Below are 72,089 nucleotides of genomic sequence, written 5' to 3' on the forward strand. Positions count from 1 at the left end.
TTGGAGAGAGAGAGAGAGAGAGAGAGAGAGAGAGAGAGATTTTCCATCCTTGTTGGATCCCTAAATTGTTGCATCTAGCAGAGCTGGGTCAGACCAAAGCCAGAACTCTGGAACTCCATCTAGCTCTCCCATGCCAGGGGTCACAGCATCTGGGCCATCTTCTGATGTCTTGGCAGGTACAATAGCTCAGAGGTGGATGAGCAGTGGAGTAGCCAGGATCTCCATTTTGTGCCCATAGGAGATGCTATTGTTGCAAAGAGTGGCTTTTAACTTGGAAGAGATATTTTGAAATATGGACTCATTTTGTTTCTTCACAAGCTCTTTCACTGTGATTTTTGTCTTGCTATTTGTTTTCTCCCTTTTCTCTCACTCTACTTCTCACTCAGATACACAAGTGTACATTTCCATTATCAGTGAAAGTATTTTCTACTGTTTCTATAATGTAAATATTGCCATAAAAGATACAAATTGGAAAGACAGAGATATGCTTTGGATTCTTGTTTTATGCGATGAGACTCTAGCATCTCTATAGTCCATATGAGGATTTTTAAAAATGCTTTCTAAAGTACAATCTCTTTATTCTTTGAAACTTTCCCTCCATGTCTAAAATTAATGATAGCATTAAATTTTCATTTTTAAAAGTTGGAGAAAAGAATACCAAAAACTTTGAAAGAAGTGGACAGTATTATAATAAAGGTGTTTACAAATATTGAAAGTAGTCAGGGGCAAAAATATTGCCTTTGAAGAAGCGGCAGCACATTCTACAATTAACTTTAATTGTAGTGAAGCCAGAAACTATATGAAGACATTCTGTCCATGCTAGAAAGAAATCACAGCCATGTAAAATTCTATCCCCAAAGAAGATATCTTTGAATATAAGACCTAAAGGGTTAAGTTTAATTGGGAGTGACCTACAGTCACTCACAATAAAATAAATGAATATAGGGAAAGAAAAGGGAATTTCTAAAGCACGCAGTCAAGCAGAAAGGTAAGTCAGAGACCCCTAGTGGAGTTCTCCAACGCAAATTGAATGGAAAGGAGGGGAGGGCTGGGTTTGTGGACAAATGTGAGGAAACCTACGCATAGTATTAATAAGAAATGTGTCTTGTGGAGTAAGAAAAAGCAAAAAAAGAATCAAAGTACACGCCATAAAAAGCATAGAAATTGAGAGCGTGAAAGGGCATCAAGTGTGGCAGCTGCTGATGTTCCCTGAGATGGAAGGGAAGAAGCTGACAGTGTTCATCTTCCAGAGTGCAAGAGCACCCTGAAATTTCTTTCACCACTTACAAACAATCCTTATGGATCACAGAAATTTCAAATACATAGAAACATATGATGACAAAGAAAAGTCCAACCACATGAAGAAAACACCACTATGAGAAACAGTGACTTGATCAGCTCTTGTCCTGACGGTTGATGTACAATGGAACACTTTATCCATTTTAGTATTTTTTTTTGTTCTAGTACCATTGGTTGAACTCTGTAATTAACACACAATTATTCTTAGGTGTTTAAATTTTAACTGAAAAGTGATCCCTGTTAGGAATTCGGAAAACATTATGCTGAGTGAAATAAGCCAATCCCAAAGGGACAAATACCACTTGATCTCCTTGATAGGTGACAACTAACTGAGCACCAAAAAGGAAACCTGTTAAAGTGAAATGAACACTATGAGAAACGGTGACTTGATCAGCCCTCACCCTGACTGTTGATGAGCAGCTTAATATGTTATCCCTCTTAGTATTTCTTTTGTTTGTTCTACTTAATACTTTTGGTTGAATACTGTAATCAAAACACAACTCTTCTTAAGTGCTGAAACTTAACTGAAAAGTGATCACTGTTAAATATAAGAGTGGGAATAAGAGAGGGAAGAGATGTGCAATTCGGGACATGCTCAAGCTGACTTACCTCAAACGGTAGAGTTAGAAACATACCAGGGTGTCGCTCCCCCTCTTCGTGGAGGAACGACACAGGACCCTGCGCTGTTCTTTCGTCTGCTCGGCCCTCCCCGGGTTTGCTGCTGGTTCTTCCCGGGTTGGCTACTGTCCCTTCCACCTCCGTGGAAGGGCAGTTCCCCCTGGCCACATTCCCCACTTCCGCAGGGGAGCGGCACACTGCCGGCCGGCTCTCTCGGGGGCTGCACAGGTGTTCCTCTTAGATGTTCCTCTTAGATGTTCCGGGTGCATGTTGTCTCTCTCCTCCTTTATAGTCCTCTTCCACCAATCCCAACTCTGCTACCCACACGCCGAGTACGCTGCTCTCCTCCAATCAGGAGCAGCTCCTGCAGCTTGTCAAGTTGGTGAGAGGCAGCTGGGTAGAAGCTGTTGCCTCCTCTCCCAGCACCATATTGTGGGAGAGCAGATGCATAGAATAAGTCTTAATTCCAGTAACTTAGTCTAGTCCGAGTTGCTCCCCACACCAGGGGATTCAAATTCAGTCCCATCGAGGTGGCATGTACCAATGCCATCTCACTAGTCCCAGTAATCAATTTCTGTTCACAATTGCCCATAATGATAGGACTAAGAACCAAAGGGATCACATAAACAAGAATAGTGTCTGCAAATACTAGCTGATAGAATCAAAAAGGGAGAGAATGATCCAACATGGGAAGTGAGATACACAGCAGACCCATAGAATGGCAAATGTCCTAATAGCACTCTGGCCTCATAATCAGACCTTAAGGCATGCGGATCCAGCTGAAATGCCCATGAGAGTATTTCAGGCATGGAAAGCCAAGACACTCTGGGGAAAAAAAAAAAAAAACCTAAATGAAAGATCTCCACGAGTGAGATCCCAGTGGAAAGAACGGGTCATCAAAGAAGGAGGTACCTTTCTCTGAAGGGAGGAAAGAACTTCCACTTTGACCATGGCCTTGTTTAAAAATGATCAGAATCAGTGAACTCAGGGGGCTTCCATAGCCTTTGCAGCTCATGACAAGAGCCTAGGGTGATTACTGATGCCATAAACAAGAGCGTGAATTTGTTAAGTCAACAACAGGAGTCACTGTGCACTTACTCCTCATGTAGGATCTTTGTCCTTAGTGTGCTGTACATTGAGATCTAATGCTATAACTATACTCAAACAGTATTTTTCACTTTGTGTTTCTTTTTGGGAGCACACTGTTGAAATCTTTACTTAATGTATGCTAAACTGATCTTCTGTATATAAAGAGAATCGAAAATGAATCTTGATGTGAATGGAAGGGGAGAGGGAGTGGATAAGGGGAGGGTTGTGGGTTGGAGGGACGTTATGGGTGGGAAGCCATTGTAATCCATAACCTGTACTTTGGAAATTTATATTCATTAAATAAAAGTTATAAAAAAAAGTCTAACAACATGAAGAAACACAGGGTGCAAAGGAATCAAGGCAACATAGGTGTAAGAACAGAAAACACCAAATTAAATGGCAGATTTAAATTGACATGCTTCTGAAATCACAGTAAGTTGTTTCTTTTACTTAAGGAACAAATGTTATTAAAATGTATTAAATATAAGTAAATGATCATAAAATGTTTTTGAAATAAACAAGTAAAACATTAATTGTGAAGTAATTAAAATAAAAACACAAAGATATGAACAAATAAAGATTTTTTTTGATAGGCAGAGGTAGACAGTGAGAGAGCAAGAGCGAGAGAGAGAGAGAAAGGTCTTCCTTCCATTGGTCCACCCAAGTGTCCGCTGCAGCTGACGTGCTGTGGCTCACTAGGCTAAGCCTCTGCCTGTGGCCCGGGACACTGGGTTCTAGTCCCGGTTGCTCCTCTTCCATTCCAGCTCTCTGCTGTGCCCCGGGAAGGCAGTGGAGGATGGCCCAGGTCCTTAGGCCCTGCACCCGCATGGGAGACCAGGAGGAAGTACCTGGCTCCTGGCTTCGGATCAGCCATAGTGGCCACTTGGGGGGTAAACCAACGGAAGGAAGACCTTTCTCTCCCCCCCCTCCACTGTCTATCTCTGCCTGTCCAAAAAAAAAAAATGTTACCAACTAAAGTTGACTTCATCACAAACAGACTTCTCAAAGAGGTTTTAAAGGAAGTTCTCTATAGTTAAATAGGAAACAGACACCAAATAGTAAGGAAAATATCAGAAGGTATGAAACCTACTGGTAAGTGGAGTAAACTATACAGAAAAATTTAGAATGCTTTAATTTTGTAAAAATAGCACATATACATTCTTATCTTTAATATGAAGAGTAAAGAAGAAGATTATTAAAAAAAGTACATTAATATGTTAAAAGGCAATTAGACAGGTCGGTGCCATGGCAATGGTGGGGTGCTATATATCAATAATTACCTTAAAATAATGGATTAAACCCTCTAACTGAAACATATCAAGTGACTGACTGAATGAAAAAAGAGCCTATTACATGTTGAGTACAAGAATAGTCACCTCTAACCACACAGATAAGCTGAAAATGACAGGATAGAATAAGGTAGCATATGCTATGTATGGCTATTCATATATCACATAAAATACATATTAAATCAAAAGTAGTCAGAAGAGACAAGGCAAGTTATTATAGTATGATGAAGGATTCAATTCTGCAAGATTGAATAACAACTTTAGTTTTTAACTTTATTTATGTTATACCAGTTTCATGTATTTCCTATATACAGATTTGGGAACATAGTGATACTTCCCTCTCTTCTGCCCATGCTCCAACCCTTCTTCCTTCTCCCTCTCCCATTCCCACTCTTAATTTTTACGGAGACCTACTTTCAGTTTACTTAATGACTGTAAGGTTAACCCTACCTTAGCTAAAAGAATTCAACAAAAAGTGTGAAGAAAAAAAAAAAACAACAACAACAAAACACTGTTCCAAACGGAAGAGACAAGGGCTGTAAACCATCATTGAATCTCAAAATTTCACTCCATTACATTTTAGGTGCTCTATTAGTTACCGCTGATCAGGGAAAACATATCTGTCTTTTTGGGACTGGATTATTTCACTCAGTATAATGGTTTCCAGTTGCATCCATTTTGTTGCAAAAGACAGGATTTCCTTTCTTTCTTTCTCTCTTTCTCTCTTCCTTCCTTCCTTCCTTCCTGCCTGCCTGCCTGCCTTTCTCCCTTTCTCCCTTTCTTTCTCTCTCTCTCTTTCTTTCTCTCTCTCTTTCTTTCTCTATCTCTTTCTTTCTCTCTCTCTCTCTCTCTTCTTTCTCTTGTCTTTTTTACAACTGAGTAGTACTCCGTAGTGTATATATCCCATGATTTCATTATGTGGTCTTCAGCTGATGGACATCTGGGTTGAATTCACAACTTTTTATTTTATTTTATTTTATTTTATTTTTTTATTATTTTATTTTTTAACATTTATTTAATGAATATAAATTTCCAAAGTACAGGTTATGGACTATAATGGCTTCCCCCCCCCCATAACTGCCCTCCCACCCGCAACCCTCCCCTTTCCTTCCCCCTCCCCCCTTCCATTCACATCAAGATTCATTTTCTTTTTTTTTTTTTTTGACAGGCAGAGTAGACAGTGAGAGAGAGAGACAGAGAGAGAAAGGTCTTCCTTTGCCGTTGGTTCACCCTCCAATGGCCGCTGCTGCAGCCGGCGCACCATGCTGATCCGATGGCAGGAGCCAGGAGCCAGGTGCTTTTCCTGGTCTCCCATGGGGTGCAGGGCCCAAGCACCTGGGCCATCCTCCACTGCACTCCCTGGCCATAGCAGAGAGCTGGCCTGGAAGAGGGGCAATCGGGACAGAATCCGGCGCCCCAACCGGGACTAGAACCCGGTGTGCCGGCTCCGCAAGGTGGAGGATTAGCCTATTGAGCCACGGTGCCGGCAATCAAGATTCATTTTCAATTCTCTTTATACACAGAAGATCAGTTTAGCATACAATAAGTAAAGATTTCAACAGTTTGCACCCACATAGAAACACAAAGTGAAAAATACTGTTTGAGTACTAGTTATAGCATTAAATCACAATGTACAGCACACTAAGGACAAAGATCCTACATGAGGAGTAAGTGCACAGTGACTCCTGTTGTTGACTTAACAAATTCACGCTCTTGTTTATGGCATCAGTAATCACCCTAGGTTCTTGTCATGAGCTGCCAAGGCTATGGAAGCCTTTTGAGTTCACCAACTCTGATCATATTTAGACAAGGTGGTAGTCAAAGTGGAAGTTCTCTCTTCGCTTCAGAGAAAGGTACCTCCTTCTTTGAAGACCTGTTCTTTCCACTGGGATCTCACTCGCGGAGATCTTTCATGTAGGTTTTTTTTTTTTTTTTTCCCAGAGTGTCTTGGCTTTCCATGCCTGTAATACACTCTGGCCTCAGAATCTGCCCTTAAGGCATGTGGAATTCATATCTTAGCTATTGTGAACTAAACTGTAATGAACATGGGGATACAGATCACTCTTTCCTGTGCTGATTTCTTATGATTTGGGTAAATTCCTAGCAGTGGGATGGCTGGATAATATGGTAGGTCTACCTACAGATTTCTGAGGTATCGCCATACTGTCTTTAAATATACATACATAAAATATGTGTACCCAATATGTAAACAAATATTGAGAGACTAGAAGAAACAGAGATTACAACATAATAGTTGAGTGCTTTAAGACTCCATGCAAGGACTATGGCAAGGTGATTCAAAATCACAACAGAGAGGTTGGATTCAAACATTGTGAAACTAAAGGCAGGAGAGCATTTACCTGCAGAGTGGGCTGGTGGAAAGCAGGAGAGGATGTCAGAGGGGAGGCTGGTCAATGTGATTAAGCCCTCTGTGCTTGCTAATGAGCATTCACTCAGGTAAGACTCCCAATGCCCCCAAAACATAGGAGTTCTATGTCCATGGACAGCTATGTGTCAAGGCAATGGATCCACATTTGACCTGTTCTTTATTGCGCTATTCTACCTCACAAGCAATGTATTTAAGGAAGAAAATGTCTTGTGGGTCTTCAGTAAACACAAAGCTCATGTTCATCTCATGAATGAGATTTTTTTTTTTTTTTTTTTTACAGGCAGAGTGGACAGTGAGAGAGAGACAGAGAGAAAGGTCTTCCTTTGCCGTTGGTTCACCCTCCAATGGCCGCCGCTGCAGCCGGCGCACCGTGCTGATCCGATGGCAGGAGCCAGGATCTAGGTGCTTTTCCTGGTCTCCCATGGGGTGCAGGGCCCAAGCACCTGGGCCATCCTCCACTGCACTCCCTGGCCATAGCAGAGAGCTGGCCTGGAAGAGGGGCAACCGGGACAGAATCCGGCGCACCGACCGGGACTAGAACCCGGTGTGCCGGCGCCGCAAGGTGGAGGATTAGCCTATTGAGCCACGGCGCCGGCCCTCATGAATGAGATTTGTGGCACATCTGAAGCCCCCAAATTTTCACTGTTCATTTGGAGGTGCTTACACATCGTCGGCAGCAACTGTGTCCCCGTGTTTTACATGTATCATTTGTCCAAGGAAAGTTATAGTAGTGGTGAGAGCTGTGAGGCACAGACAGGATATTCCTCATCCACTTCTTTTCATTTAATTGACACTTGCTGCTCAGCACACCTGCTTTCAATTCGCTTCCATCTGCCTGTGTGGCAACTCACCCTTCTCCTCTGAGGGAGTCAGATCATGACTCTGTCTGGCCCTTGCCATTGTATCATGCTGTCCCCTAACGTTCTGCTCTATCTGTTCTCCTCAGCTATTCCAGGTTTGAACCTTTGCTATATTTCAGTTTAAAAGGCTTCACAGGGGCTGGAACTGTGATGTAGCAGGTAAAGCAAACTTTGTGACACCAGGATCCCATATGGGTGACAGTCCAAGAACTGACTGCTCTGCTTCTGATCCAGCTCCCTGCTAACATGCCTTGGAATGCATCAGAAGAAGGCCCAAGTGATTGGGTCCCTGCACCTACATGGGAGACCTAGGGGAAGCTCCTGGCTCCTGGCCTCCGCCTGGCCCAGCCCAGCCATTGAGGCCATTGGAGAGGTGAACCAGTGAATGCAAGCTCACTCTCTCTGTCTCTATTTCTACCTCTCTTTCTGTAACTCTGACTTTCAAATACATAAATAAATCTTTAAAAAGAGGCATCGCAAGTCTTTCCTTCACATTGTCTTCCTTCATTCTGAGGTGCTCTGGCTACATGATGTCACATGGATGTCTTAATCCGCAAATGCTAAAGCTTTTAATGATTCTATTCAATTTTTTTTTGACAGGCAGAGTTAGACAGTGAGAGAGAGAGAAACAGAGAGAAAGATCTTCCTTTTCTGTTGGTTCACCCCCCAAATGGCAGCTACTACCAGCGCACTGTGGCTGGCACACTATGCAGATCTGAAGCCAGGAGCCAGGTGCTTCTCCTGGTCTCCCATGCGGGTGCATGGCCCAAGCACTTGGTCCATCCTCCACTGCACTCCCGGGCCACAGCAGAGAGCTGGACTGGACCAGGAGCAACTGGGACAGAATCTGGCACCACAAACGGAACTAGAACCTGGGGTGCGGGCGCTGCAGGAGGAGGATTAGTCTGGTGAGGTGCGGCGCTGGCCCGATTCTATTCAATTTGTAAAGAGTATATTGTCATGAACTGGATACATGGATTTACTTAAATCTAGTCATTTCAGTTTTCTTCTGTGCAGTTTGACAAAAATGAAGTAATTTTGTATCAATATATGAAAATTGGATCAAATCAATAAATTAATCAAAATCGACTCATTGATCACTACTGTGTGTTAGGCAGTTATCTAGGCACCAGGAAACAATGATAAAGAAAACACAAGGCTTAAATTCTAGTGTAGAAAGGCAGATTTTTAAATAGAATAATTAATGAAAATGTGTAGCATGTTAGGTGATTTAAAAATCTCTAGAAATATGCATTTGGGTTGTGGACATGTTGCAATGTTGCACCTGAAAATCCCCCAGTGACAAGGGGAGATGTTACCAGTGGTTGGAGGAGCTGGGGAGCAAGCCTGAGGGATGCTGGGTTCAGTGCGGATGCATGAAGTCAGCCTGACCCGCTGGACAGATTTGAAAAATGTGAAGACTTAGATATAGTCTACAACACTTCAAGCCAGTGGCAGTCAGAGAAATTGGAAGAGCACTTCCTGACCTTCACATGTAAAATTCCAGTAGTTAAACTGCACCTTCTACAAATTGGGGAAGAACTGGTGCATTTCTATGTCAGACTCAATGATGAACTCCTCTCCCTGGAGTCTGGGCTGTGTTTCCCCAGTCCTAATGGGTCTCAGTAGGGTCCTGGTCCCTTGGGCAAGCCTCCTTCAGACCCATCTCATAGAGTACTGGGGGATTTGACTCTATTCTGGACATGTTGGTAATTGTTCTTGGTGCTGGTGTCTGCACGTTGTGTCTGTTGCATTGTTAGAACCAAGAATGGGGGATAATCACACTTAAAACACTGCTTCTGTCTTTGTAAATGTAGTTTTCTCTCACTGTGTTGCCTTACTGGGAGAATGTACCAGCGACTGTGCATTACAATAAACAGAGATGCACTTAGATTTTCCTGGGAAATCTAGATCCACGGTAAGTAAAAGGGGTCTAGGGCTCACAACTGGACTCCTCATTGGAGCCTTGTGGCCCTGACCTGTTGCTGTTTAAGGAATGTGTCTGATACGTGTCCATGAGTTAGTGGGTATCTGATTGAGGGAAATAATTCAGAGAGGAGAAAGTTTAACACAGCAACAATTAACAGGTGAGACTTGCCCAGTGGAGACTGTGCCTATCAGTAAACACGACTTCAAGGAAGGAAAACTTAAGACAAGCTGAAAGAATACAGTGCTTTGGTACCAATGTTGTGGTGGGCAGGGATGGGAGAGAGAGCAGCAGGATGAGTTATGACTGCCCCAGCAGAGACTCAGTGTGTGTGTGGAGGGCAGCATTGTTGCTGTCTTTTGTAAGAACTGGTTTACCTTGACATCATTCGCTGATGCACATGATGACTTTGGGTATGAAAACATGAGAATTCCTAAGTACCATGAACTCTCCATACTGGAGAGTCATATTGTTCATTCTAGTGCCTTATCCTATTTGCACCTACACACTCAGATTTTCAGAATAACACATATGGAATCTGGAGACTATTCCATCTGAGTAAGAAGGTGTGTGGTAGGAACATTACTCTAAAAATGTCTGGTGGGATTCTCCAACAAAATGCTCTTTTAGCACTGGAATGTTTCACTGAGACAGAGTTGCTGGGGCTTTCGTATTCGACTGAATTATTTGTGGGGTGATTTTGACCATTGGACGTATGGAATGTGAAACACTATTCACAAATAAATCCACAACAGAAGCTAAATTTTTTTAAAGATTTATTTTATTTATTTGAAAGGCAGAGTTGCAGTGAGGCAGAGGCAGACAGAGAGAGGTCTTCCCCGCTGGTTCACTCCCCAAATGGCGGCAGTGGCAAGAGTTGCGCCAATCCGAAGCCAGGAGCCTGGACTTTCTTCCAGGTCTCCCCTGTGGGTGCAGGGGCCTAAGGACTTGGGCCATCCTCTGCTGCCTTCCCAGGCCATTGCAGAGAGCTGGATCGGAAGTAGAGCAGCCGGGATTAGGACCAGTGCCCATATGGGATGCCGGCGGTGCAGGTGGTGCCATACCATAGTGCCAGCCCCCTAAACTTTTTTTTTAACTTTAATTTAATGAATATAAATTTCCAAAGTATGGCTTATGGATTACAATGGCTTCCCCCCCATAACGTCCCTCCAAACCGCAACCCTCCCTTTTCCCACTCCCTATCCCCTTCCATTCACATCAAGATTCATTTTCGATTCTCTTCATATACAGAAGATCAGTTTAGCATACATTAAGTAAAGATTTCAACAGTTTGCTCCCACACAGAAACATAAAATGAAAAATAATAGATGATTTTTTAAATGATGATGAAATCAGATCAGACCTATTGTCATGTTTAATCCCAGTGAGAGTCAAGTTGGGAATTGATAATTTCTTTCTTTCTTTTTTTTTTTTTTACAGAAGATCAGTTTAGTATAGATTAAGTAAATATTTCAACAGTTTGCACCCCTATAGAAACACAAAGTGAAAAATACTGTTTGAGTACTCGTTATAGCATTAAATCTCAATGTACAGCACATTAAGGACAGAGATCCTACGTGAGGAGTAAGTGCACAGTGACTCCGGTTGTTGACTTTACAAATTGACACTCCTGTTTATGGCATCAGTAATCTCCTTATGCTCCAGTCATGAGTTTCCAAGGCTATGGAAGCCTTTTGAGTTCTCCGACTCTTATCTTGTTTAGACAAGGTCGTAGTCAAAGTGGAAGTTCTCTCCTCCCTTCAGAGAAAGGTACCTCAACAGAAGCTAAATTTTGTAGAAACTGGGACATAGAGCTGCCAAGCAGAACTGATCATGTTGTGTTCATCAGAAAGGAATCACAAAAAAACAAAGACAAAAACAAAAAACAAGAACTAAGGAAACAGGACTAAAGGCAAATAGAGTAGATACTTCTCTCCGTTTGAAACTTATTTTTCTTTCAAAAAATCCAGATTCTTAACTGGTACATAAAAAAAGAACATTTGTGTAGTGTTCAATTGAAATAAACATATTGCCTTTTTTATAGTGGAAACATTGAGTATTAACATTGAAAATCAGAGTTCAATTCTTTTAGTAGGATAAAACTTCTTTTTAAGTCTATACACTGATGACTAGCACTTTCCCACCATCTTTATAAAAACTGCTCCCTTGGGATCGGCACTGTGGCAAAGCAGGTGAAGCCTCTGACTGCAATTCCAGCATCCCATATGGGCACTGGTTCAAGTTCTGGCTGCTCCACTTCGGATCCAGCTCTCTGGTATGGCCTGGGAAGGCAGTGGAGGATGGCCCAAGTCCTTGGGCCACTGCATCCCCATGGGAGGCCTGGAAAGCTCCTGGCTGCTGACTTCAGATTCGCACCACTCCGTCCATTCTAGGAGTGTGCCGGTGGGTGGATGACCTCTCTCTCTCATTCTGCATCTGCCTTTCTGTAATTCTGCATTTCAAATAGATAAATGAATCTTTAAAAAAAAATAAGAAAGCTAACCGGTGTTCATTACCATTGTTGTGTATTCAAAATCCACTGTACATGATCAGTTTCGTGTTACTGTACCTTAGTTTTTAACTGAAGGAACCATCTGGAACAATATCAATGTTAACTACATCTCAAAGAACAAAAGAAAAGCACAAAACCTTTTAGCATTGTTCCAACCAAATGTGTTAAAACTGTCATATTGAGACTCAATTCTCCTCCGGAAGGGAGTGTTCCATTTTCTGGATCTTCATAAAATTTCATGGTGCTGGAGTTCAACCAGTCATCTGGGGATACTGGATTATTTGAATAAAAATTGAAGAATAGTAACATGACTTGAAGCACTGTTTCTTTCTCTCAAATGTCTTCTCTCACAGTGGCATTCTAGGGAAAAACCTCCAGTGATCATGCATTATAATATCCATGGCTAAACTTACATATTATTTTTCTAAACAGGTGTTGTGAGATTGATTACAAGATGGAAACACTTATCCAGAACACATGAGGGGTCTAGGGCTCACAAATGGACCCCACACCAGGGACTTGTGCCTTCACCTAGTACTGTTTAAGGAATGTATTCTTCAGGTGTCCATGGGGCTGTGGGCATGAGGTGCAGGAAGGAGTTGAGACAGGATGCAGGCTCACATACAAAAACTGAGATGTCATAAGGACCATGGGAGATGGTGCCCATCAGTAACCATGAGTGAAAGGAAGGGAAAGGTCAGGCAGGCTCAGAAGAATGCAGGCTTTGTGGTGCAAGTGTATGCTTGGCAGGAGCTGGGGACAAGACAGGGAGGGAGGGGAAGAATGGCAGCCTCAGTGCAGACTCGTGTGTGCACAAGGGCAGCATGAGTGCTGTCCTAGAGTGAGACCAGGTTGACCTTGACCTCACTCACTGATGCACATGGTTGCTCTTAGTATCAGAACATCTGGACCAAAATTACCATGGACTCCCCATTGCTGGAGACCTGCTTTCACCCTCACAGTTCCTAGGGGCATCCACTGAGTTGAACTACACAACAGCGTTAGGTTCACTGCTGCTCATGGACACTCAGGAGACTGACGTGGGGGATAGGATCTCCAGTTTATACTGGGCCTGCATGGTGATACTGAAATTGAGTCTGTCTCAGTGTGGGCTCCTATGCTTGTTTCTCTCCTCCACGGTGTTTATGAACTGCCCCTTCCCACCTGAATTCAAGGTAGATCAGTGCAGCTGTTGTGACCCCAGCTCTTGGTGGATGGGGAACAGGAGTCTCAGGTCAATACCCCAGTGCTATGGGTGTGAGGACAGTGATCCTTCCTGAGGTGTACTCATGGAGTGACCATAAACTTGAAGCAGACATAAATGCTTGCCTTAACACAGTGAACTCTTCTTCAGAGTGAATCTCAACTAAGTGTAGGTACCTGAACTGATAATCTAGGGGGACACATACATCAAAATCAGGACTTGAGGTTCCCTAGCACCTTTTGTTTCCTGAAGTATGTGTTTCTCCTGAATATTCCTAGAACTTGGAGGTAGTTTTTCCTTTGGAAAGTGTTTGGTTGCCCACAGTGCTAATTGCAGTTCAGTGTGACCCAAAAACATAGCAAATAGGAAAGAGATGTTGACACAGAGATTGGTTGCAAGGACTTTATATGAGATACAGAAAAAAAAACCTTAATGACAAGATTCTGAGTAAAGGTGGTTCTGTTCCATGTGTGGAGGCAATGATGAGTTCATTCTTCATGTCCTGGTCATGGTCTTCTGCAACAGACATAGGTGACTATAGGAAACTTATGGCAGATTCCTTTCTCCTCCTCTCCAATGCCACAGCGCCATTTGCAGCTACAGTATGGTTTCAGATTCTGTGGGCAACCTAGGGTACAGAGAGAGTGTCTGTCAATGAACACAGGGATCAAAGAAAAGCCAGCACCATTCCACATTGAGATGAGAGGGTCTCATGGGGGCTACATCACAGCAAGCAGTGGGAAGAGCACCCAGCCACTGGAAGTAACAGACACAAGAAGTGTGGGGAGCATCTCGGACTAGACTAAGTTACTCGAATTAAGACTTATTCTATGCATCTGCTCTCCCACAATATGGCACTGGGAGAGGAGTAAACAGCTTCTACGCAGCTGTCTCTCGCCAACTTGAGCGATGACCTGCACGAGCTGATCCTGCTGCTGATTGCAGGAGAGCAGCGTACTCGGCGTGTGGGTAGCAGAGTTGGGATTGGTGGAAGAGGACTATAAAGGAGGAGAGAGACAACATGCACCAGGAACATCTATCTGAAGGAACACCTGAGCAGCCCCCGAGAGAGCCGGCTGGCGGTGTGCTGCTTCCCCGCGGAAGTGGGGAAAGTGGCAGGGGGAACCGCCCTTCCACGGAGGTGGAAGGGTTGGTAGCCAACCTGGGAAGAACCAGCAGCAAACCCAGGAAGGGCCGAGCAGACGAAAGAACAGCGCAGGGTCCTGTGTCGTTCCTCCACGAAGAGGGGGCGCGACAAAGAAGTGTTGTCACAAACACGATTTGAGACCCATTCTTCTTTGTCTGACTCTTTATGCTCCTGAGCTCGTCAAACACATCTGAACCCAGGTTCAGCTGGGTTTACCAGTTCTCAACGTTTCTCTACTAAGCAGTGTCAAATGTTGTCCTCACAACTGGGTATTCACATTTGACCCATGGTGACTTCCCTTAAGACTCTCCAAATTTGAACAAGGCTATTTCACAGCGTATGTTGGAATACACAGTCTTTTTAGGAGGAACATCTCCTAGAGTCATTTGACTTCTAATATATATACAATTTTATTTTATTTTTTTTATTTGACAGATAGAGTTAGAGAATGAGAGAGAGAGACATAGAGAAAGGTCTACCTTCTGTTAGTTCACCCCCCAATTTGCCGCTATGACCAGCACTGTGCCAATCCAAAGCCAGGAGTCAGGTGCTTCCTCCTGGTCTCCCACGTGGGTGCAGGTGCCCAAGCACTTGGCCATTCTACCCTGTCTTCCTGGGCCACAGCAGAGAGCTGGACTGGAAGAGGAGCAGCAGGGAATAGAACCTGGCACATATATGGGATGCCGGGAACACAGGTGGAGGATTAGCCAAGTGAGCCACTGCTTTGTCCCATATTTACTTTGTTTGTAACATTTAGTATTAACTCATAATACATTTGCACTTTTTGTGGGATACACATTATCTTAATAAAAAGTATTTGAATCCAGTCAGCTTGTAACCTCTGTAGTCGTCTAGATTTGTTGCATTTTGTATCAAACGTCCGCTTCTTTTCACTCTCTCTATAGGAAATGCAGAATATTCAGATCTATGGTTGTCCTACTGTGATGGGGAACACCAGGAACTACTAGCTGGACGTATCTGTTGAACTGAACCCTGTTGGAAAAAACTCAAGGCTATGAGAACCTAAGTAAATTCAGCAGAGTGACTGAGACCTTTGAAGACTCAATTCCAGAGCCTTCCTTCAATCCTCCTGCCTCAGTTTCCATAGTTCTTCCATGTTGGAGTCTCTCACCTCGGTTCTGAAGAGCAGAAGTTTCATCCTCTGCACAGGAGTTGGCCATGACCTTGTCTCCGACATCTGTCTGCTCCTGGTCTGGAATCTCTTCATCTGATGGTGACAAAGGCTTAGCCTTGGCCTGGAGTGCCACCAGGACAATGGCAGTGAGGAGGGTGAATGTCCTCATGTCTGGGAGTGAGCTGGAGGCAGGAAGAGCACGATTCTGAGTGTGCTATGCCTGAGAACGAGTCCTGATTATATAGTGCTAGGAGCAGGCTCTGTGACAAAGGCTGCAGTTAGAGACGGGGTGTCTTTGAACAGGAATTGAGAGCTGCCATGCCCACCAGTGCCTTTGATGGTGCTCTGTTCGCACCGCCTGTACTATGGCAGGCATCTGTGTGTTTTTTCTCCGTTTTTGCTTCATGCTGATAATCAAGATAAAGGACTGGATATTCCTCCTAATTCCCATCTGTTTGAATATTTACTGCAAGGTAATAAAGAGAAAACAAAGAGTCATTTCATTTGTTAATTTCTGGGAGCAAAGATTCTTATTTTCCAAACATGGGCCTGTTATCAATTTGAGGTTTAAACACTGAAGCCATACCTGGAGCCCAATGCAGAGGAGTGAAATTCTTTAGCATGTTCTAGAGTGTAGCCCTCCCCATGGAGGAGGAATGAGTTTTTGGGGTGTTAACTCCCTTTGGGCCAGTGTGAAGGGGAGAATTGCTGTCCTCATGCTGTTGTTGTCACCTGGTCAGGAGGCCTCTGGGGAGAGAGATGTTCAAATTGTTCAGAGGCACTTTCATTCCTGCAGGACATGTGTCTAAGCACAGCACTTGGAGGATATCCAGATACAGCAGTCTATGTTGAGAGATAGCAGAGGAATCAACACCATTACCTCTATCGTTTTTGAGACTGCAACTTTTACGTTTGGAAAATCTTAAAACCTGTAGAAGGACAAAAATTCAAATGCAGAGAGTCTGGTGAGATCCCATCCCTGTTCTCAGCTACGGTTCTGTCCAAATCTAACTACTGTCAACAAATATACACATTAGTCTGCACTAATATTTTCCTCTCATGCAATATCTTGATCACTTTGTATATCAAAACATGTTAGTTCTGTCATCAATATATATAAGTGTGCCAATATTCTGATATTCTCTGAGATAAACTGAAGGAAATCACAGTAAGAAACAAATGTCAAGCAGCAGGAGCGAGCAACTATATATCAACAATTACCTTGTATGTAAATGGAGTAAACTCTCTAGTTATAAATATGTCATGTACCTAAGTGAGTTAATGAAAAACTCAATTCTATGCTGCTTACAACATAGCTCCAATTCTAGGGACACATGGGCTTTGAAAGTAACAAATAGCATGAGATATTCCAAGCAGATGGAGTCCAAAAGAATGCAATAGCCTTATTCTACCAGATTAATAAATTAAAAGTGGTATAAAGAGATGGGAAGGCCATTATATAATGATGAAGGATGTAATTCACCAGAAGAAAATAACAACTTTAAATGTGCATCCACCCAATATGCCTTCACCTCGATACAGAAAGGAAATGATAAGAGACCAGAACAGTGAGATTCCAGTACGATAATGACAGAAAGGTGCTTTCTGTTTCTAGGAAAATCAAAGCTACCAAACATGAGAGGGTCATCCTATTCCCTTATCTTTTTCGCACCTACACACCCATGTTCTTAGACTAACATACATGAAATCTAGACGTTATTCCATCTAACAAAGAAGGTGTGTGCAGGGAATATCACTTTAAAAATGTGTTGTGAGATTCTGAAACTAAAGCACTGTGTCAGCATTGGGATATTTCACTGACACAGAGTTTGGGACTTTAGCATCTGACTGATTTTATTTTTGGGGGCAAAAATGACCATGGACATATAGATGGGAAACACTATTTTCAGAGAAATCAACAACAGAAGCTCTGTTTTGTAGAAAGTGAGACCTAGAGATGCCAAGCAGAATTGATCATGTTGTGTTAATCAGAAAAGAATCACAGGAAACGAGAACTAAGGAAACAGGACTAAAAGCAAATAGAGTAGATAGTTCTCTCCGTTTGAAACTTCTTTTTTCCTTAAAAAATCCGTATTGTTACCTGATACATAAAGATTGAACATTAATGGGTGGCAGAGCCAAGATGGCAGAGTAGTGTGGACGCACACTGATAGTTCGGGAAAAGATAGTTTAATAAGTGGAGTTACAGTAGTCTCAAAAAAAGGATCAATGAAAAATTGCAGAGGAAACTCTTTCGGATCTAGTGGCTGTGACCCGGAGGACCTACTGGGAGATCAAGGTTGCCCACTGGGTGCAAGCTGAGCCGAGGGAGCTGCGGAAGCCACCAGAGCCACTGGAGCCGCCGAGGCCAGGAGCCGCAGGGTCTGCACACCAGTGCTAGAAGGGGAGTGGATGTGACACAGACGACCAGCGGGAAGAGCAGGGACGCCCACGGCTCCGAGTCCACACATGGGCGCTGGAAGTGGGGGTGAGCTCTGTAACCCAAGACATTGGCGGGGAAATGGCAGACAGAGTCTAGAGGGAAGCAAGGAAAAAAAAATGTGGGGGATAGTGGTACAGATGAGTTTCCTTTTCCTCCGACCTTGCAAAGGCAAGCAAGAGACAAAGAGCAGGCCCCATTCTGGATATACATAACAAAAGGGTAGAGCTAATGACCTGAGCACTACAATTCAGTAGCCTAGGCAACCCAGTGGGAATCCACAAAAGAAACTGAGCCCACACAGATTCAGATCTGAAGGTAAATACCATCAATTTTACTCAGCCTTGCGGTATTACTTACCTCCTGAATAAAAAAATAAAAAAATTAAAAAATTAAAAAATAAATAAATAAATAAAAAGAGATTTACCATGCATAACCTGAGGGTGTCACCTTTACACACACTTAACCTGGAGGAACCAAGCAGAGCTCTCTGGCCACACCCACCTCAAGCCTCCAAGGCTCCTCCAACAGCAGACAGTCCATGTAACACAGACACAGTATAAAAAAAAAAAAAAAACCTCTTTTTTTTTTTGTTTGTTCTACTTAATACTTTTGGTTGAATACTGTAATCAATACACAATTCTTCTTAAGTGCTGAAACTTAACTGAAAAGTGATCGCTGTTAAATATGAGAGTGGGAATAAGAGAGGGAAGAGATGTGCAATTCGGACATGCTCAGGCTGACTTACCTCAAACGGTAGAGTTAGAAACATACCAGGGGATTCCAATTCAATCCCATCAAGGTGGCATGTACCAATGCCATCTCACTAGTCCCAGTGATAAATTTCTGTTCACAATTGATCATAATGATAGGACTATGAGCCAAAGGGATCACATAAACAAGAATAGTGTCTGCAAACACTAGCTGATAGTATAAAAAAGGGAGAGAACGATCCAACATGGGAAGCGAGATACACAGCAGACCCATAGAATGGCAGATGTCCTAACAGCACTCTGGCCTAAGAATAAGCCCTTAAGGCACGCAGATCTGGCTGAAAAGCCCATGAGAGTATTTCAGGTATGGAAAGCCAAGACACTCTGGGGAAAAAAAAAAAAAACACCTAAATGAAAGATCTCCACGAGTGAGATCCCAGTGGAAAGAACGGGTCATCAAAGAAGGAGGAACCTTTCTCTGAAGGGAGGAGAGAACTTCCACTTTGACCATGGCCTTGTCTAAATATTATCAGAGTTGGTGAACTCAGGGGGCTTCCATAGCCTTGGCAGCTCAGTGATTACTGATGCCATAAACAAGAGTGTCAATTTGTTAAGTCAACAACAGGAGTCACTGTGCACTTACTCCTCATGTAGGATCTCTGTCCTTAGTGTGCTGTACATTGAGATTTAATGCCATAAGTAATACTCAAACAGTATTTTTCACTTTATGTTTCTGTGTGGGAGCAAACTGTTGAAATCTTTACTTAATGTATGCTAAACTGATCTTTTGTATATAAAGAGAATCAAAAATGAATCTTGATATGAATGGAAGGGGAGAAGGAGTGGATAAGGGGAGGATTGCGGGTGGGAGGGACGTTATGGGGGGGAAGCCACTGTAATCCATAACCTGTACTTTGGAAATTTATATTAATTAAATAAAAGTTAAAAAAAAAAAAAACTCACAGTGAGGGAAGAATAATTAACAATGCCAAGCAACAAACACAAAATCAGGGAACAAGATTAACGAAGACACTCGACACCTTCAAATGAACAAAACACCCCAAGCCAAGATTATGAAGATGATGAGATAGAAGAAATGCAAGATATGGATTTCAAAAAATTTATTATAAGAACATTTAGAAGTTTTCAAAAGCAAATCCTTGAACTACAGAAATCCTTATTGGACAGGATTGAAAATCTCTCGTGAAAATGAAATTTTAAGGAAGAATCAAAATGAATTGCAGAAAGTAGTAGAACAGGAAAGGGTGATAGTGAATAGAAATCTAAATGAAATGAAGAGCTCAATAGATCAAATGACAAGCACATGAGAGAGCCTTAAAACAGAGTCAGTGAAACAGAAGAGAGAATATCGGACTTAGAAGACAGAGCACAGGAAAACATACAGTCAAACCAAAGAAAAGAAGAGGAAATTAGAAATCTAAAAAATATTGTTGGGAATCTACAGGATACTATTAAAAAAAAACCAACATTCAGGTTCTAGGAGTTCCTGAAGGCATGGAGAGGGAGAAAGGATTAGAAGGCCTTTTTAGTGAGACACTAGCAGAGAACTTTCCGGGTTTGGAGAAGGACACAGACATCCTAGTACAGGAAGCTCATAGAACCCCTAGTAAACATGACCAAAAGAGATCCTCACCACGACACGTTGTAATTAAACTAACCACAGTGAAACATAAAGAAAAGATCCTAAAATGTGCAAGAGAGAAACATCAGATTACTCTCAGAGGATCTCCAAGTAGACTCACAGCAGACTTCTCATCAGAAACACTACAGGCTAGGAGGGAATGGCGAGACATAGCACAGGTGCTAAGAGAGAAAAATTGCCAGCCCAGAATACTATATCCTGCTAAGCTTTCATTTGGGAATGAAGGTGAAATAAAGACCTTTCATAGCAAACAGAAATTGAAAGACTTTGTGGCCACTCGTCCGGCCCACCCTGCAAAAGATACTTAAAGATGTGCTACACTCAGAAACACAGAAACACGGCCATCAATATGAAAGAAGGGAAAGGAAGAACACCTACCAGTAAAAAGCATGGGAAGCTCAAAGCATATACTAGAAAATATCTCTGGGAAAATGGCAGGGCAAAGTCACTATGTGTTAATATCACATTAAACGTTAATGGACTTAACTCTTCAGTTAAAAGGTATAGACTGGCTGAATAGATTAAGGAACAAAACCCATCTATTTACTGCCTACAAGAAACACATCTCTCTAACAAAGAGGCATGCAGACTGAAATGAAAGGTTGGGAAAAGATATTCCATGCCAACAGAAACCAAAAAAAAGCAGGTGTAGCCATATTAATATCAGACAAAATAAACTTTAATACAAAAACTGTTAAGAGAGACAAAGAGGGACACTATATAATGATTAAGGGTTCAATTCAACAGGAAGATGTAACTATTATAAATGTATATGCACCTAATTACAGGGCACCGGTCTATTTTAAAGATATGTTAAGGGACTTAAAGGGAGATTTAGACTCCAATACAATAGTACTGGGGGACTTCAATACTCCACTCTCAGAAATAGACAGATCATCCGGACAGAAGATCAACAAGGAAACAGCAGATATAATTGACACTATTGCCCAAATGGATCTAAGAGATATCTACACAACTTTCAATCCTACATCTACAGACTTTACATTCTTCTCAGCAGTGCATGGAACCTTCTCTAGGATTGATCACATACTAGGTCATAAAGCAAGTCTCAGCAAATTTAAAAAAATTAGAATCATACCATGCAGCTTCTCAGGCCACAGCGGAATGAAGCTGGAAATTAGCACTCAGGAAACCCCAGAAAGTATGCAAACACATGGAGACTGAACAAAATGCTCCTGAATGAACACTGGGTCATTCAAGAAATCAAAAGAGAAATCAAAAACTTTCTGGAAGTAAATGAGGATAACAACACAACATATCAAAACTTATGGGATATGTCAAAAGCAGTATTGAGAGGCAAGTTTATAGCAATAGGTGCCTATATTAAGAAATTGGAAAGGTACCAAATAAATGAACTTTCAGCGCATCTCAAGGACCTAGAAAAACTGCAGCAAACTAGACAACTTGGAGGTAGTTTTTCCTTTGGAAAGTGTTTGGTTGCCCACAGTGCTAATTGCAGTTCAGTGTGACTCAAAAACAAAGCAAATAAAAAAGAGATGTTGACACAGAAATTAGTTGCAAGGACTTTAAATGGGATAGAGAAAAAAAAGTTAATGCAAGGTTCTGGAGTAAAGGTGGTTCTATTCAATGGGTGAAGGAAATGACAAGTTCATTCTTCATTTCTGTGTCTTCTTCTGGAACAGATATGGATGAGTGTAGGAACCTCGTGGCAGATACCACATACTTCTTCTCGAGGATCACAGCGTCTTATAAACTGAAGATCACTTTTGATGGTCCTGACTGTCGCGGGAATCTGGGCTGTTACGGGCGTCTCGGCAGTCTCATTGGTCCCAGGGGTCAGAGGTCTGGGTGGTAACAGGTTTCTCAGTTTTAACGGGGGTCTTGGCAGAATCAACAGTATCAGCAGACGAACAAGGATACAGAGAGAGGGTCTGGCAACGAACACAGGGTTCAAAGAAAAGCAGGGACTGTTCCAGCTGAGCTGAGAGGGTCTCATATGGACTACATCACAGCCAGCAGCAGGAAGAGCACCCAGCCCCTGGAAGTAACAGACACAGGAAGTGTGGTCACAAACACGATTTGAGACCCTTTCTCCTTTGTCCGAGTCTTTGTGCTCCTGACCTTGTCAAACACATCTGAACACAGCTTTAGCTGGGTCTCCAGGTTCTCAACGTTTCTCTACTAAGCAGTGTCAAATGCTGTCCTCATAACTGGATTACACATTTGACCCAGGGTGACTTCCCTTAAGACTCTCCAAATTTGGACAAGGCTATTCCAAAGACATATGTTGGAATACACAGTCTTTTGTGAGGAACATCTCTTTGAGGCTTTTGACTTCCAATGTTTATTCTATTTCATTTTATTTGTTTGTAACATTTAGTATTAACTCTTAATACATTTGTACCTCTTGGGGTATACACAATACCTTAACAAAGCACAGAGTGTACTTGGATCCAATCAGCTAGTAACCTCTGTAGTCCACACTTGAACCATTTTGTATTGAACGTTCCCTGCTTTGCAGTCTCTCTATAGGAAATGCCAGAGTATTCAGATCTGTGGTTGCCCTGCTGTGGTGGGGAACACTAGGAACTACTAGCTGGACATACCTGTTGAACTGAACCCTGTTGGAAAAAACTCAAGGCTATGAGAACCTAAGTAAATTCAGCAGAGTCACTAAGACCTTTGAAGACTCAACCCCAGAGCCTTCCTCCAACCTTTCCTCTTCAGTTTGGGTAGTTCCTCCACATTGGATTCTATCACCTGGATCCTGAAGAGCAGAGGTTTCATCCTCAGCAAAGGAGATGGCCATGACCTGGCCACCCACATCTGTCTGCTCCTGGTCTGGAATCTCTTCATCTGATGGTGGCACAGGCTCAGCCTTGGCCTGGAGTGCCACCAGGACAATGGCAGTGAGGAGGCCGAACATCCTCATGTCTGGGAGTGAGCTGGAGGCAGGAAGAGCAGGGTTCTGAGTGTTCTGTGAGTGAAGACAAGACAGAGCAGGCTCTGTGACAAAGGCTGCAGTTAGAGACGGGCTGTTTGATCCGGAGGTGAGGGCTGCCATGCCTTCAAAGTGCCTCTGCTGGTGCTCTGTTCTCACCGTCTGCATTATGGCAGGCATCTGTGTGTTTTCCCTCCATCTATGCTTCATGCTGATAATCGAGATAAAGGACTGGATATTTCCCTCCAATTCCCATCTGCTTGAATATTTACTTCAGAATAATAAAAAGAAAACAAAGAGTCATTTCATTTGTTAATTTCTGGGAGCAAAGTTTGTTATTTTCCAAACATGGAGCCTGGTATCCATTTTTGTTTTAGACACTGAAGCCATACCTGGAGCCCAATGCAGAGGAGTGAAATTCTTTAACATGTTCTAGGGTGTAGCCAGCCCTCCCCTTGGAGGAGGAGTGAGTTTGTGGGGTGTTTTGTCATTTGTGCAAGTGTGAGGGGAATAATGCTGTCCTCATTTTGTCATTGTCACTAGCTCAGGAGGCTTCTAGGGAGAGAGATGTTCAAATTGTTCAGAGGCACTTTCATACCTGAGATACGTATGTCTGAGCACATCACATGGAGCATGATCCAGATACATCTTCTGCTTTGAGAGATAGCAGAATAATCAACACCATTGTCCCTAGCATTTTCGGAGGCCTAAAACTTTTATGTTTGGAAAATTTTATATCCGTAGAAGGACAAAATCAAATGTCAAAAGTCTGATGAAGCCGGCGCTGCGGGTAAATAAGATAATTGTCCGCCTTGCAGTGCCGGCACACCAGGTTCATGTCCTGGTCGGTGCGCCAGATTCTGTCCCGGTTGCCCCTCTTCCAGGCCAGTTCTCTGCTGTGCCCCAGGAGTGCAGTGGAGGATGGCCCAAGTTCTTGGGCCCTGCACACACATGGGAAACCGGGAGAAGCGCCTGGCTCCTGGCTTCGGATCAGCGAGGTGTGCTTGCCGTGGCGGACATTGGAGCGTGAAGCAATGGCAAAAGGAAGACATTTCTCTCCGTCTCTCTCTCTCACTGTCCACTCTGCCTGTCAAACATAAAAATAAAATAAAATAAAAAAGTTTGATGAGATCCCTTCCCTGAACTCAGCTACGGTTCTGTCCAAATCTAACTACTGTCAACAAATGTACACATTAGTGTGCACTAATACTTTCCCATAATCGATATCTGACCACTTTGTATATCAAAATTTTGAGTTTTTCATCAATATACTCACGTGTGCCAACATTCCCAAACTCTCTGAGATGAAAGTGAAGGAAATGGCACTAGAAAAGAAATATCAGACAACATGAGTGAGCTACTGTGTATCCACAGTTACCTTGAATGTAAATGGAGTAAACTCTCTAGTTATAAATATGCCAAGTGACTAAGTGAATTGATGAAAGCACTCATTCTATGCTGCTTACAACATAACTCCACATCTAGGGGCACATGGGCACTGAAAGTAACACATACCATGAGATATTTCACACAGATGGAGTCCAAGGAAGGCAATAATCAGATTTCTACCAGATAAATAAATTTCAAATTAAGTTGGTATAAAGAGGTGGGAAGTGCATTATATAATGATGAAGGATTTAATTCAGCAGGAGGAAATAACAATGTTAAATGTGCATCCACCCAATATGCCTTCACCTCGATACAGAAAGGAAATGATAAGAAACCATGACAGTGAGATTCCAGTACAATAATGACAGAAAGGTGCTTTCTGTTGAAAGCTTCTAAATGTGAGAGGGTCATCCTATTGCCTTATCCTGCTTGTACCTTCACACCCATGTTTTTAGACTAATGTATATGATACCTAGAGGCTATTCCATCTAAGAAAGAAGATGTGTGCTGGGAATATTACTTTAAAAATGTGTTGTAAGATTCTCAAACTAACATGCTGTTTCAGCACTGGGATATTTCAATGACACAGAGCTGTTGGGCTTTTGCATCTGACTAATTTTTTTTTTTTTTGCGTGATTTTGAGCATGGACATATAGATGTGAAACACTATTAACAGAGAAATCCACAACAGAAGCTATGTTTTGTAGAAAGTGGGACATAGAGATGCCAAGCAGAGTTGATCATGTTGTGTTAATCAGAAAAGAACTTCAGGAAGTGAGAATTCAAACAAAACAGAACTAGAAGTAAATAGATTAGTTATTCTCTCCATTTGAAATTTTTCTTTTAAAAAAATCTTGATTGTTTATGGTATATAAAACTTGAACATTTATGAAGTACCGTGTGATGTTTCATGCATGAATACATAGTGTGATGTTCAATTGAATCCAACATATCTGCCCTCTCCAACATTTATCACTTCTTTATGGTGGAAACATTCAGTGTTAACCTTGAAAATCTGAGTTCAATCCTTTTAAGCAAGATCAAACTTCGTTCTAAGTCTGTACCCTGATGTCTAGCACCTCTCCACCATCTTTATAAAAATTTATGCTTCCTTGGGACCAGCACTGTGGTATAGCAGGGAGGCCTCTTCCCACAGTACTGGAAATCACTAAGGGCGGTGGTTCATGTCCCAGCTGCTCCACTTGCGCCTCTGCACAGACAGGGGAGGCCCGAGGAAGCTCCTGGCTCCTGGCTTCAGACCAGCGCTTCTCCTGCCTGTCTCAGTGAGTCAGCGGATGGACTTGGCATCTCTCTCTTTTTCTGCCTCTGCCTCTCTGTAAAACCGTCTTTCAAAAACAGTAATAAATCTTTAAAAAAGAAGAAAACTAGCAGGTGTTCAACATGCTTGTTGTGTTTCCAAAATCCACTGCACATGATCACTTTTGTGTTATGGTACCTTAGTTTTTAACTGAAGGAACCATCTGGAACAATATCAATGTTAACTACAACTCATTTAAAATAAAAGCACAAAACTTTTCAGCAGTGTTCCAACCAAATGTGTTAAAGCTGTCACGCTGAGACTCCATTCTCCTCCAGAAAGGGAGTGTTCCAATTTCTGGGTCTTGATCATTTTTCTTGGTGCTGGTGTTCAAACTGTTGTCTGGGTGTATTGGATTATTTGAATACAAAATGGAGAAGGGTAACACGAATTGAAGCACAGTATTCCTTCTTTCAAATGTCATCTCTTTTTTTTTTTTTTGACGGGCAGAGTGGACAGTGAGTTAGAGAGAGAGACAGAGAGAAAGGTCTTCCTTTTGCCGTTGCTTCACATCCAATGGCCGCCGCGGCCAGCGCGCTACGGCCAGCGCACCACGCTGATTCGATGGCAGGAGCCAGGTGCTTCTCCTGGTCTCCCATGGGGTGCAGGGCCCAAGCACTTGGGCCATCCTCCACTGCACTCCTGGGGCACAGCAGAGAGCTGCCCTGGAAGAGGGGCAACCGGGACAGAATCCATTTCCCCAACTGGGACTAGAACCCGGTGTGCTGCGGCACTGCAAGGTGGAGGATTAGCCTAGTGAGCCGCGGCACAGGCCCAAATGTCATCTCTTAAAACGGCTATCTTGCACAAGCATCCAGTGATTGTGCATTAAAGTGGCTGTGGCTTAAACTTACATATTATTTTTCGGAACAGGTGTTGTGAGATTACCAGATGGAAACACTTATCCAGAGCATATGAGGAGTCTAGGGTCACAAAGAGAGCCCTCCGGCACCTTGTGCCTTGACTAAGTACTGTTCAAGGAACGTATTTGTCTAGTTTCCATAGGTCTGTGGGCATGTGGTGCTGGAAAGGGTTCAGAATGCAGACCCCCACACACAAAAACGAAGAAGTCATACGGGCCCATGGGAGACAGTGCACCTCAGCAACATGAGTGAATGGTAGGGAAAAGGCAGACAGCCTAGGGAGAGTGCAGGCTTTGTGATTCATGTGTTTGGGTGGGCACGATCTGGGGACAGAGTAGGGAGGGAGAAATTGCATCCTCAGTGCAGACTCCATGTGTGCTGTGCACAAGGCCAGCATGGGTGCTGTCATATAGCGAGATCAGGTAGACCTTCACCTCGCTCACTGATGCACATGGTGACTTTCAGTATGAGAACATCTGCACCAAAATTACCATGGACTCCCCACTGCTGGAGACCTGCTTTCTCCCTCACAGTTTCTAGTGGTGCCCCCTCAGCAACACTTCACAGCAGTGTTAGGGTCACCACAGCTTATGGACACTCAGGAGACCGATGTGGGGGATTGACTCTCAAGTGTGTATTGGGCCTGGGGAGGTGCTACTGAAAATGAGTCCATCTCAGGGTGGGCTCCTGTGCTTGTTGCTCTCCTCCATGGTGTTTATGAACTGCCCCTTCCCACCTGAATTCAAGGTAGATCAGTGCAGCTGTTGTGACCCCAGGTCTCATGTCAATGCCCCGTGCTATGAGTGTAGGGATGGTCATCCTTCCAAAGATGTAATCATGGGGTGACCATAAACTTGAAGCAGACACAAATGCTTTGTCTTAACACATGTGAACTCTTCTTCAGAGTGAATCTCCACTCAATGTTGGTACCTGAGCAGACAATCCAGGGGGACACATAGAGCAAAATCAGGACTTGAAGTTCCCTAGCAGCTTTTATTTTCTGAAGTATGTGTTCATGCTTGATATTCCTAGAATTGGAGGTAGCTTTCCCTTTGGAAAGTGTGTGATTTCCCCACAGTGCTAATTGCAGTTCAGTGTGACCCAAAAGCATAGCAAATAGGAAAGAGATGTTGACACAGAGATTGGTTGCCAGGACTTTATATGAGATATAGAAAAAAAAAAAACTTAATGGCACGATTCTGGAGTAAAGATGGTTCTCTCCAATGTGTGGAGGCAATGATGAGTTCATTCTTCATTTTTGACTTTTTCCCGGCAACAGATATACTTGGAGTTAAATAGGCCGCAGCTACCATCTATCACCTCCCAAGGATCACAGTATTTTTTGCACGAACAGGGCATTTTCTGGCTTCTCAGCGGCGAAACTAGGGTAGAGAGAGGGGTCCTTCTATGAATACAAGGATCAAGAAAAGCCAGGACCATTCCACACTTAGATGAGAGGGTCTCATATGGACTACATCACAGCCAGCAGCAGGAAGAGCACCCAGCCACTGGAAGGAACAGACACAGCAAGTGTGGTCACAAACACGATTTGAGACCCTTTCTCCTTTGTCCGAGTCTTTGTGCTCCTGACCTTGTCAAACACATCTGAACACAGCTTTAGCTGGGTCTCCAGGTTCTCAACGTTTCTCTACTAAGCAGTGTCAAATGCTGTCCTCATAACTGGATTACACATTTGACCCAGGGTGACTTCCCTTAAGACTCTCCAAATTTGGACAAGGCTATTCCAAAGACATATGTTGGAATACACAGCCTTTTGTGAGGAACATCTCTTTGAGGCTTTTGACTTTCAATGTTTATTCTATTTCATTCTATTTGTTTGTAACATTTAGTATTAACTCTTAATGCATTTGTACCTCTTGGGGTATACACAATACCTTAACAAAGCACAGAGTGTACTTGGATCCAATCAGCTAGTAACCTCTGTAGTCCACACTTGAACCATTTTGTTGAATGTTCCCTGCTTTGCAGTCTCTCTGTAGGAAATGCCAGAGTATTCAGATCTATGGTTGCCCTGCTGTGGTGGGGAACACTAGGAACTACTAGCTGGACATACCTGTTGAACTGAACCCTGTTGGAAAAAACTCAAGGCTATGAGAACCTAAGTAAATTCAGCAGAGTCACTAAGACCTTTGAAGACTCAACCCCAGAGCCTTCCTCCAACCTTTCCTCTTCAGTTTCGGTAGTTCCTCCATGTTGGATTCTCTCACCTGGATCCTGAAGAGCAGAGGTTTCATCCTCAGCAAAGGAGATGGCCATGACCTGGCCACCCACATCTGTCCCCTCCTGGTCTGGAATCTCTTCATCTGATGGTGGCACAGGCTCAACCTTGGCCTGGAGTGCCACCAGGACAATGGCAGTGAGGAGGGCGAACGTCCTCATGTCTGGGAGTGAGCTGGAGGCAGGAAGAGCAGGGTTCTGAGTGTGCTGTAAGTGAGGACGAGACTTGATTATATAGTGCTAGGAGCAGGCTCTGTGACAAAGGCTGCAGTTAGAGACGGGCTGTATTTGATCCGGGCGGGGGGGGGGAGCTGCCATGCCTTCAAAGTGCCTCTGCTGGTGCTCTGTTCTCACCGTCTGCATTATGGCAGGCATCTGTGTGTTTTCCCTCCATCTATGCTTCATGCTGATAATCGAGATAAAGGACTGGATATTTCCCTCCAATTCCCATCTGCTTGAATATTTACTTCAGAATAATAAAAAGAAAACGAAGAGTCATTTCATTTGTTAATTTCTGGGAGCAAAGTTTGTTATTTTCCAAACATGGAGCCTGGTATCCATTTTTGTTTTAGACACTGAAGCCATACCTGGAGCCCAATGCAGAGGAGTGAAATTCTTTAACATGTTCTAGGGTGTAGCCCTCCCCTTGGAGGAGGAGTGAGTTTGTGGGGTGTTATGTCCATTTGTGCCAGTGTGAGGGGAATAATGCTGTCCTCATTTTGTCATTGTCACTAGCTCAGGAGGCTTCTAGGGAGAGAGATGTTCAAATTGTTCAGAGGCACTTTCATTCCTGAGATACGTATGTCTGAGCACATCACATGGAGCATGATCCAGATACATCTTCTGCTTTGAGAGATAGCAGAATAATGAACACCATTATCCCTAACTTTTTCGGAGGCCTAAAACTTTTATGTTTGGAAAATTTTATATCCGTAGAAGGACAAAGTCAAATGTCAAAAGTCTGATGAAGGCCAGTGCCGCGGCTCAATATGCGAATTGTCTGCCTTGCAGTGCCGGCACACCAGGTTCATGTCCCGGTCGTGGCGCCAGATTCTGTCCCGGTTGCCCCTCTTCCAGGCCAGCCCTCTGCTGTGCCCCAGGAGTGCAGTGGAGGATGGCCCAAGTTCTTGGGTCCTGCACACGCATGGGAAACCTGGAGAAGTGCCTGGCTCCTGGCTTCAGATCAGCTAGGTGCGCTGGCCATGGGGGCCATTTGAAGGTGAACCAATGGCAAAAGGAAGACCTTTCTCTCTGTCTCTCTCTCTCACTGTCCACTCTGCCTGTCAAAAATAAAAATAAAATTAAAAAAAATTAAAAAAAAAATGTTTGATGAGATCCCTTCCCTGAACTCAGCTACGGTTCTGTCCAAATCTAACTACTGTCAACAAATGTACACATTAGTGTGCACTAATACTTTCCCATAATGTGATATCTGACCTCTTTGTATATCAAAGCATATTGAGTTTTTCATCAATATACTCAAGTGTGCCAACATTCCCAAACTCTCTGAGATGAAAGTGAAGGAAATGGCACTAGAAAAGAAATACCAGACAACATGAGTGAGCCACTGTGTATCAACAGTTAACTTGAATGTAAATGGAGTAAAATCTCTAGTTATAAATATGTCAAGTGACTAAGTGAATTGATGAAAGCATCATTCTATGCTGCTTACAACATAACTCCACATCTAGGGGCACATGGGCACTGAAAGTGACAAATACCATGAGATATTCCACACAGGTTGATTCCAAAGGAAAGCAATAATCGGATTTCCACCAGATAAATAAATTTCAAATTAAGTTGGTATAAAGAGGTGGGAAGGTCATTATATAATGATGAAGGATTTAATTCAACAGAAGAAAATAACAATGTTAAATGTGCATCCACCCAATACGCCTTCACCTCGATACAGAAAGGAAATGATAAGAGACCAGAACAGTGAGATTCCAGTACGTTAATGACAGAAAGGTGCTTTCTGTTTCTAGGAAAATCAAAGCTACCAAACATGAGAGGGTCATCCTATTCCCTTATCTTTTTCGCACCTACACACCCATGTTCTTACACTAATGTATATGATACCTAGAGGCTATTCCATCTAACAAAGAAGGTGTGTCATAGGAATATTACTGTAAAACTGTGTTGTGAGATTCTGAAACTAATGCTCTGTGTCAGCATTGGGATATTTCACTGACACAGAGCTGTTGGGCTTTAGCATCTGACTAATTTTTTTTGGCGTGATTTTGAGCATGGACATATAGATGTGAAACCCTATTAACAGAGAAATCCACAACAGAAGCTATGTTTTGTAGAAAGTGGGACATAGAGATGCCAAGCAGAGTTGATCATGTTGTGTTAATCAGAAAAGAATCACAGGAAATGAGAACTAAGGAAACAGGACTAAAAGCAAGCAGAGTAGATAGTTCTCTCCATTTGAAACTTCTTTTTTCCTTAAAAAATCCGTATTGTTACCTGATACATAAAGATTGAACATTAATGAAGCACCGTGTGATGTTTGCATGCACGAATACATTGTGTAATGTTCAATTGAATACAACATATCTGCCTTCTCCAACGTTTATCAGTTCTTATGGTGGAAACATTCAGTGTTAACCTGAAAATCTGAGTTCAATTCTTATAAGCAAGATAAAACTTTTTCTAAGTCTGAACACTGATGTCCAGCACCTTCCCTCCATCATTCTACAATCTGCTTCCTTGGGGCCAACACTGCGGCATAGCAGGTAAAGACTGCAGTGCTGGCACCCGATATGGTTGCGGGTTTGAGTCCCAGTGGCTCCACTTCTGAGCCAGCTTTCTGGAGTAGCCTGGGAAGGCAGTTGAGGATGGTCCAAGTCCTTGGGCCCCTACACAGACGCAGGAGGCCAGATAAAGCTCCTAGCTCTTAGCTTCAGGTCAGCATGGCTCGGGCCATTCTGGGAGTGAGCCAGTGGATGAAGAACCTCTCTATCTGCTTCTAACGCTGCCTCTCTGTAAATCTGCCAATCAAATAAATGAATAAATCTTAAAAAAAAAAAAGAAAAAAAAACAAGAAACCTAGCAGTTGCTCAATATTCTTGCTATGTTTCCACAATTCAGTGTACATGATCAGTTTTGTGTTACTGTACATCACTTTTTAACTGAAGGGACCATCTGGAATAATATCAATGTAAATGCAATTCAAACAATTAAAATAAAAGCACAAAACCTTTCAGCATTTTTCCAGCCAAATGTGTTAAAACTGTCATGCTAAGACTCCATTTTCCTCTGGAAGGGAGTGTTCCAAATTCTGGATCGTGATAATTTTTTTTAACTTTCATTTAATGAATATAAATTTCCAAAGTACGGCTTATGGATTACAATGGCTTCCCCCACATACCGTCCCTCCCACCCGCAACCCTCCCCTTTCCCACTCTCTATCCCCTTCCATTCACATCAAGATTCATTTTTGATTCTCTTAATATACAGAAGATCAGTTTAGTATACATTAAGTAAAGATTTCAGCAGTTTGCTCCCACACAGAAACATAAAGTGAAAAATAATAGATGATTTTTTAAATGATGATGAAATCAGATCAGACCTATTGTCATGTTTAATCCCAGTGAGAGTCAAGTTGGGAATTGATAATTTCTTTTTTTTTTTTTTTACAGAAGATCAGTTTAGTATACATTAAGTAAAGATTTCAACAGTTTGCACCCCCATAGAAACACAAAGTGAAATATACTGTTTGAGTACTCGTTGGCTTTCCATGCCTGAAATACTCTCATGGGCTTTTCAGCCAGATTGGAATGATTTTAGGGCTGATTCTGAGGCCAGAGTGCTGTTTAGGACATCCGCCATTCTATGGGTCTGCTGAGTATCTCGCTTCCCATGTTGGATCACTCTCCCCTTTATTTATTCTATCGGTTAGAGTTAGCAGGTACTAGACTTGTTTATGTGCTCCCTTTGACTCTTAGTCCTTTCATTATGATCAATTGTGAACTGAGATTGATCACTCGGACTAGTGAGATGGCATTGGTACAAGCCACCTTGATGGGATTGAATTGGAGTCCCCCGGTATGTTTCTAACTCTACCATTTGGGGCAAGTCAGCTTGAGCATGTCCCAAATTATACATCTCTTCCCTCTCTTTTTCCCACTCTTATGTTTAACAGGGATCACATTTCAGTTAAATTTCAACACTTATGAATAACTGTGTATTAATTACAGAATTAAACCAGTCATATTAAGAGGGATAATGTATTAAGTTGTTCATTAACAGTCAGGGCTATGCTGATCAAGTCACCGTTTCTCATAGTGTCCATTTCATTTCAACAGGTTTCCTTTTTGGTGTTCAGTCAGTTGTCACAGATCAGGGAGAACATATGGTATTTGTCCCTTTGGGACTGGCTTACTTCACTCAGCATGATGTGTTCCAGATTCCTCCATTTTGTTGCAAATGACTGGATTTTGTTGTTTCTTACTGTGGTATAGTATTCTAAAGAGTACATATCCCATAATTTCTTTATCCAGTCTACCGTTGATGGGCATTTAGGTTGGTTCCAGGTCTTGGCTATTGTGAATTGTGCTGTAATAAACATTAGGGTGCAGACCACTTTTTTGTTTGCCAATTTAAATTCCTTTGGGTAAATTCCAAGGAGTGGGATGGCGGGGTCGAACGGTAGGGTTATCTTCAGGTCTCTGAGGAATCTCCAGACTGACTTCCATAGTGGCTTGACCAGTTTGCATTCCCACCAACAGTGGGTTAGTGTGCCTTTTTCCCCACATCCTCGCCAGCATCTGTTGTTGGTAGATTTCTGCATGTGAGTCATTCTAACCGGGGTGAGGTGAAACCTCATTGTGGTTTTGATTTGCATTTCCCTGATTGCTAGTGATCTTGAACATTTTTTCATGTGCCTGTTGGCCATTTGGATTTCCTCTTTTGAAAAATGTCTATTGAGGTCCTTGGCCCATCTCTTAAGTGGGGTGTTTGTTTTGTTTTTGTGGAATTTCTTGATCTCTTTGTAGATTCTGGTTATTAACCCTTTATCTGTTGCATAGTTTGCAAATACTTTTTCCCATTCTGTCGGTTGTCTCTTCACTCTCCTGACTGTTTCTTTTGCAGTACAGAAACTTCTCAATTTGATGCAATCCCAATAGTTCATTTTGGCTTTGACTGCCTGTGCCTCCCGGGTCTTTTCCAGAAACTCTTTGCTTGTGCCAATATCTTGCAGGGTTTCTCCAATGTTCTCTAATAATTTGATGGTGTCAGGTCGTAGATTTAGGTCTTTAATCCATGTTGAGTGGATTTTTGTGTAAGGTGTTAGGTAGGGGTCTTGCTTCATGCTTCTGCACGTGGAAATCCAGTTTTCCCAGCACCATTTATTGAATAGACTGTCCTTGCTCCAGGAATTGGTTTTAGATCCTTGATCAAATATAAGTTGGCTATAGATGTTTGGGTTGATTTCTGGTGTTTCAATTCTGTTCCATTGGTCTATCCATCTGTTTCTGTACCAGTACCATGCTGTTTTGATTACAACTGCCCTGTAGTATGTCCAGAAATCTGGTATTGAGATGCCTCTGGCTTTGTTTTTGTTGTACAAGATTGCTTTAGCTATTCAAGGTCTCTTGTGCCTCCATATGAATTTCAGCATCATTTTTTCTAGATCTGAGAAGAATGTCTTTGGTATGTTGATTGGGATTGCATTGAATCTATAAATTGCTTTTGGGAGAATGGACATTTTGATGATGTTGATTCTTCCAATCCATGAGCATGGAAGATTTTTCCATTTTTTGGTATCCTCTTCTATTTCTTTCTTTAAGATTTTGTAATTTTCATCGTAGAGATCTTTAACGTCCTTGGTTAAGTTTATTCCAAGGTATTTGATTGTTTTGTAGCTATTGTGAATGGGATTGATCTTGGCAGTTCTTTCTCAGTCATGGCATTGCTTGTGTATACAAAGGCTGTTGATTTTTGTGCATTGATTTTATATCCTGCCACTTTGCCAAACTCCTCTATGAGTTCCAATAGTCTCTTAGTAGAGTTTTTTGGATCCTCTAAGAACAGAATCATATTGTCTGCAAAGAAGGATAGTTTGACTTCTTCCTTCTCGATTTGTATTCCTTTGATTTCTTTTTCTTGTCTGATGGCTCTGGCTAAAACTTCCAGAACTATGTTAAATAGCAGTGGTGAGAGTGGGCATCCCTGCCTGGTGCCAGATTTCAGTGGAAATGCTTCCAACTTTTCCCCATTCAGTAAGATGCTGGTCGTGGGTTTTTTATAAATTGCTTTGATTATATTGAGGAATGTTCCTTCTATACCCAATTTGCTTAGAGTTTTCATCATGAAAGGGTGTTGAATTTTATCAAATGCTTTCTCTGCATCAATTGAGATAATCATATGGTTTTTCTTTTGCAGTCTGTTAATGTGGTGAATCACATTGATTAATTTGCGAATGTTGAACCATCCCTGCATACCAGGGATGAATCCCACTTGGTCTGGGTGGATGATTTTCCTGATTTGTTGTTGTACTCTATTGGCCAGAATTTTATTGAGGATTTTTGTGTCTATATTCATCATTGTGTAAGGTGTTAGGTAGGGGTCTTGCTTCATGCTTCTGCACGTGGAAATCCAGTTTTAGATATTGGTCTGTAATTTTCTTTCAGTGCTGCATCTTTCTCTGGCTTAGGGATTAAGGTGATGTTGGCTTCATAGAAAGAATTTGGGAGGATTCCCTCTTTTTCGATTGTTCTGAATAGTTTGAGAAGAATTGGAATCAGTTCTTCTTTAAATGTCTGGTAGAATTCAGCAGTGAATCCATCTGGTCCTGGACTTTTCTTTGTTGGGAGGGCCTTAATTACTGTTTCAATTTCTGTTTCAGTTATGGGTCTATTTAGGTTATGGGTCTATTTAGGTCTATGTCTTCATGGTTCAATTTTGGTAGATTGCATGTGTCCAGGAATCTATCCATTTCTGATAGGTTTTCCTGTTTGCTGGCATACAGATCCTTGTAGTAATTTCTGATGACTCTTTTTATTTCTGTTGTGTCTGTTGTTACGTTTCCTTTTTCATCTCTGATTTTATTGATTTCGATCTTTTCTCTTCTTTTTTTAGTTAGTTGGGCCAATGGGGTGTCAATTTTGTTTACTTTTTCAAAAAACCAGCTTCTCGCTTGGCTGATTTTTTGTAGTGTTTTTTTGAATTCAATCCTGTTAATTTCTTCTCTGGTTTTAATTATTTCTCTTCTCCTACTAGATTTGGGTTTGGTTTGCTGCAGTTTTTCTAGGTCCTTGAGATGCGCTGAAAGCTCATTTATTTGGTACCTTTCCAATTTCTTGATATAGGCACCTATTGCTATAAATTTGCCTCTCAATACTGCTTTTGCTGTATCCCATAAGTTTTGATATGTTGTGTTGTTGTCTTCATTTACTTCCAGAAAGTTTTTCATTTCTCTTTTGATTTCTTGAATGACCCAGTGTTCATTCAGGAGCATGTTGTTCATTCTCCATGTGTTTGCATACTTTCTGGGGTTTCCTGAGTTGCTAATTTCCAGCTTCATTCCGCTGTGGTCTGAGAAGCTGCATGGTATGATTCTAATTATTTTAAATTTGCTGAGACTTGCTTTATGGCCTAGTATGTGATCAATCCTAGACAAGGTTCCATGCACTGCTGAGAAGAATGTAAAGTCTGTAGATGTAGGGTTGAAAGTTGTGTAGATATCTGTTAGATCCATTTGGGCAATAGTGTCAATTAAATCTGCTGTTTCCTTGTTGATCTTCTGTCCGGATGATCTGTCTATTTCTGAGAGTGGAGTATTGAAGTCCCCCAGTACTATTGTATTGGAATCTAAATCTCCCTTTAAGTCCCTTAACATATCTTTTAAATAGACCGGTGCCCTGTAATTAGGTGCATATACATTTATAATAGTTACATCTTCCTTTTGAATTGAACCCTTAATCATTATATAATGCCCCTCTTTGTCTCTCTTAACAGTTTTTGTATTAAAGTTTATTTTATCTGATATTAATATGGCTACACCTGCTTTTTTTTGGTTTCTGTTGGCATGGAATATCTTTTCCCAACCTTTCATTTCAGTCTGCATGCATCTTTGATAGAGAGATGTGTTTCTTGTAGGCAACAAATAGTTGGGTTGTGTTCTGTGAGCCAGTCAACCAAACGGTGTCTTTTAACTGAAGAATTCAGACCATTAATGTTCAATGTGACTATTGATACTAGTGACTTTGCCCTGCCATTTTCCCGTAAATATTTTCTAGTATATGCTTTGAGCTTCCCATGCTTTTTACTGGTAGGTGTTCTTCCTTTCCCTTCTTTCATATTGATGGCCGTGTTTCTGTGTTTCTGAGTGTAGCACATATTTAAGTAACTTTTGCAGGGAGGGCCGGACGAGTGGCCACAAAGTCTTTCATTTTCTGTTTGCTATGAAAGGTCTTTATTTCACCTTCATTCCCAAATGAAAGCTTAGCAGGATATAGTATTCTGGGCTGGCAATTTTTCTCTCTTAGCACCTGTGCTATGTCTCGCCATTCCCTCCTAGCCTGTAGTGTTTCTGATGAGAAGTCTGCTGTGAGTCTACTTGGAGATCCTCTGAGAGTAATCTGATGTTTCTCTCTTGCACATTTTAGGATCTTTTCTTTATGTTTCACTGTGGTTAGTTTAATTACAACGTGTCGTGGTGAGGATCTCTTTTGGTCATGTTTACTAGGGGTTCTTTGAGCTTCCTGTACTAGGATGTCTGTGTCCTTCTCCAAACCTGGAAAGTTCTCTGCTAGTATCTCACTAAAAAGGCCTTCTAATCCTTTCTCTCTCTCCATGCCTTCAGGAACTCCTAGAACTCAAATGTTGGTTTTTTTAATAGTACCCTGTAGATTCCCAACAATATTTTTTAGATTTCTAATTTCCTCTTCTTTTCTTTGGTTTGACTGTATGTTTTCCTGTGCTCTATCTTCTAAGTCCGATATTCTCTCTTCTGTTTCACTGACTCAGTTTTTAAGGCTCTCTCATGTGCTTGTCATTTGATCTATTGAGCTCTTCATTTCATTTAGATTTCTATTCACTATCACACTTTCCTGTTGTACTAGTTTCTGCGTTTCATTTTGATTCTTCCTTAAAATTTCATTTTCATGAGAGAGATTTTCAATCCTGTCCAATAAGGATTTCTGTAGTTCAAGGATTTGCTTTTGAAAACTTCTAAATGTTCTTATCATAAATTTTTTGAAATCCGTATCTTGCATTTCTTCTATCTCATCATCTTCATAATCTTGGTTTGGGGTGTTTTGTTTATTTGGAGGCATCATAGTGTCATCGTTGATCTTGTTCCCTCGATTTCTGTGTTTGTTGCTTGGCATTGTTAATTCTTTCATCACTGTGCATTTCTTTTTTTTTAATTTTTTTTATTTTATTTTATACTATGTGTTAAGTGGACTGCCTGCTGTTGGAGGAGCCTTGGAGGCTTGAAATGGGTGTTGCCTGAGAGCTCTGCTTGGTTCTTCCGGGTTACAGGTGTGCAAAGGTGACACCCTCAGGTTATGCGTGGTAAATCTCTCTCTTTTTATTTACTTATTTAATTTATTCAGGGGGTAAATAATACCACACCACACGGCTGTGCAGAATTGATGGTAATTAGCTTCCGATCTCTGGCTTCTACCCAAAGAGTCTGTGCAGGCTCTGTTTCTCCTCTGGACTCCCACTGGGTTGCCTAGGCTACTGAATTGTAGTGACTCAGTTCCTTAGCTCTCCCCTGTTGTTATACAAATCCAGAGAGGTTGCCTGCTCTTTGTCTCTTGCAAACTCTTACAAACTCTTGCAAACTCTTGCAGGCCTTGCAGCCTTGCAGCCTTGCGGAGAGAGAAACCCCCCACCTTTTTTTCCTTCTCTCCTGGAGTCAGTCTGGTGCAATTTCCCGCTCCCCTCTAGATTCTGACCGCGGTTTCCCCGCTAATGTTATTGAGCTCACCTCCCCTTCCAGCGTCGATGTGTGGACTCGGAGCCCTCGGCGTCCCAACTCTCCCCGCTTTTGTCTGTGTGACATCCACTCCCCTTCCTGCACTGGCACGCAGACCCTGCGGCTCCCGCGGCTCGGCTTCCGCATGGTGGGTGACCTTGTTCTCCCAGTAGGTCCTCCGAATCACAGCCACTAGATCCAGAAGAGTTTCCTCTGCAATTTTTTCCTGATCCTTTTTCTGAGGCTTCCGTAACTCCACTTTTATTAAACTAAATTTTCCCGGACTATCGGTGCGCGCCCTCACTATTCCGCCATCTTGGCTCTGCCCCCCGCAACATCTGGATCGTGATAATTTTTCGGTGCTGGAGTTCAACCAGTCATCTGGGGATACTGGATTATTTGAATAAAAATTGGAGAATAGTAACATGACTTGAAGCACTGTTTCTTTCTCTCAAATGTCTTCTCTCACAGTGGCATTCTAGGGAAAAACCTCCAGTGATCATGCATTATAATATCACAGCTAAACTTACATATTATTTTTCCAAACAGGTGTTGTGAGATTGATTACAAGATGGAAACACTTATCCAGAACACAGGAAGGGTCTAGGGCTCACAAATGGACCCCACACCAGGGACTTGTGCCTTCACCTAGTACTGTTTAAGGAATGTATTCTTCAGGTGTCCATGGGGCTGTGGGCATGAGGTGCAGGAAAGAGTTGAGACAGGATGCAGGCTCACATACAAAAACTGAGATGTCATAAGGACCATGGGAGATGGTGCCCATCAGTAACCATGAGTGAAAGGAAGGGAAAGGTCAGGCAGGCTCAGAAGAGTGCAGGCTTTGTGGTGCAAGTGTATGCTTGGAAGGAGCTGGGGACAGAGCAGGGAGGGAGGGGAAGAATAGCAGCCTCAGTGCAGACTCGTGTGTGCACAAGGGCAGCATGGGTGCTGTCCTAGAGTGAGACCAGGTTGACCTTGACCTCACTCACTGATGCACATGGTTACTCTTAGTACCAGAACATCTGCACCAAAATTACCATGGACTTCTCATTGCAGTTCAGTGTGACCCAAAACAAGCAAATAAAAAAGAGATGTTGACACAGAAATTGGATGCAAGGACTTCACATGAGATAAAGATAAAAAAGTTAATGCAAGGTTCTGGAGTAAGGGGGTTCTATTCAATGTGTGAAGGAAATGATGAGTTCATTCTTCATCTCTGTGTCTTCTTCTGGAATAGATATAGATGAGTGTAGGAACCTCGTGGCAGATACCACATACTTCTTCTCGAGGATCACAGAGTCTTTTGAACTGCAGGTCTCTTTTGATGGTCTTGACAGACACGGGAGTCTCGGCGGTCCCCGGGTTCTTGGCGGTCTTCAGTGCTAGTGTTCTCAAGTTCTGTCAGTAATAGGGGTCTCTGTTAATGGAGTCTGGGCAGAATCAGCGGTTTCAGCGGACAAACTAGGATACAATGAGAGGGTCCGGCAATGAACACAGGGTTCAAAGAAAAGCAGGGACTGTTCCAGCTGAGCTGAGAGGGTCTCATATGGACTACATCACAGCCAGCAGCAGGAAGAGCACCCAGCCACTGGAAGGAACAGACACAGCAAGTGTGGTCACAAACACGATTTGAGACCCTTTCTCCTTTGTCCGAGTCTTTGTGCTCCTGACCTTGTCAAACACATCTGAACACAGCTTTAGCTGGGTCTCCAGGTTCTCAACGTTTCTCTACTAAGCAGTGTCAAATGCTGTCCTCATAACTGGATTTACACATTTGACCCAGGGTGACTTCCCTTAAGACTCTCCAAATTTGGACAAGGCTATTCCAAAGACATACGTTGGAATACATAGTCTTTTTAGGAGGAACTTTACTTAGATTCATTTGACTGCAAATATTTGTTCTATTTTAATTTATTTGTGTGCAGCATTTTTATTAATTTTTAAAACATTTGTACCCTGTGGGGTATACACATTAACTCTGCATTCACAGAGTGTACTTGGATCCAATCAGCATTCAGCCTCTGTAGTAGCCCACACACTTCCTCCACTGTGCAGTACATTCTCTGTTTCTCAGTCTTTCTATAGGAAATGCCAGATGTTCAGATCTATGTTTGCCCTACTGTGGTGGGGACACATGGGCACTCAAAGTAAAAAATATGTGTGAGATCTTCTACCCAGAATCAGGCCAAAAAAAGCAATAATCTGATTTCTGCCACATAAATAAATTTTAAATTTAGTTGGTATAAAGAGATGGGAAGGTCATTATATAATGATGAAGGGTTTATTTCCCAGTAAGAGATTTAATTCCACAGTGAGAGAGGGGAGGAAAAGAGACAGAGATATTCAATCTTCTGTTCACTTCCCTGAAGGCAACAATGAGCAGGTCTGAGCCAGTCTGAAGCCTGATGCCAGGAGCTTCTTCCAGGTCTCCCACGTGAGTACATGGACCCAGACACTTGGGCCATCTTCTGCTCTGTTCCCAGGCCATTAGCAAGGAGCTGTATCTGGAGTGGAGCATCCAGGACGTGAACTGGCATCCATATGGGATGCTGGCATCATAGGCAGTGGCTGTATCCACTATGCCACCACATTAGCCCTTTGAATAATGAGTTAATAAAAAAGCAGAAGGGGCCGGCACCGCGGCTCACTAGGCTAATCCTCTGCCTTGCGGCACCGGCACACTGGGTTCTTCTAGTTCTGGTCGGGGCACCGGATTCTGTCCTGGTTGCCCCTCTTCCAGGCCAGCTCTCTGCTGTGGCCAGGGAGTGCAGTGGAGGATGGCCCAAGTGCTTGGGCCCTGCACCCATGGGAGACCAGGATAAGTACCTGGCTCCTGCCATCGGATCAACTCGATGCGCTGGCTGTAGTGCGCCGGCCGTGGTGGCCATTGGAGAGTGAACCAATGGCAAAAGGAAGACCTTCTCTCTCTCTCTCACTGTCCACTCTGCCTGTCAAAAAAAAAAAAAGCAGAAGGAAGCAATTTGGGAGCACTCACACTTACATTTCAAGTGTAAATATGTTGATGACCTCTTTGGACAACAATTGACTGCTGGAAAGTGAGCAAACAGATACATTTCTACTTGATTTGTTTGCATTTAAGTTTGTACTTGGATTAATATCAGGACATTTCTCTCTGATTTGGAGCCGTGTTTACTGCCTCCTGATCAAGAGAATCAGAGCTGAAGAGTTCAGGGGACAAATAAGGGATCCTCCCTATGTGGAGGTGGGACCCTTCACAGGTGGAGAGAGAGAAGGTGTTAGGCCAGGATCATGAACAGGGCTGGGCCCACTGTAGAGAGGAGGGGAGACAAGGTGAGAGCTCGGCCACAGACCTTTGAGTCTGCCCTGCTTGGGCTGTGGGAGCAGGCCCCTCTCAGGAGGATGGGGACTGTCTGGGCAGACCCTGGACAGCCAGGAAAGACCCCACTGTCCAGAGCCTCATTCCTTAGGTCACTCGTGGATTTTGTGATTCTTTTTACTTGTGGTGGTATCATTCAGTTTCTTCCCTTTCACGAGGTTTACACAAAAGAACTGCGAACTGTAATGACCTAAATATTTGCAATAATTTACTATTTTAGGTGGTAGTTTAGATTTTTTGTATCATAATATATATAAGTAATTAGATACGTTATATGTTATAATACATGAATATATGGAGTTTCTACATAATATTATACAAACAATGCATATACATTATACAGAATTATTATATCAATATAATTTTATAGAAATATGGTCTGTGTAATAATACATATTTCCATGACCTGCCATAACTAATTTGTAATACTGATTACCATTGTGTTAGCTTTTCACTGTGCATATATTTCTTCTAAAGGAATTACCAAAACAATTTATATTGAAGTGTCTCCTTGCCATGAGTGATGAGTTTTCATCTTTCACACAGCAGATACAGAGTAGTAAGGAAGTAAGGAAGGGTTGTGAGCATAGCTGCCTGCCTTACCTTGCAGTGTTGAGCCTGTGGAAAGGGGCACCCAGCCACTGCTCTCTGCCACACAGCAGGTTTGGCTGCCTATAACTCTTGTTTTTTCCTTAAAGATTTCATTTAATATTTTATTCGAGAGATAGAGTTACAGACAGAGAGAAAGGTCCTCCATCCATCCGCTGGCCCACTCCCCAAATGGCCACAAAGGCTAGAGCTACGCCAATCTGAAGCCAGGATCAGGAGTTTCCTCCGGGTCTCCCACAGGGGTGCAGGGGCCCAAGGACTTGAGCCATCTTAAGAATGCTTTCCCAGGCCATAGGAGAGAGCTGGATCAGAAGTGAAGCAGCTGGGACTCGAACTGGTGCCCATTTGAGATGCCAGCACCGTAGGTGGGGGATTAACCTACTGTGCCACAGCACTGGTCCCACCTCTCACTCTTACTGATCAGAAAATGGAGACCACAGCATTACCAGCAGGAATGAAATTCCTTTCTCTGGGCCAGATCTTTGCCGTAGCTGTGTACACAAGAGCAGCTGAGGGTGCATGCTGGGACCTGGGTGAATGGGATTGGTTTCTTACAAAAGAGGGCCTTACAGAGACCTTGTCCTTGTCCCTCCACCATGTGAACACATACTGAGAAGACGCCCATTAGGAAGCAGGAAACAGGCCCTCACTAGACGGTGGTCTGTTGGCTCTCTCATTATGGACTACCCAGTGCCCAGAACTGTGCTGTTCAAAAACTCCCTACCCCATGGCATTTTGCTATATCCTCCGAGATGACCTATGACAAAAGTCACATGGGGTCTCATGCACCATGGTCTAAGGAAGCCCAAGTATCTCACGGAGGGACCCCCGTGGGGAATAGCTGAGGCCACTTGCAATTGTGGACTAGAAAACATTGACACACCTGTTTTCTGGGGGCAAAAAATGCCTATTTGTAATGTTCGGGACATGTTTCTGGCTGCAATTCTTCCAGCTACAGATGTTCACAACCAATTGCCAGCCATATAAGTGAACTGTCATGACACTGATTTGTTTCCCACGTTCTTGCAGATCCGTTCCTTCTGATGCTGTATGGAGTCAGGTAAAGATGTGCAATTTTAAGTCACTAAGTTTGGTGGTGTTTTCATACACAGTGGTAGGTGAACACTGCATATTTCTCTCAGGGATAACAGCTGGACTTGTGCATATTCTGTGTGTAGTTTTGTTTCTCCATAATATTGATGAGGTAGAATGAAATCTTCTCATGTTATTTCTGAAACAAATATCACAGCATGGTTAGGTGATGCATAACACTGTTGTATTGGAAACCTTGTCCTATGATCTTGAAGTTTCTTAATGAGTACTGGGTTGTTGAATGGGAAAGGAGAAAAAAAGCCCAGGGAAGTACATAGTACTGTTGAAATCTGTTGCACTCCAGTTATGATTGTCAATAGAGTTCAGAAAACCAAAAAACACTAACAGCAAAGAGAGAGGAAAGGGAGTCTCTGTTGAAGGGGTTCTCTAAGCCCTCATGTTACTACAGCACTATAGAAATAGCAAAGTTATGTAGTCATCTTATGTGTCCCTAGTGGGTGAATGCATAAAGGAAATGGGCAGCACGTGCACAGTAGAGCACTGCTCAGCCTTGAAAAGGTTAATCCTGTCTGTCATGGCAACTTTAATGGGACTGGATGACATCATGCTAAATACATAAGTAAAACAAATCAGATTCATGAAGACAAAGACTGCAAGATCTCACTCATATGGGAAATGTAAAAAAGTTGATCCTACAAGTAGAAGGTAGGATGGTGGAGTGAGGAGTAAGGGTATCAGACAGGTTGGACAAAGGGGCTAAAGTCACAGTTAGACAGGAGGGATGTTTCATGCTCTTCTATTGCACAGGGGTTTTACTATAGTCTGTAAAAACACAATGCATATGTGAAAATCTGTGGATTTTGCATGGTTCCTTGCTAAGAAATGAGAAATACTTGAGTTGATGGATAAGCTATTTACCCTGAATTGATCTTTACACTAGGTGTGCATGTGACAGAACTTTAAACTGTGGAAGATAAACCTACACAATTATTATGTGTCAACTAAAAGAACAGAGATTCTTGCATTAAAATATCAAGCAGACGTTTTTCAATATAGAAAGCAAGAATTATTTCAGTATTGAAATGGGGTCAAGATTTTGCTATAGGGGAGAGGTTGGATTCAATTGTCATGAAGCAGAAGGCAGGAGATTTAAACTGCTGCAGTAGACACATGCAGAAGAATGTGGTACGCCGGCCGCAGCAGCCATTGGATGTGAACCAACAGTAAAGGAAGACCATTCTCTCTGTCTCTCTCTCTCTCTTACTGTCTACTCTGCCTGTCAAAAAAAAAAAGGAAAAAAAAGAAAAAGAACGAAGAATAAAGAAACAATGTACAGAATGAGAAAAATATATTTGTAAGGGGCTACAAACCAGAAACCATAAAGACAAAACTCAGTAGCATAAATAACATATAAATAATTCAAAGAAAAAGGGTAGAAGATGTAATAATTTTTCAAAAGGAAAAGGAAACATATGAACAGCTATAAAATACATGAGAAAATTCAACTTCACCAATCATCAGGGAGATGCAAATGAAAACCACAATGAGATTTCGGTTCACTCCAGTTTTACTGGTTGTTATCAAATGATAACAAGTGCTGGCAAGAACATGAAGAAAAGGGAACCCTAGCACATGGTTGGTGGGAGTGCAAATTAGTATAGTCACTCTATAAAATGGTAGGTAGGTTCCTAAAATTCTAAAAATAGAACTGCCATGTGACCAAGCAATACCAAAAAGAAAATGAAATCATTCTGTCATAGACAACTGTACTCCCCATAGCCAAGAAATGGAATAAAATCTAAATGTCCATCAATTGACAAATGAAAAAAGAAAAATGTGATACATATACACAAGGGATCACTTGCAACAACAAGATGGAACTGGAGATCATTAAGGGCAGAGAAATAAGCCAGGCCTCATGAAGACACATTGGTCTATTATAGTTCCATAGATCCAGAAAGACAAATACTGCATGATATAACTCTTATGTGGATTTCCTGTAAGTTGAGAGGGGAATGGTGGTTACCAGAGGTGGGGAGGGGTGAGTCAAGATTGATCAGTGAGTACCGAGTTACTGTTTTATAGCAGAAAGAAGTTCTGGTGTTCTTCACTATAGATAATGAAAATTCATTGCACACACATTTTTAAAAACCAGGAAAAAAGATTTTGAATGTTTCTCCATAAATAAATGAGAAGAAAATTGGAAATTAATGCTATGCAGATCACCCAGAATTGCTCATTTCATAGGTATACATGTAACAAAATATCACATCGTGCCACACAAAGTTGGTCAATCACTTGTGTCCAATTAAAAAGTAAATAAAAATAATGTCAGGCACTTTAGCAAAAAAAGTTGAACAGGCACTGTTTTTTAAAATGGGAAGAGTAATTTATTAGACTATGGCAGTATGGTTCAAGATTGCAATAGAGGGAGAGGTTGGATTCAAACATTGTGAAGCCAAAGGCAAGAGGGCTTTTATTTGCCCAAGTGAGCTGCTGTAAAAATCAGTAGAATATGTTAGAGGGGAGGTGGATCGATGTGACTAGGCCATCTGAGCTTGATAATGGGTACCTACTGAGGTTCTATGTCTAATGGCCCACAATGACAAGGGTTCTATGTCCATGGGCAACTAGGTGTCAAGGGGAAGAATCCATGTCTGACTTGTTCTTCATTTCCTTATCCTACCTCATAAGAAGTTTCTCTGAGGTGGTATAGGACTTGGGGTTCTTCAGCAAATGTACAGCCTAGGGGCACCTCACAAATGAGATTTTTTGACATATCTGAGGTTGAGCAAGTTTTCCTCTTTGTTTGGAGACCCTCAGAATCCTCAAAAACATCTTTTTCTCAAGATTTTACAAGTATCATTGCCCAAGGATAATGATACTAGCAATAGCAAACATGATGTATAGAGAGAGCACCCCTCATTGGCTACTTTCCCGTTAATCGACACTTACTGCTCTGCACAGCTGCTTGAATTCTGTTCCCGCCTCCTGTGTGGCAATCTCACTCCTCTCTGAGGGAGCCAGGTCCTGACAATGCCTGGGCCTTGCCTTATATCATCATCACAACCTAAATTTTTGCTCTACTACTCTTAATCTATTCACTTTTTCGGTATTTGTTACATTTCAGCTTAAGGCTCATCACAACTCTTTCGTTGCCACACTCTTCCCTGATCCTGAAATCCTCTGGATTTGTGAAGTCATGTGGATGGGTTATATTTTCACACACCTAATTCCTTAATGATTCTAATAAATGTAAGCATAAGGGTGCATTATCATGAACTGGATCCATGGACTGATTTGCATCTCTAGGTTTCTTTTTCCTTCTGTGAGTTTGCCAGCAATAAAGTAATTTTACATAAGTATTTCAGGTTGGATAAAATTAATTAATTTAATGAAAATAGATTTATTTGGTGCTTCTATATGTTCATCAGTTAGCTAGGTTCCAGGATACAAATGTGAGCAAAATACAAGGTTTACATTCTAGTGTAGAGAGACAAATTTCATATAAAGTTAAGTAACAAAAGTGTATAGAATGGTAGACGAATTGAAATCTATTGAAAAACTTGTTGGGTTGTAAGTATGTTGCAAGAGAATACAGGAAAATCAAGTCTCACCTCAGTGACAAGATGGAATTTTACCAGAGGTTCTAGGTGCTGGAGGAGCAATCCAGGTGGACCCTGAGTTCACTGCAGATGCATGAAGAAAGTGTCAGTCTACCCCAGTGGACAGATTAGAGATAATATAAAGAATTAGATCAAGGTCACCAACACTTCAAGTCAGTGGCAGTTCTAGGAATTCAAACAAGACTTGCTGGTCATCACATCCCAAATCCTGCATTTAAATTCCACTACCAACTACACAATGGTGAAGAACTGGTGCATATCTAGGCCTGACTCACTGATGGATTGCATCTTCCCTGGGGTCTGTTTTTCAGTCATAGAGGGTCTCCCTAGGGTACCTGGACTCCTGTGTGGACCTACCCAGAAATGCATCCTCAGACTGGGGCTCTAACCCATCTCAAAATCAGAGTCAACTCCATTATTATCCCGAACTGGAATGTTCTCTTTTCTGGATGTCTTGCCGCTGTTTCATGACAATGTTGTTCTCACCTATGTCTGGGTCTGTTGGATTGTTTGCACCAAGAATGGTGAATAATGTAGTTTCATTCTCTGCAAATGTAGTCTCTCTCTCTGGCCTTCTTGGGGCAAACAACTAGTGTTTCTGCATTAAAAATTGCCATGGCTTAAACTTACATATTTCTCTTCCTTTGTCAGATTTCAAAGTGAAAACTCTATTGCAGAGTAAGTATAAATGGTCTAGGGCTCACAGCTGGACTCCTCACCAGGGCCATGTAGCCTTGACCTATTCCTGTTTATGGGTGATGTATGCCAGGTGTCCATATGTCAGAGGGTATCTGGTGGAGGAAAGAGCTGGGACAGGAGGAAGACTCACATAACAACAGCTAAGGTGTCCAAGGGCCCATTGGAGACTGTGCAAGTCAGTAAACATGTCTTCATGGAAGGCAAAGGAAGACAGGTTCTGGAAGAATGGGATCTTTGTGGTGCATGTGTTGTGGTGGGCAGGAGTTGGAGGCAGAGCAGCAGGGGGAGCTATGACTGCCCCAGCACAGACTCAGTGTGTGTAAGAGGGCAGCGTGGTTGCTGTCCTAGAGTCAGACCTGGTTTACTTTGACTTCAGTCACTGATGCACATGATTACTTTGGGTATCAGAGCATCAGCACCCTGCCGCACCATGAACTCCACATGCCTTGCAGACCTGCATTCACCCTCTCACAGTTCCTGGGCGCCCCTTCGCACCTGTACTTTACATATACATTAGAGTCACAGCAGCTTTAAGTTATCTCGGGAGACCAATGTGGTGCATAAAATTTCCAGACCTGGAGAGATGATACTGAAAATGAGTCCACTGGGCCAGCGCTGCAGCATAGTAGGTTAAACCTCAGCATGTGTTGCCGGCATCCCAAATGGGCATCAGTTTAAGTCCCAGCTGCTCCACTTCTGGTGCAGCTCTCTGCTAATGGCCTGGGAAAGCACTGGAAGATGGTCCCAATGCTTGATCCCCTGAATCCCTATGGGAGACCTGGAAGAAGGTCTGGGATCAGCCCAGCTCCAGCTGGATATTTGGGGAGTGAGCCAGAGGATGGAAAACCTCTCTCTCTGTCTCTCCCTCTCTCTGTCTGTAAATATACCTCTGAAATAAATAAATAAATCTTTAAAAAATAAGTTCATCTCAGCGTGTTTTCCTCTACTAGTTATTCTCCTTCACAGGTGTTTGTGAGCAACCCTGTTCCATGTGAACTAAAGTGATTTCAATGGATCTTTTATAACCCTAGATTAGGAGATGTCTAAGAGGAATCTCTGTCTAATAAACCAGTGCTGTGAGTATGAGAAGGGTGATCTTTCTTGGGTTGTAAATATGTTATTACCATAAACTAAAAGCTGACACTTAAGCTTTGCCTAACACATGATAAACTTTTTTTAAAAATTGAGAATCTCATCTAAATGTAGGTGTATTTTACCAACAATGGAAGTACATGGATAAACCAAAAGCATGACTTGAAGTTTGTATGAAGTATGTGTTCATTCTTGAAATTGCTAGAATTTGGAGTTACTTTCTTTTTTTCCTTTTAAATAATTTGTCTTCAGATCGTGGTATTTCCATATTAGCATGATGTAAGACACATGGCAAACATCAATGTGACAGCAACACAGAGGATTTGTTGCAAGAATGTTATTTGAGACAAGATACAGAAAATACATGCACCTCCCAAGGGTTACAAGCAATCATGAAGTCATTTTTGATTTCTGGAATCTTGGAAGCAGCACAAGCTGTACATGGTACCATTCTCATTGCAGGTGCCATTGATGTGGTCTTGAGGAAAACAGGATCTTCTGCAATGGCAGACCAACCCCCTCTGTTGACCTAGGGTAAAGAGAGAGTACCAGGAAATGGATACTGTGATCAAAGAGAAACTGAAAAAAGATACAAACCGGGTGGGATGGTGTCACGTGTCATTACAGCCAGCAGCATCAACAAGCATTATCAACACAAGCAATATACATAGCAAGTGCTGGTCACACAAGGATGTGTGATTTATTCTCATTTGTCTTCATTTCTTTGTGCTCCTGACCTCATCAAACACACCTGAACACAGCCTTAGCTGTGTCATCAGTTTCTAAAAGCTTCTCTAGTTGACAGTATAAAATGCTCTCCTTATGACTGCATTTACCCATTAGATCCATGACAAACTCACCTGCATGATTTCTCATTGTAAAGCAAGATATTTCCCGGATGTATCTTTTAGTAAAAGTTTGTGCAGAGGACATCTCCTAGACTCATCTGACATTCACCGTTTTTCTACTGTTCATTTTTATATTGAAAATGTTTTTGATTAATATGCAATACATTTCCACCACTTTAGGGTTTAGCACAGTGGTTCAACAAATGGCCAGAATGCACTCTGATAACATCAGGCAATCAGCTTCTCCAACTTCCCACATTTTCTTCATGTGTGGAACCCACAATCTTATCTCCTCCATTATTAGGATAAAATAGATTATAGGATATAGTAGTTTATTATGATCTCAGGCTGCTACACTGTACTGTGGAATACCGGAAATGATTACCTCTGTTTAACTGTATTTTAGTACCATGTTTGAAAAAAAATCAAGGCTATGAGAAGCTAAGTAAATTCAGCAAAGTGACCTAGACCATCCAGGACTGAATTCTAGAGCCTTCCTCCAACCCTTCCTCTTTAGTTTCTGTAGTCCTACCATGTTGGAGTCTCTTACCTGAATCCTGAAGAGCAGATGTTTCATTCCCTGCAAACGAGATGGCCATGACCTGGTCCCCTGCCTCTGACCACTCCTGGTCTGGAACCTCCTCATCTGTTGGTGGCACAGGCTCAGCCTTGGCCTGCAGTGCCACCAAGGAGAATGGCAGTGAGGAGGGTGAAGGGCCTCATGTCTGGGAGCCAGCTGGAGGCAGGAAGAGCAGGATTCTGAGTGTGCTGTGAGTGAGGAGGAGACTTTATACACAGTTCTAGGAGCAGGCTCTGTGACAAAGGCTGCAGTGAGAGATGGGGTGGATTTGGTAGGTAGGTGAGGGCTGCTGTTGCATTCAAGGTGCCTTTGACATTCCTCTGTTCTCACAGCTTCAATCATAGAAGGAGCCTGTGTGTTTACTATCAGTCCTTGCTTCAGGCTTCAGGCTCTTAGTCAATATATGTTCCCCTTCTGTCATCTGCTTGAATATTTACTGCTGAATAATAAAAATAAAAATAAAAGAATGAATGGTTCCATTTATAGAGTTCTGCTAACAGGTCTTATCTTCCAAACATGAACCCTACTACTTACTCACTGGAGGGCTAGACACTCAGGCCAGACCTGGACCCTAAAGGAGATGGGAGTGCCTTCATTAACATGTTTCAGGGCATTGCCCACCTCATGAAGGAGGCTGAGGATATGGTGTTGTACCTGCTTTTGTTGCCAGTGTGAGGAGGAAGAATGATCTCACCCTGATTGAGATGTCACTAGCTGAATAGGACTCTGAGCAGAGGGATGGCCAGATTGAACAAAAGACAATCGACTTCAAGTGAACAATGTGAGCACATCAGTCCAGAGGCACACCTCCACTTTCAGAATTAGCAAAACAGCTGACATATGTGCCTTGAGCCATTTTTCTGAGATCTTTGATTTTATTATTAATTTTTGAAAATTTTAAACAAACTTACGAGGACAGAAACTGAAAAATCAGAAGAGGATGAGCTCCCAACTCTGCTCTCAGCCCTCAGTTCTGGTGCCAATCAAACCACTACTAACAGTTATGCAGTATCCAGCACTTATTTTCCCTTCAATCAACGTTATGAATACTTTGTACATTAAAACATACACAGTTCTACATTAATTTTAGTAAGTTTAAACCATTCCAGTGCTTGTATAAACTATCACCCAACTACTTTTCTATTAATAAAATATCACTCAGTTATTACAATTTGGTTATTCTTGTACTTTTCAAATAATAAAATACTTTCCTGTAAGTGATGAAATTCATAGATAAATTTAGAAATAGAATTTCAGGGTCAAACAACATAGGCTATATATTTGGAGATACTTTCACATTTCCTTCCATAGAAGTTGTCCCAATATGGCTTTTAAAAATATAGTTCTTTGTCCTCCTGCTTCCATGAGCAGTGGAATGTTCTTTAGAAAGCTTTGTCATTACTCAATTCCATCATCTCTTCTTCCTGCCTTGTTCGGGGAAAAAGAGCAGTTCTTTGCTCAAAATAATGGATGTCCCAGACCTTCTTGCACTTGAGGATGTATAAGAGAGTTCTGACTAGTAAAACATAACTCCTAAGAAAATATCTCAGAAGCTGGAGCTGTGGTGCAGCAGGTTAAAGCCCCTACCTGTGCATTGGCATCACACATGGGTGCTAGTTTGAGTCCCGGCTGCTCCACTTCTTATCCAGGTGTCAGCTGCAGCCTGGGAAGGCAGTAGAAGATGGGCAAGTCCTCAGGCCCGTGCATCTGCATGGGAGACCTGGAAGATGCTCCTGGCTGTTCTAATCCTGGCTGCCCCTTTTCTGATCCAGCTCTCTGCTATGGCCTGGGAAAGCAGTGCAAGATGGCCCAGGTTCTTGGGCCCCTGCACCCATGTGGGAGACCCGAAAGAAGCTCCTGGCTTCAGGCTTCAGACTTCAGATTGGTGCAGCTCCGGCTGTTGCGGCCAACTGGGGAGTGAACCAGTGGATGGAGGACCTCTCTCTCTGTCTCTACCCCTGTCTGTAACTCTGTCTTTCAAATAAATAAGATAACGTTTTTAAAAAAGGAATGGACGAAAGACCTGAATAGGCATTTTTCAAAGGATAAAATTCAAATGGCCAACAGATACATGAAAAAATCCTCAAGATTACTAGCCATATAGGAAATGCAAGTGAAACCCCAATGATGTTTCACCTCATCCCAATTAGAATGGCTATCATCCCCAAATTAAAAAAAAACAAAAAAAACAATAAATGGTCACAAGAATGTGGGAAAAAATGTACCCTAATAAACTAATGGTGACAACATAAACTAGTACAACCATCATAAAAAGTTGGAGAGAGAGAGAGAGAGAGAGAGAGAGATTTTCCATCCTTGTTGGATCCCTAAATTGTTGCATCTAGCAGAGCTGGGTCAGACCAAAGCCAGAACTCTGGAACTCCATCTAGGTCTCCCATGCCAGGGGTCACAGCATCTGGGCCATCTTCTGATGTCTTGGCAGGTACAATAGCTCAGAGGTGGATGAGCAGTGGAGTAGCCAGGATCTCCATTTTGTGCCCATAGGAGATGCTATTGTTGCAAAGAGTGGCTTTTAACTTGGAAGAGATATTTTGAAATATGGACTCATTTTGTTTCTTCACAAGCTCTTTCACTGTGATTTTGTCTTGCTAATTGTTTTCTCCCTTTTCTCTCACTCTACTTCTCACTCAAATACACAAGTGTACATTTCCATTATCAGTGAAAGTATTTTCTACTGTTTCTATAATGTAAATATTGCCATAAAAGATACAAATTGGAAAGACAGAGATATGCTTTGGATTCTTGTTTTATGCGATGAGACTCTAGCATCTCTATAGTCCATATGAGGATTTTTAAAAATGCTTTCTAAAGTACAATCTCTTTATTCTTTGAAACTTTCCCTTCATGTCTAAAATTAATGATACCATTAAATTTTCATTTTTAAAAGTTGGAGAAAAGAATACCAAAATCTTTGAAAGAAATGGACAGTGTTATAATAAAGGCGTTTACAAATATTGAAAGTAGTCAGGGGCAAAAATATTGCATTTGAAGAAGCAGCAGCACATTCTACAATTAACTTTAATTGTAGCGAAGCCAGAAACTATATGAAGACATTCTGTCCATGCTAGAAAGAAATCACAGCCATGTAAAATTCTATCCCCAAAGAAGATATCTTTGAATATAAGACCTAAAGAGTTAAGTTTAATTGGGAGTGACCTACAGTCACTCACAATAAAATAAATGAATAAGGGGGAAAAAAAAGGGAATTTCTAAAGCACGCAGTCAAGCAGAAGGGTAAGTCAGAGACCCCTAGTGGAGTTCTCCAATGCAAATTGAATGGAAAGGGGGGGAGGGCTGGGTTTGTGGACAAATGTGAGGAAACCTATGCATAGTATTAATAAGAAATGTGTCTTGTGGAGTAAGAAAAAGCAAAAAAAGAATCAAAGTACACGCCAATAAAAAGCATAGAAATTGAGAGCGTGAAAGGGCATCAAGTGTGGCAGCTGCTGATGTTCCCTGAGATGGAAGGGAAGAAGCTGACAGTGTTCATCTTCCAGAGTGGAAGAGCACCCTGAAATTTCTTTTACAACTTACAAACAATCCTTATGGATCATGGAAATTTCAAATACATAGAAAAATATGATGCCAAAGAAAAGTCCAACAATATGAAGACACACAGGGTGCAAAGGAAGCAAGGCAACATAGGTGTAAGAACAGAAAACACCACTATGAGAAACAGTGACTTGATCAGCTCTTGTCCTGACGGTTGTTGGACAATGTAATACTTTATCCATTTTAGTATTTTTTTTTGTTCTAGTACCATTGGTTGAACTCTGTAATTAACACACAATTATTCTTAGGTGTTTAAATTTTAACTGAAAAGTGATCCCTGTTAGGAATTTGGAAAACATTATGTTGAGTGAAATAAGCCAATCCCAAAGGGACAAATACCACTTGTTCTCCTTGATAGGTGACAACTAACTGAGCACCAAAAAGGAAACCTTTTGAAGTGAAATGGACACTTGGAGAAACGGTGACTTGATCAGCCCTCACCCTGACTGTTGATGAGCAGCTTAATATGTTATCCCTCTTAGTATTTTTTTTTGTTTGTTCTACTTAATACTTTTGGTTGAATACTGTAATCAATACACAATTCTTCTTAAGTGCTGAAACTTAACTGAAAAGTGATCACTGTTAAATATAAGAGTGGGAATAAGAGAGGGAAGAGATGTGCAATTTGGGACATGCTCAAGCTGACTTACCTCAAACGGTAGAGTTAGAAACATACCAGGGGATTCCAATTCAATCCCATCAAGGTGGCATGTACCAATGCCATCTCACTAGTCCCAGTAATCAATTTCTGTTCACAATTGCCCATAATGATAGGACTAAGAACCAAAGGGATCACATAAACAAGAACAGTGTCTGCAAATACTAGCTGATAGAATCAAAAAGGGAGAGAATGATCCAACATGGGAAGTGAGATACACAGCAGACCCATAGAATGGCAAATGTCCTAAACAGCACTCTGGCCTCATAATCATCCCTTAAGGCATGCGGATCTGGCTGAAAAGCCCATGAGAGTATTTCAGGCATGGAAAGCCAAGACACTCTGGGGAAAAAAAAAAAAAACTAAATGAAAGATCTCCGTGAGTGAGATCCCAGTGGAAAGAATGGGTCATCAAAGAAGGAGATACCTTTCTCTCAAGGGAGGAGAGAACTTCCACTTTGACTACTACCTTGTCTAAATATGATCAGAGTCAGTGAACTCAGGGGGCTTCCATAGCCTTGGCAGCTCATGGCAAGAGCCTAGGGTGATTACTGATGCCATAAACAAGAGTGTCAATTTGTTAAGTCAACAATAGGAGTCACTGTGCACTTACTCCTCATGTAGGATCTTTGTCCTTAGTGTGCTGTACATTGAGATTTAATGCTATAACTAGTACTCAAACAGTATTTTTCACTTTATGTTTCTGTGTGGGAGCCAACTGTTGAAATCTTTACTTTATGTATGCTAAACTAATCTTCTGATATAAAGAGAATTGAAAATGGATCTTGATGTGAATGGAAGGGGAGAGGGAGTTGATAAGGGGAGGGTTGTGGGTTGGAGGGACGTTAAGGGGGGGATGCCATTGTAATCGATATTCTGTACTTTGGAAATTTATATTCATTAAATAAAAGTTAAAAAAGAAAAAGAAAAGTCCAACAACATGAAGAAATACAGGGTGCAAAGGAAGCAAGGCAACATAGGTGTAAGAACAGAAAACAGCAAATTAAATGGCAGATTTAAATTGACATGCTTCTGAAATCACAGTAAGTTGTTTCTTTTACTTAAGGAACAAATGTTATTGAAATGTATTAAAAATAAGTAAATGATCATAAAATGTTTTTGAAATAAACAAGTAAAACATTAATTGTGAACTAATTAAAATAAAAACACAAAAATGTGAACAAATAAAGATTTTTTTAATAGGCAGAGGTAGACAGTGAGACAGCAAGAGCAAGAGCGAGAGCGAGAGAGAGAGAGAGAGAGAGAGAAAGGTCTTCCTTCCATTGGTTCACCCCCCAAGTGGCCGCTGCAGCTGGCGTGCTGTGGCTCACTAGGCTAAGCCTCTGCCTGTGGCTCAGGACACTGGGTGCTAGTCCCGGTTGCTCCTCTTCCATTCCAGCTCTCTGCTGTGCCCCGGGAAGGCAGTGGAGGATGGCCCAGGTCCTTAGGCCCTGTACCCGCATGGGAGACCAGGAGGAAGTACCTGGCTCCTGGCTTCGGATCAGCCATAGTGGCCACTTGGGGGGTAAACCAACGGAAGGAAGACCTTTCTCTCCCTCTCTCTCTCTCTCTCTCTCACTGTCTATCTCTGCCTGTCCAAAAAAAAAAAAAAAGATGCTACCAACTAAAGTTGACTTCATCACGAACAGACTTCTCAAAGAGGTTTTAAAGGAAGTTCTCCATAGTTAAATAGGGAAACAGACACCAAATAGTAAGGAAAATATCAGAAGGTATGAAACCTACTGGTAAGTGGAGTAAACTATACAGAAAAATTTAGAATGCTTTAATTTTGTAAAAATAGCACATATACATTCTTATCTTTAATATGAAGAGTAAAGAAGAAGATTATTAAAAAAAGTACATTAATATGTTAAAAGGCAATTAGACAGGTCGGTGCCATGGCAATGGTGAGGTGCTATATATCAATAATTACCTTAAAATAATGGATTAAACCCTCTAACTGAAACATATCAAGTGACTGACTGAATGAAAAAAGAGCCTATTACATGTTGAGTACAAGAATAGTCACCTCTAACCACACAGATAAGCTGAAAATGACAGGATAGAATAAGGTAGCATATGCTATGTATGGCTATTCATATATCACATAAAATACATATTAAATCAAAAGTAGTCAGAAGAGACAAGGCAAGTTATTATAGTATGATGAAGGATTCAATTCTGCAAGATTGAATAACAACTTTAGTTTTTAACTTTATTTATGTTATACCAGTTTCATGTATTTCCTATATACAGATTTGGGAACATAGTGATACTTCCCTCTCTTCTGCCCATGCTCCAACCCTTCTTCCTTCTCCCTCTCCCATTCCCACTCTTAATTTTTACGGAGACCTACTTTCAGTTTACTTAATGACTGTAAGGTTAACCCTACCTTAGCTAAAAGAATTCAACAAAAAGTGTGAAGAAAAAAAAAAAAAACAACAACAACAAAACACTGTTCCAAACGGAAGAGACAAGGGCTGTAAACCATCATTGAATCTCAAAATTTCACTCCATTACATTTTAGGTGCTCTATTAGTTACCGCTGATCAGGGAAAACATATCTGTCTTTTTGGGACTGGATTATTTCACTCAGTATAATGGTTTCCAGTTGCATCCATTTTGTTGCAAAAGACAGGATTTCCTTTCTTTCTTTCTCTCTTTCTCTCTCTCTCTATCTCCCTTCCTTCCTTCCTTCCTTCCTTCCTTCCTTCCTTCCTTCCTTCTTTCGTGCCTGCCTTTCTCCCTTTCTCCCTTTCTTTCTCTCTCTCTCTTTCTTTCTCTCTCTCTTTCTTTCTCTATCTCTTTCTTTCTCTCTCTCTCTCTCTCTTCTTTCTCTTGTCTTTTTTACAACTGAGTAGTACTCCGTAGTGTATATATCCCATGATTTCATTATGTGGTCTTCAGCTGATGGACATCTGGGTTGAATTCACAACTTTTTATTTTATTTTATTTTATTTTATTTTATTTTATTTTATTATTATTTTATTTTTTAACATTTATTTAATGAATATAAATTTCCAAAGTACAGGTTATGGACTATAATGGCTTCCCCCCCACCCCATAACTGCCCTCCCACCCGCAACCCTCCCCTTTCCTTCCCCCTCCCCCCTTCCATTCACATCAAGATTCATTTTCTTTTTTTTTTTTTTGACAGGCAGAGTAGACAGTGAGAGAGAGAGACAGAGAGAGAAAGGTCTTCCTTTGCCGTTGGTTCACCCTCCAATGGCCGCTGCTGCAGCCGGCGCACCGCGCTGATCCGATGGCAGGAGCCAGGAGCCAGGTGCTTTTCCTGGTCTCCCATGGGGTGCAGGGCCCAAGCACCTGGGCCATCCTCCACTGCACTCCCTGGCCATAGCAGAGAGCTGGCCTGGAAGAGGGGCAATCGGGACAGAATCCGGCGCCCCAACCGGGACTAGAACCCGGTGTGCCGGCTCCGCAAGGTGGAGGATTAGCCTATTGAGCCACGGCGCCGGCAATCAAGATTCATTTTCAATTCTCTTTATACACAGAAGATCAGTTTAGCATACAATAAGTAAAGATTTCAACAGTTTGCACCCACATAGAAACACAAAGTGAAAAATACTGTTTGAGTACTAGTTATAGCATTAAATCACAATGTACAGCACACTAAGGACAAAGATCCTACATGAGGAGTAAGTGCACAGTGACTCCTGTTGTTGACTTAACAAATTCACGCTCTTGTTTATGGCATCAGTAATCACCCTAGGTTCTTGTCATGAGCTGCCAAGGCTATGGAAGCCTTTTGAGTTCACCAACTCTGATCATATTTAGACAAGGTGGTAGTCAAAGTGGAAGTTCTCTCTTCGCTTCAGAGAAAGGTACCTCCTTCTTTGAAGACCTGTTCTTTCCACTGGGATCTCACTCGCGGAGATCTTTCATGTAGGGTTTTTTTTTTGTTTTTTTTTTTTTTTTTTTTTTTTTTTTTGCCAGAGTGTCTTGGCTTTCCATGCCTGTAATACACTCTGGCCTCAGAATCTGCCCTTAAGGCATGTGGAATTCATATCTTAGCTATTGTGAACTAAACTGTAATGAACATGGGGATACAGATCACTCTTTCATGTGCTGATTTCTTATGATTTGGGTAAATTCCTAGCAGTGGGATGGCTGGATAATATGGTAGGTCTACCTACAGATTTCTGAGGTATCGCCATACTGTCTTTAAATATACATACATAAAATATGTGTACCCAATATGTAAACAAATATTGAGAGACTAGAAGAAACAGAGATTACAACATAATAGTTGAGTGCTTTAAGACTCCATGCAAGGACTATGGCAAGGTGATTCAAAATCACAACAGAGAGGTTGGATTCAAACATTGTGAAACTAAAGGCAGGAGAGCATTTACCTGCAGAGTGGGCTGGTGGAAAGCAGGAGAGGATGTCAGAGGGGAGGCTGGTCAATGTGATTAAGCCCTCTGTGCTTGCTAATGAGCATTCACTCAGGTAAGACTCCCAATGCCCCCAAAACATAGGAGTTCTATGTCCATGGACAGCTATGTGTCAAGGCAATGGATCCACATTTGACCTGTTCTTTATTGCGCTATTCTACCTCACAAGCAATGTATTTAAGGAAGAAAATGTCTTGTGGGTCTTCAGTAAACACAAAGCTCATGTTCATCTCATGAATGAGATTTTTTTTTTTTTTTTTTTTTTTTACAGGCAGAGTGGACAGTGAGAGAGAGACAGAGAGAAAGGTCTTCCTTTGCCGTTGGTTCACCCTCCAATGGCCGCCGCTGCAGCCGGCGCACCGTGCTGATCCGATGGCAGGAGCCAGGATCTAGGTGCTTTTCCTGGTCTCCCATGGGGTGCAGGGCCCAAGCACCTGGGCCATCCTCCACTGCACTCCCTGGCCATAGCAGAGAGCTGGCCTGGAAGAGGGGCAACCGGGACAGAATCCGGCGCACCGACCGGGACTAGAACCCGGTGTGCCGGCGCCGCAAGGTGGAGGATTAGCCTATTGAGCCACGGCGCCGGCCCTCATGAATGAGATTTGTGGCACATCTGAAGCCCCCAAATTTTCACTGTTCATTTGGAGGTGCTTACACATCGTCGGCAGCAACTGTGTCCCCGTGTTTTACATGTATCATTTGTCCAAGGAAAGTTATAGTAGTGGTAAGAGCTGTGAGGCACAGACAGGATATTCCTCATCCACTTCTTTTCATTTAATTGACACTTGCTGCTCAGCACACCTGCTTTCAATTCGCTTCCATCTGCCTGTGTGGCAACTCACCCTTCTCCTCTGAGGGAGTCAGATCATGACTCTGTCTGGCCCTTGCCATTGTATCATGCTGTCCCCTAACGTTCTGCTCTATCTGTTCTCCTCAGCTATTCCAGGTTTGAACCTTTGCTATATTTCAGTTTAAAAGGCTTCACAGGGGCTGGAACTGTGATGTAGCAGGTAAAGCAAACTTTGTGACACCAGGATCCCATATGGGTGACAGTCCAAGAACTGACTGCTCTGCTTCTGATCCAGCTCCCTGCTAACATGCCTTGGAATGCATCAGAAGAAGGCCCAAGTGATTGGGTCCCTGCACCTACATGGGAGACCTAGGGGAAGCTCCTGGCTCCTGGCCTCCGCCTGGCCCAGCCCAGCCATTGAGGCCATTGGAGAGGTGAACCAGTGAATGCAAGCTCACTCTCTCTGTCTCTATTTCTACCTCTCTTTCTGTAACTCTGACTTTCAAATACATAAATAAATCTTTAAAAAGAGGCATCGCAAGTCTTTCCTTCACATTGTCTTCCTTCATTCTGAGGTGCTCTGGCTACATGAAGTCACATGGATGTCTTAATCCGCAAATGCTAAAGCTTTTAATGATTCTATTCAATTTTTTTTTGACAGGCAGAGTTAGACAGTGAGAGAGAGAGAAACAGAGAGAAAGATCTTCCTTTTCTGTTGGTTCACCCCCCAAATGGCAGCTACTACCAGCGCACTGTGGCTGGCACACTATGCAGATCTGAAGCCAGGAGCCAGGTGCTTCTCCTGGTCTCCCATGCGGGTGCATGGCCCAAGCACTTGGTCCATCCTCCACTGCACTCCTGGGCCACAGCAGAGAGCTGGACTGGACCAGGAGCAACTGGGACAGAATCTGGCACCACAAACGGAACTAGAACCTGGGGTGCGGGCGCTGCAGGAGGAGGATTAGTCTGGTGAGGTGCGGCGCTGGCCCGATTCTATTCAATTTGTAAAGAGTATATTGTCATGAACTGGATACATGGATTTACTTAAATCTAGTCATTTCAGTTTTCTTCTGTGCAGTTTGACAAAAATGAAGTAATTTTGTATCAATATATGAAAATTGGATCAAATCAATAAATTAATCAAAATCGACTCATTGATCACTACTGTGTGTTAGGCAGTTATCTAGGCACCAGGAAACAATGATAAAGAAAACACAAGGCTTAAATTCTAGTGTAGAAAGGCAGATTTTTAAATAGAATAATTAATGAAAATGTGTAGCATGTTAGGTGATTTAAAAATCTCTAGAAATATGCATTTGGGTTGTGGACATGTTGCAATGTTGCACCTGAAAATCCCCCAGTGACAAGGGGAGATGTTACCAGTGGTTGGAGGAGCTGGGGAGCAAGCCTGAGGGATGCTGGGTTCAGTGCGGATGCATGAAGTCAGCCTGACCTGCTGGACAGATTTGAAAGAATGTGAAGACTTAGATCAAGGCCACAACACTTCAAGCCAGTGGCAGTCAGAGAAATTGGAAGAGCACTTCCTGACCTTCACATCTAAAATTCCAGTAGTTAAACTGCACCTTCTACAAATTGGGGAAGAACTGGTGCATTTCTATGTCAGACTCAATGATGAACTCCTCTCCCTGGAGTCTGGGCTGTGTTTCCCCAGTCCTAATGGGTCTCAGTAGGGTCCTGGTCCCTTGGGCAGGCCTCCTTCAGACCCCTCTCATAGAGTACTGGGGGCTTTGACTCTATTCTGGACATCTTGGTAATTGTTCTTGGTGCTGGTGTCTGCACGTTGTATCTGTTGGATTGTTAGAACCAAGAATGGGGGATAATCACACTTAAAACACTGCTTCTGTCTTTGTAAATGTAGTTTTCTCTCACTGTGTTGCCTTACTGGGAGAATGTACCAGCGACTGTGCATTACAATAAACAGAGATGCACTTAGATTTTCCTGGGAAATCTAGATCCACGGTAAGTAAAAGGGGTCTAGGGCTCACAACTGGACTCCTCATTGGAGCCTTGTGGCCCTGACCTGTTGCTGTTTAAGGAATGTGTCTGATACGTGTCCATGAGTTAGTGGGTATCTGATTGAGGGAAATAATTCAGAGAGGAGAAAGTTTAACACAGCAACAATTAACAGGTGAGACTTGCCCAGTGGAGACTGTGCCTATCAGTAAACACGACTTCAAGGAAGGAAAACTTAAGACAAGCTGAAAGAATACAGTGCTTTGGTACCAATGTTGTGGTGGGCAGGGATGGGAGAGAGAGCAGCAGGATGAGTTATGACTGCCCCAGCAGAGACTCAGTGTGTGTGTGGAGGGCAGCATTGTTGCTGTCTTTTGTAAGAACTGGTTTACCTTGACATCATTCGCTGATGCACATGATGACTTTGGGTATGAAAACATGAGAATTCCTAAGTACCATGAACTCTCCATACTGGAGAGTCATATTGTTCATTCTAGTGCCTTATCCTATTTGCACCTACACACTCAGATTTTCAGAATAACACATATGGAATCTGGAGACTATTCCATCTGAGTAAGAAGGTGTGTGGTAGGAACATTACTCTAAAAATGTCTGGTGGGATTCTCCAACAAAATGCTCTTTTAGCACTGGAATGTTTCACTGAGACAGAGTTGCTGGGGCTTTCGTATTCGACTGAATTATTTGTGGGGTGATTTTGACCATTGGACGTATGGAATGTGAAACACTATTCACAAATAAATCCACAACAGAAGCTAAATTTTTTTAAAGATTTATTTTATTTATTTGAAAGGCAGAGTTGCAGTGAGGCAGAGGCAGACAGAGAGAGGTCTTCCCCGCTGGTTCACTCCCCAAATGGCGGCAGCAGCAAGAGTTGCGCCAATCCGAAGCCAGGAGCCTGGACTTTCTTCCAGGTCTCCCCTGTGGGTGCAGGGGCCTAAGGACTTGGGCCATCCTCTGCTGCCTTCCCAGGCCATTGCAGAGAGCTGGATCGGAAGTAGAGCAGCCGGGATTAGGACCAGTGCCCATATGGGATGCCATCGGTGCAGGTGGTGCCATACCATAGTGCCAGCCCCCTAAACTTTTTTTTTTAACTTTAATTTAATGAATATAAATTTCCAATGTACAGCTTATGGATGACAATGGCTTCCCCCCCATAACGTCCCTCCAAACCGCAACCCTCCCTTTTCCCACTCCCTATCCCCTTCCATTCACATCAAGATTCATTTTCGATTCTCTTCATATACAGAAGATCAGTTTAGCATACATTAAGTAAAGATTTCAACAGTTTGCACCCATATAGACACACAAAGAGAAAAATACTGCTTGAGTACTCATTATAGCATTAAATCTCAATGTACAGCACATTAAGGACAGAGATCCTACGTGAGGAGTAAGTGCACAGTGACTCCTGTTGTTGACTTTACAAATTGACACTCCTGTTTATGGCATCAGTAATCTCCCTATGCTCAAGTCATGAGTTTCCAAGGCTATGGAAGCCTTTTGAGTTCTCTGACTCTTATCTTGTTTAGACAAGGTCATAGTCAAAGTGGAAGTTCTCTCCTCCCTTCAGAGAAAGGTACCTCAACAGAAGCTAAATTTTTTAGAAACTGGGACATAGAGCTGCCAAGCAGAACTGATCATGTTGTGTTCATCAGAAAGGAATCACAAAAAACAAAGACAAAAAAAAAAAAAAAAAAAAAAAAAAAAAAAAAAAAACAAGAACTAGGGAAACAGGACTAAAGGCAAATAGAGTAGATACTTCTCTCCATTTGAAACTTATTTTTCTTTCAAAAAAATCCAGATTGTTAACTGGCACATAAAAAGAGAGAGAACATTTATGAAGCACTGTGTAACGTTTTCCTGCATGAATATATTGTGTAGTGTTCAATTGAAATAAACATATTGCCTTTTTTATAGTGGAAACATTGAGTATTAACATTGAAAATCGGATTTCAATTCTTTTAGTAGGATAAAACTTCTTTTTAAGTCTATACACTGATGACTAGCACTTTCCCACCATCTTTATAAAAACTGCTCCCTTGGGATCGGCACTGTGGCAAAGCAGGGAAAGCCTCTGACTGCAATTCCAGCATCCCATATGGGCACTGGTTCAAGTTCTGGCTGCTCCACTTCGGATCCAGCTCTCTGGTATGGCCTGGGAAGGCAGTGGAGGATGGTCCAAGTCCTTGGGCCACTGCATCCCCATGGGAGGCCTGGAAAGCTCCTGGCTGCTGACTTCAGATTGGCACGACTCCGTCCATTTTAGGAGTGTGCCGGCGGATGGATGACCTCTCTCTCTCATTCTGCATCTGCCTTTCTGTAATTCTGCATTTCAAATAGATAAATGAATCTTTAAAAAAAATAAGAAAGCTAACCGGTGTTCATTACCCTTGTTGTGTATTCAAAATTCACTACATGATCAGTTTCGTGTTACTGTACCTTAGTTTTTAACTGAAGGAACCATCTGGAACAATATCAATGTTAACTACATCTCAAAGAACAAAAGAAAAGCACAAAACCTTTCAGCATTGTTCTAACCAAATGTGTTAAAACTGTCATATTGAGACTCAATTCTCCTCCGGAAGGGAGTGTTCCATTTTCTGGATCTTCATAAAATTTCATGGTGCTGGAGTTCAACCAGTCATCTGGGAATACTGGATTATTTGAATAAAAATTGGAGAATAGTAACATGACTTGAAGCACTGTTTCTTTCTCTCAAATGTCTTCTCTCACAATGGCATTCTAGGGAAAAACCTCCAGTGACCGTGCATTATAATATCCATGGCTAAACTTACATATTATTTTCAAACAAGTGTTGTGAGATTGATTACAAGATGGAAACACTTATCCAGAACACATGAGGGGTCTAGGGCTCACAAATGGACCCCACACCAGGGACTTGTGCCTTCACCTAGTACTGTTTAAGGAATGTATTCTTCAGGTGTCCATGGGGCTGTGGGCATGAGGTGCAGGAAGGAGTTGAGACAGGATGCAGGCTCACATACAAAAACTGAGATGTCATAAGGACCATGGGAGATGGTGCCCATCAGTAACCATGAGTGAAAGGAAGGGAAAGGTCAGGCAGGCTCAGAAGAATGCAGGCTTTGTGGTGCAAGTGTATGCTTGGCAGGAGCTGGGGACAGAGCAGGGAGGGAGGGGAAGAATGGCAGCCTCAGTGCAGACTCGTGTGTGCACAAGGGCAGCATGGGTGCTGTCCTAGAGTGAGACCAGGGTGACCTTGACCTCACTCACTGATGCACATGGTTACTCTTAGTATCAGAACACATGCACTAAAATTACCATGGACTCCCCATTGCTGGAGACCTGCTTTCACCCTCACAGTTCCTAGGGGCATCCACTGAGTTGAACTACACAACAGCGTTAGGTTCACTGCTGCTCATGGACACTCAGGAGACTGACGTGGGGGATAGAATCTCCAGTTTATACTGGGCCTGCGTGGTGATACTGAAATTGAGTCTGTCTCAGTGTGGGCTCCTGTGCTTGTTTCTCTCCTCCACGGTGTTTATGAACTGCCCCTTCCCACCTGAATTCAAGGTAGATCAGTGCAGCTGTTGTGACCCCAGGTCTTGGTAGATGGATAACATGATCCTCATGTCAATGCCCCAGTGCTATGGGTGTGAGGACGTTGGTCCTTCCTGAGGTATACTCATCAGTGACCATAAACTTGAAGCAGACATAAATGCTTGCCTTACACAGTGAACTCTTTCTCAGAGTGAATCTCAAGTAAGTGTAGGTACCTGAACTGATAATCTAGGGGGACACATACATCAAAATCAGGACTTGAGGTTCCCTAGCAACTTTTGTTTCCTGAAGTATGTGTTTCTCCTGAATATTCCTAGAACTTGGAAGTAGTTTTTCCTTTGGAAAGTGTTTGGTTGCCCACAGTGCTAATTGCAGTTCAGTGTGACCCAAAAACAAAGCAAATAACAAAGAGATGTCGACAAAGAAATTGGTTGCAAGGACTTTATATGAGATAGAAAAAAAAAAAAAAACCTTAATGACAAAATTCTGGAGTAAAGGTGGTTCTGTTCCATGTGTGGAGGCAATGATGAGTTCATTCTTCATGTCCGGGTCAAGGTCTTCTGCAACAGACATAGGTGACTATAAGAATCTCATTGCAGATTCCATTTATCTCCTCTCCAACGTCACAGCGCCATTTGCAGTTACAGTATGGTTTCAGATTCTGTGGGCAACCTAGGGTACAGAGAGAGTGTCTGTCAATGAACACAGGGATCAAAGAAAAGCCAGCACCATTCCACATTGAGATGAGAGGGTCTCATGGGGGCTACATCACAGCAAGCAGTGGGAAGAGCACCCAGCCACTGGAAGTAACAGACACAAGAAGTGTTGTCACAAACACGATTTGAGACCCATTCTTCTTTGTCTGACTCTTTTTGCTCCTGAGCTCGTCAAACACATCTGAACCCAGGTTCAGCTGGGTTTACCAGTTCTCAACGTTTCTCTACTAAGCAGTGTCAAACGTTGTCCTCACAACTGGGTGTACACATTTGACCCATGGTGACTTCCCTTAAGACTCTCCAAATTTGAACAAGGCTATTTCACAGCGTATGTTGGAATACACAGTCTTTTTAGGAGGAACATCTCTTAGAATCATTTGACTTCCAATATATATTCGATTTTATTTTATTTTTTTTATTTGACAGATAGAGTTAGAGAATGAGAGAGAGAGAGACATACAGAAAGATCTACCTTCTGTTAGTTCACCCCCCAATTGGCCGCTATGACATGCACTGTGCCAATCCAAAGGCAGGAGTCAGGTGCTTCCTCCTGGTCTAGCACGTGGGTGCAGGTGCCCAAGCACTTGGCCATCCTACCCTGTCTTCCTGGGCCACAGCAGAGAGCTGGAATGGAAGAGGAGCAGCAGGGAATAGAACCTGGTACATATATGGGATGCCGGGAACACAGGTGGAGGATTAGCCAAGTGAGCCACTGGTTTGTCCCATATTTTCTTTGTTTGTAACATTTAGTATTAACTCATAATACATTTGTACTTTTTGTGGGATACACATTATCTTAATAAAAAGTATTTGAATCCAGTCAGCTTGTAACCTCTGTAGTCGTCTAGATTTGTTGCATTTTGTATCAAACGTCCGCTTCTTTTCACTCTCTCTATAGGAAATGCAGAATATTCAGATCTATGGTTGTCCTGCTGTGGTGGGGAACACCAGGAACTACTAGCTGGACGTACCTGTTGAATGAACCCTGTTGGAAAAAACTCAAGGCTATGAGAAGCTAAGGAAATTCAGCAGAGTGACTAAGACCTTTGAAGACTCAATTCCAGAGCCTTCCTTCAATCCTCCTGCCTCAGTTTCCATAGTTCTTCCATGTTGGAGTCTCTCACCTCGGTTCTGAAGAGCAGAAGTTTCATCCTCTGCACAGGAGTTGGCCATGACCTTGTCTCCGACATCTGTCTGCTCCTGGTCTGGAATCTCTTCATCTGATGGTGGCACAGGCTTAGCCTTGGCCTGGAGTGCCACCAGGACAATGGCAGTGAGGAGGGTGAATGTCCTCATGTCTGGGAGTGAGCTGGAGGCAGGAAGAGCACGATTCTGAGTGTGCTATGCCTGAGGACGAGACCTGATTATATAGTGCTAGGAGCAGGCTCTGTGACAAAGGCTGCAGTTAGAGACGGGGTGTCTTTGAACAGGAATTGAGAGCTGCCATGCCCACCAGTGCCTTTGATGGTGCTCTGTTCGCACCGCCTGTACTATGGCAGGCATCTGTGTGTTTTTTCTCCGTTTTTGCTTCATGCTGATAATCAAGATAAAGGACTGGATATTCCTCCTAATTCCCATTTGTTTGAATATTTACTGCAAGGTAATAAAGAGAAAACAAAGAGTCATTTCATTTGTTAATTTCTGGGAGAAAAGATTCTTATTTTCCAAACATGGGCCTGTTATCAATTTGAGGTTTAAACACTGAAGCCATACCTGGAGCCCAATGCAGAGGAGTGAAATTCTTTAGCATGTTCTAAGGTGTAGCCCTCCCCATGGAGGAGGAATGAGTTTTTGGGGTATTAACTCCCTTTGGGCCAGTGTGAAGGGGAGAATTGCTGTCCTCATGCTGTTGTTGTCACCAGGTCAGGAGGCCTCTAGGGAGAGAGGTGTTCAAATTGTTCAGAGGCACTTTCATTCTTGCAGGACATATGTCTAAGCACAGCACTTGGAGGATATCCAGATACAGCAGTCTATGTTGAGAGATAGCAGAGGAATCAACACCATTACCTCTATCGTTTTTGAAACTGCAACTTTTACGTTTGGAAAATCTTAAAACCTGTAGAAGGACAAAAATTCAAATGCAGAGAGTCTGGTGAGATCCCATCCCTGTTCTCAGCTACGGTTCTGTCCAAATCTAACTACTGTCAACAAATATACACATTAGTCTGCACTAATATTTTCCTCTCATGCAATATCTTGATCACTTTGTATATCAAGACATATTAGTTCTGTCATCAATATATATAAGTGTGCCAATATTCTGATATTCTCTGAGATAAACTGAAGGAAATCACAGTAAGAAACAAATGTCAAGCAGCAGGAGCGAGCAACTATATATCAACGATTACCTTGAATGTAAATGGAGTAAACTCTCTAGTTATAAATATGTCATGTACCTAAGTGAGTTAATGAAAACCTCAATTCTATGCTGCTTACAACATAACTCCACATCTAGGGACACATGAGCTTTGAAAGTAACAAATACTATGAGATATTCCAAGCAGATGGAGTCCAAAAGAATGCAATAGCCTTATTCTACCAGATTAATAAATTTTAAATTAAAAGTGGTATAAAGAGAAGGGAAGGTCATTATATAATGATGAAGTATGAAATTCACCAGAAGAAAATAAAAACTTTAAATGTGCATCCACCCAATATGCCTTCACCTCGATACAGAAAGGAAATGATAAGAGACCAGAACAGTGAGATTCCAGTACGATAATGACAGAAAGGTGCTTTCTGTTTCTAGGAAAATCAAAGCTACCAAATGTGAGAGGGTCATCCTATTCCCTTATCTTTTTCGCACCTACACACCCATGTTCTTAGACTAACATACATGAAATCTAGACGTTATTCCATCTAACAAAGAAGGTGTGTGCAGGGAATATCACTTTAAAAATGTGTTGTGAGATTCTGAAACTAAAGCACTGTGTCAGCATTGGGATATTTCACTGACACAGAGTTGTTGGGGCTTTAGCATCGACTGATTTTATTTTTGGGGGCAAAAATGACCATGGACATATAGATGGGAAACACTATTAACAGAGAAATCCACAACAGAAGCTATGTTTTGTAGAAAGTGAGACATAGAGATGCCAAGCAGAATTGATCATGTTGTGTTAATCAGAAAAGAATCACAGGAAACAAGAACTAAGGAAACAGGACTAAAAGCAAGCAGAGTAGATAGTTCTCTCCGTTTGAAACTTCTTTTTTCCTTAAAAAATCCATATTGTTACCTGATACATAAAGATTGAACATTAATGAAGCACCATGTGATGTTTGCATGCACGAATACATTGTGTAATGTTCAACTGAATCCAACATATCTGCCTTCTCCAACGTTTATCAGTTCTTATGGTGGAAACATTCAGTGTTAACCTGAAAATCTGAGTTCAATTCTTATAAGCAAGATAAAACTTTTTCTAAGTCTGAACACTGATGTCCAGCACCTTCCCTCCATCTTTCTACAAACTGCTTCCTTGGGGCCAACACTGTGGCACAGCAGGTAAAGACTGCAGCACTGGCACCCACATATGGATGTGGGTTTGAGTCCCAGCGGCTCCAATTCTCATCCAGCTTTCTGGAGTAGCCTGGGAAGGCAGTGGAGGATGGTCCAAGTCCTTGAGTCCCTACACAGACGCAGGGGACCAAGATAAAGCTCCTGGCTCTTGGCTTCAGGTCAGCATGGCTCGGGCCATTCTGGGAGTGAGCCAGTGGATGAAGAACCACTCTATCTGTTTTTAACGCTGCCTCTCTGTAAATCTGCCAATACAATAAATGAATAAATCTTAAAAAAAAAAAAACAAGAAACCTAGCATTTGTTCAATATTCTTGCTATGTTTCCACAATTCACTGTACATGATCAGTTTGGTGTTACTGTACATCAGTTTTTAACTGAAGGAACCATCTGGAATAATAACAATTTTAACTAAAATTCAAAGAATTAAAATAAAAGCACAAAACCTTTCAGCATTGTTCCAACCAAATGTGCTAAAGCCGTCATGCTGACTCCATTCTCCTCCTGAAGGGAGTGTTCCAATTTCTGGATCTTGATAATTTTTTTGGTGCTGGTGTTCAACCAGTCATCTGGGGATACTGGATTATTTTAATAAAAATGGAGAATAGTAACATGACTTGAAGCACTGTTTCTTTCTCTCAAATGTCTTCTCTCACGGTGGCTTTCTAGGGACAAACCTCCAGTGATTGTGCATTATAATATCATGGCTAAACTTACATATTATTTTCTAAACAGGGATTGTGAGATTGATTACAAGATGGAAACACTTATCCAGAACACAGGAGGGTTCTAGGGCTCACAATCAGACCCCACACTAGCACCTTGTGCCTTCACTTAATACTGTCTAAGGAACATATTTGTTGGGTATCTTCAGGCTGTATGCATGTGGTGCAGGAAAGGGTTGAGACAAGATGCAGACTCACATACAAAAACTAAGAAGTCATAAGGGCCCATGAGAGACAGTGCACATTGGTAACCATGAGGGAATGGAATGGACAAGGCAGCCAGGCTCAGGAAAAATGCAGGCTTTGTGGTGCATGTGTTGTGGTGAGCAGGAGCTGGAGACAGTGCAGGGAGAGGAAGAATGGCTGTCTCAATGCAGACTGTATGTGCACATGGCCAGCAAAGATATTGTCCTATAGTGAGACCAGGTTGACCTTGACCTCACTCACTGATGCACATGGTTGCTCTTAGTATCAGAACATCTGGACCAAAATTACCATGGACTCCCCATTGCTGGAGACCTGCTTTCATCCTCATAGTTCCTAGGGGCATCCACTGAGCTGAACTTCACAACAGTATTAGGTTCACTGCTGATCATGGACACTCAGGAGACTGACGTGGGGGATAGAATCTCCAGTTTGTACTGGGCCTGGGCGATGCTAGTGAAATTGAGTCATCTCAGTGTGGGCACGGAGTTCAGTGTTCTGCTCCATGCTGTGTGAGAACTGCCCCTTCCCACCTGCATTAAAGCAAGATCATTGCAGCTGTTGTGACCCCAAGTCTTGGTAGATGGGTAACAGAAGTCTCAGGTCAATACTCCAGACATGTGTGTATGAGGATGGTGGTCCTTCCTGAATATACTCATGGAGTCACCATAAACTTGAAGCAGACACAAATGCTTGTCTTAACACGTGTGAACACTTTTTCAGAGTGAAGCTCAACTAGGTGTAGGTACCTGAACTGACAATCTAGGGGGACACATAAATCAAAATCAGGACTTGAAGTTCCAGGGCAACTTTTGTTTTCTGAAGTATGAGTTTCTCCTGGATATTCCTAGAAATTGGACGTAGTTTTTCCTTTGGAAAGTGTTTGGTTGCCCACAGTGCTAATTGCAGTTCAGTGTGACTCAAAAACAAAGCAAAGAAAAAAGAGATGTTGACACAGAAATTGGTTGCAAGGACTTTAAATGGGATAGAGAAAAAAAGTTAATGCAAGGTTCTGGAGTAAAGGTGGTTCTATTCAATGGGTGAAGGAAATGACAAATTCATTCTTCATCTCTGTGTCTTCTTCTGCAACAGAAATAGATGAGTGTAGGAAACTCGTGGCAGATACCACATACTTCTT

General features: G+C 42.2%; 2 long non-coding RNA genes across 2 annotated transcripts; both read right to left on the reverse strand.

The window, feature by feature from the left end:
- Window positions 1-13,575: 13,575 nt before the first annotated feature.
- On the reverse strand, window positions 13,576-15,814 carry LOC149125217 (uncharacterized). Its single transcript, XR_016212612.1, has 2 exons — window positions 15,467-15,814; window positions 13,576-13,815 (listed from the first exon to the last, which is right to left on the reverse strand). It is a non-coding gene; the product is annotated as an uncharacterized LOC149125217 (long non-coding RNA).
- A 12,106-nt stretch (window positions 15,815-27,920) lies between these two features.
- Window positions 27,921-29,253, reverse strand: LOC149125218 (uncharacterized). Its single transcript, XR_016212613.1, has 2 exons — window positions 29,007-29,253; window positions 27,921-28,160 (listed from the first exon to the last, which is right to left on the reverse strand). It is a non-coding gene; the product is annotated as an uncharacterized LOC149125218 (long non-coding RNA).
- Window positions 29,254-72,089: the final 42,836 nt, after the last annotated feature.

This window comes from Oryctolagus cuniculus, chromosome 8 (genome assembly GCF_051225735.1).
Source record: "Oryctolagus cuniculus isolate XC-2025 breed Fujian yellow rabbit chromosome 8, ASM5122573v1, whole genome shotgun sequence".
NCBI lineage: Eukaryota > Metazoa > Chordata > Mammalia > Lagomorpha > Leporidae > Oryctolagus > Oryctolagus cuniculus.